Here is a 72,089-nt window from a genome sequence, read left to right as displayed (position 1 = left end):
AGAGAAAATGCTAATTCAGAATGGGTGACAGTGTGGGGATTTGGATTATAGCTCTCAGTGTGAACTCCTGATTTAAATATATGTATACACTTATATATATGTATTTAAATACATATTTTTAAATAACATGTATTTTGACATGTATACATATTTTAAAATATATACGTTTTAAAGTTATTTCTTAGCTCTGTCCACTGAATGGGTTTAGAATAATGACATTCATGAGACAACAATACACTCAGCATCCTGACTTCAGTTTCTAAATTGCATTTTTCACTAAAAGGAATCAGGTTGGCTCCTTCCAGAATGCCTGGTTCCAAGAAGCCATCAGGAAGGTGCAAGCTGAGCCTGGGACAGCTTTTGCCAGAAGTACGGAGGCATGTCAGAAGGACCCAGAAGTGTGGGAACACGTCAAAGGGTCCCTGTCTTAATACAGTTCCACTTACCCTGCTTGGAACAATTAGAGCATCAAAAAGAATAACATACATAATGGATTACAACCTAGTGAACGAAAGAACTCATGAGTCCATAGTAATAGTCATAGAAGGCAAAAGGGTATGGAAAGTACCTCTTTACAAAAGAAAGCCAGCTAATGAATGTCGAAATATTAATATAATTAGAAATTCTCCCCATTTTCAAATATCAACATAAAAATTGATTCAGGCAAATATCATGAATGTATGGTAAAACCACTGAGTGAAAAGTTGTTGGGCACAGCATATTCACCCCCCAGGTATAATCCCACAGATTACATATTAATTTCAAAGTGTAAAAGATTCTTTTATGATGTGGCAATCTAGGGAACACCACTATAACCAAGTGATCAATGTCAACATCACCAATAATGGTACAAACTGTGCTACAAATTTGTGGCAAGAATACTACACAGGAATACCTCCTGACCCGAGGCAGTGGGAAGTATACCTATGCAATATTCTTGCCAAAAATGTTTAGCATGAATTAAATCATAAAGGAACAATTAAATTGAAATTTGGGACACTATATAAGACAATTGGCCTGAACTATTACAAAGAATGGTGCAGGGAGTGGAGGGGGGAGAGGGGATAGATTCGATTAAAGGAGACAAAAGAGAAATGAACACTACTGCAATGAGTGATATTTAACTAAATCCTGGAAAAACTAAAAAAAAGTGAGACATTTTAGAATAATTGAAGAAGTTGGAATATAGATTTCAAATTTGATGATGGTTTTCCTATATCAGTGTGAATTTCCTTGTGATAATCTCACGGTATTGTTGTTAAGAAGACGGTGTAGTTACGAAGGAAAAGGTGTGTTTTTAGGTGGTACACGTTTAATGATGTTCACAACGTAGTCTCAAGAGGTTGTGGGGGGTCTAAGGGGAGCAAAAAGAAAAAAAAAAGGAAACAGCAAGCATGGCAAAATATTAACAATTGAGGAATCTAGGTGAACAGTATATGGATATTTATTGTACAATGCTTTTAGTATTTTCTGTCAGTTTGACATTTTTTAAATAAAAAATTGAGGAAAAACAAATCAGACTGAAAAAGTAGTTTTTTTTTTCCTGAGTGTGTCTCCGCTCTGTTGAGCACCCTAAGACGGTATCACGTCTTTCACATTCAGGTAGTACATAGCCACCTCCCCTCGGAGACCGCGATCGGACTGGCCCCATCCTGGATTACAGGAGTGGACACTGACATCCTCATCCTTCAGTCCCTCTGCCCTCAATCCCTCACCTCTCCCCCTCACCCACAGTACCACTCTCTTCAGCCTTAAATGCCCAACCTAGCTAAGGAGGACAACGGTGTGATTAGAATTTCCCTAAAGTCGGAGCCTTCAGTTCTTGTCATGCCTCCTGAAAGGTTTTACATTTTCAAGGAGACTGTGGAAAAGATCATAAATGACAGTTAGACTGGGAACATACTTTTAGTGGGTCTAGCTTTTTTCAGTGTATTCAGTATCTGTATTTGAAGGCTTTTTTGTCTGATTTACACTGATTTAACTATTTTTGTCTCTTTGATTTATATTATTTCTTACCCTTTAGGTGCAATTATCGGTGCCTAGATCAGCAGTTTGCACTTCAGAAAATCATGAGCTGCTCCAGGGCAATGTATAGTTTCTGGACATCTGGACAGCTTGTTTCCCTATTTCTTTCAGGTTGTTTTCTTAAATGCACTCATTCCTTCTCCAAATGGCAAAATATATGACTTGCGGTATCAAAACCTATCTAAGCCTATGTAACTCATGACCAGGGCCAAATTCATGAGAGAAGTGAACCATCATTTTGTCCTTAGGGACCACGACCCTGGCCAGAAAGATGAACTACCAGGAGACAGACAACCCTGCAAAGTTTTCTCCTTTACCAATTTTCTGAGAATCAATTCTGATCACCTTCCTTGTGAGAAATGTGACAAAGGTCAAAGCATTATTACTTTAGAACAATGATTTCTATTCTGTTAAAATTCAGAGCTTCTACTTTTGTAAGTAACATACAGTCTCAAAGCATGGTGGGGGATGGGAAGGAAGTCTCTCTTTTTCTCCCTCTTGATTTTTGTCTTTTTGACCATGATTGTGCCTAACTCTAATCAGAATGTCCACTAAGGCAGGTGGAGCTGTGTGGTCCCCAAGGGAACACAGGTTTTCTGGAGCCTGAAGTTTGTATGATTTTTGTGACCCACTTTAAGAAAGCCCGTAAAAAGCTATGAATAGAAAGGTCCAAATAGGAAGGTTTACTTAGAATGAGAAAGAAGTCATGCCTAAGTATATAGCTGTTAAGAGCTAGTTATCACAAAAAGAAAAATCCTGAAAAATAATATATCTTTTTGATTAATCAACTGCCTAATATTTTTATTTTTTGACTATAATCTCTTAATCACCTTTTCATGAAATGTCAATTTTGTAATATTTTTCATAAAGAAAATAAGATAATTCAGTCTTTCACTAAGCACTGATGATTTAAATTTATAGAATTCATTTTTTCAGAAACTTTCTGCTTCTAAGACTTGTTATTGGTAATGTCATAAAATTTTGGGATTGTCATCAAATTTGGAGAAATCTCTACCATATTTCTTTTTGTGAATTATAAGACTTCTGGTCATTATTGAGTACACTTGGATAGGCAGGAACTTCTGTTTTGATTGAGAGTTAATAAAAGCCAAACCCTCACTCACAGTTTTATGCAACTGATTATTGGAAGAATCTCCCACAGGTTCATTTGTTTCCAGATACTTCAAACATCATTTCTCCTTCTGTATCCACATAGTTCTCAGGCTAGGAATTGTGGGCCCCTTTGTGTAACATGATGTGTGAGTTGTTGCAGGAAATGGTGGAGTATTCTGGAAGCAAACTCTATGCAGCATAGCTAGCAGTGAGGGACTGCAGGTGGAACTGACTGGGAACATGTTCAGTATATTACCCTAAACAAACACACCATAGTTGCACTGGGACCTCCTGCCAGGAAGGGGAGTACGACGGAGGAGAAGCTGCAGTAAAACATGACAGCAGTTCTAACTGACTGCAATAAAAATATCTTACTTCTGCAAAATTTTCTAACCCAGATAAGCATGTGAACATATTACTAGGGATTAATCTTCATAGGTTCATGGTAAACCCATTTCTGGCCATTTATACAATACAAAGCTGCCCTTATCCAAGTCTTCAGTAAAATCTGCTAAAGAGCCGGGAACCCAGGGACCCTGCTGCGTGACCCTCTCCACATCCAGCCCTGCCATGCACATCTGAGTAACAGCAAGAGGAAAAAATATTTTTACTCCTCTGTTACTCTATCTTCACTTAAATTTTCCTACACGCAGAGATAGGGATGAATGAAATTAGAAGGCTTTTTTGGGTACCTATGAGTATATGGACTAACAGAACACTTTTTACAAATTTTCAATTACACAGTCACTTGAGGACCTCATAATTGTATAGAAAAATATTTTAAAGAAAAACATTTCATAAGAAAATGGAGGCTTAGTTTAAGTAATTTTCCTAAAATGAAAAACTAGTTTGTGACAGAAGTATAAAATAAAACATAAATTCTCAGATTCTCAACCTACTGGCATGAGAGCCCCCGACCCCCACACACACCCTGCATAAAAAAAATCAGAAATGGCTTGTTTATAAAACTCCACTGATTTCAAGTAAAAATTTGATCTTTGTCAGTTTCTTTGGGCTGTAATAGAGAGTATATTGCAATTTGCATGTATTGTACTTCAGAAGATTTGTGTATAAATTGTTTTTAAAGTCACAGGTGAAGCAGAAAACTACATTGAATATATTTTGTAAGATAAGAATATTTCCATTGTTTATATTACCAAATAATTTATACCTGTTTTGTTGGCAATCATGACAATAGTTTAAATTCAATCAAAACACATCATTTATTGTCTCTCCTAGTTCCAGTATCCTCCTCAATTTCTGCATAGAGAAATTTCTAAGAGGAGGAGGGAGTTACTCCCCACTTGTATTTTTGTCATTTGATTAGTTCTTTTCAAATTACATCCAAAGGATTCTACTTGTTTTTCACACTCCAACAGACAACCACCTGTCACCTCCTTCATAAAGGAAATAGCCCATTAGATTTTCTACTCTACGGAAATAACTTTTTCTCTACGAGAAGAGAAAATGCACAGAGTGGCCCTTGCCCATATTTTTTATAAATATTTCAGCTGGATTTTGTAGTGTTATACTAATATTATTTTGCTTTCTTTGGACATTATATTTAATTCCTTCCATTTTCTGTTAGGATCATAATTAATCCCTTCCACCTAGTACATTTTCATTTAATACTAAATCTTTATTATTTTTGAAAATGTTCTTTGAAATATCTGTGTAATAAGGATCAGAGTCCACAACAAGATTTCTGTCTTGCAGTCTCCACAGTCCCAGTAGGTCAAATGAGAAACTTCAGCATTGCCCTGGACTCTCCTCCTGTCAACCACTGACATTCAAGCCTGCTTTTCTTCCTCCAAATTACGCCCACAGTTAGGTCACACCTCTCAATTTCCAGGGTAACCTCTTAGCTTATGCCATGGTATTTTCTCACTTGGGTGTTTGTAAGAAATTAGCGGCCTGCCTGCTTCACTTTTATCCAATTACCCTGCCAGCATTCAGAGTCTACAATAATGATGTCATTGTTATAAAAGCGATAAGAAGACATACATTATCCAAGGAATACAGAAAATTACAAGGAGCAATGTGAAAACTCTCCTCGAATCCTACTATTTGGAAATATTAGCTGAATATTATGGTAAACATCTCTTTATACATTCCTTTAGATAGGTGAATAGACATCAGAAATTATTTTATAAAAAGATACTATTTAATATGATTATATTTTCAGTTTGTAGACTCTTATAATTCTAAATTGGTTAGTCATGATTTTAAACATTGTCTGTTGACTTCTAGCCATGGTAAATGAGGAATCAGCTCATTTATACCTCCCTGAACTTCCCCCTCTCCTTGCTGTCACAATAAGTATTTCGCTAGTCCTAGTTCCTCTTCTGATCACATCTGTACTCCCAATAATACATCCTTTCCCTTTATTTTTACTCCACTGGTGACAGAAAATAATCTACTTTGACTCCTTACCTTGTAAGGAGAGGCCCTCAAGGTCTCCCCCTTTCCTGTCTCTTAATTTTGCAAGCCCTTTTACTTTAATATTGGCAAGACTGAAAAAAATGCCTTCGGTTCCACAACTACAGTTAAGTTTTTACGCTTTGCTTTTGTTTAGCCCTTCAAAGCTGAAAAATCAATGAACATTGATGTACATTATCCTAACTGTAAATATGGTTCATTCTAGATTCCCTCAAATGTCAGATGACTCATTGTTGCTCATTGTTTTAGAATAATGGGAAAGTGGACTGGACATTATGTGTAAGTAGTTTCCTTAAATGCTTATTGGTAGTGACCTCGCCCTTAAGCTGAAGAACCCTGAAATGAGAAGATAGGACAGATTTTATTCAAAGTGTCAACATCTCTATTTGGGTTTCCCAGACCATTTAATTTTTTTGGAAAAGAACTGTCTTGTTCAGCTTTGATTGGTTTTTTGGGCTAAGAGAGGTGAGAGATTTGGGGTGACTACTTTATCTTCACCTTTTTAACTAATCATTTAAATTTTTTTAATCAGCCGTAGGTCTATATCCCACTCTCATACCTGTCCTCTTCATATACTTCTATCCCTTCATCTGCTTTTTGGACTTCAGAAACTTACTGAATTCTCTTGTCAACTACTGGCCCTTGCCTTGTTCTCTTTTTTTTTTTCTTTTATTAACTTTTATTATCACATTAATCCAGTCTTTGGAGAGAGAATCCATCAACAAATGTGCTCAGTCTGTCATCTTGAACCACTATCAGAATCTACATTCTCTTTTTCATAAAAATAATTAATTTTAGTTGACATTAAGACACTGAAGTTAAACATTTTAAACTTTTGTGCCATAGATGTTTTGCAATCCTAATTCTCAGCATTCTTAGTTCTGTTTAAATAGATTTAATGGTCATAACCTTTTTTTTTTTAACTACATCTTCATTCCTAAATTCTCAAGTTTGATCACCTCTTGCACGGATTTTGTGTCAAGGAGTTTATCTAAAATACTTTGCAAGGGCTTACTCTCTGTCCGGAGCAGACCATGTCTACTGCCTTTCGACCTGAAGAACTACTTGACTGGTCACAGAGCACTTGGGCCACTCTTGCTTCTAGTGCTGGGACCTTCCCGTCTCCTAGTGTTCAGCGTGTCAGGAGCCACTGTTTACCACGGGGTCTCTGCTCACTTCTTGATTGGCTAGATTCCACCCCTGGGTCATTTTTTGATCCTTCAAGAAAGCTAATGCATGCTATAATCCTTTTATTCTTTCACATTTGAAAAGATCTGTCTGTGGTCTTTATTCTTGAACAGGATCTTGGCTGGATGCAATATTTTTGAATCATATTTCTTTTCCTTTTGAGTTTAGCAGACATTGCCCCATTGTCCCCTAACCTGGAATGTACTTTGGAGAAGGTGGAGCCCAGTCCGCTTTTATTCTCAGTTATAAGAGACTTACTATTTATCTCTGGAAGACAGGAGAATTTTTTACTTAGCCTCAAAATTCAGTAATGAAAAGAATATGATTTGAATAGATTTGTCTTGGAATATGGCAAACTTTTGAGTTGTGTAGTCTTCCATTCCTGCATTTCAGGACTATTTCTCTATTTGTTATTGGAATACACTGTCTGATTCATTTACTGAGTTCTGACTCAGGGACACTTATCATCCTTGTGTAATGTCATCTTTGACTCTCCTCCAAAGCTATTATTTGGTATTTCCATTAATTTTTTAATCTTTTTCTTTGGATTTTACTGCACTTATCTCAAGCCTTTCCTCGGTGGAGGTCATTTACTTTCCAGCCATGTCCGTTGGATTCCTTTCTGTATGTAATTCGTTTGTTAGTTCTGTAATGGTGTCATTGTAGTTTCCATTTGCTTCCTTATATTTTCAATTTCCATTGTTATTTCATTCTGTGTTGTTATCGTCTTACATTTAAGCTCTTATTTTATTCAATTCATGTGCTTCACAGGCTTTCCACAGTGTGACACACTGGTGAGATGTTTTCTTGTATTCTTTAGACTCTGGTTGCTACTGAGTTCCTTTTATTCTCATTTTTTGTTCTGTTTGCATAGCTCTTCTGTCATTACAGTTTTATCTTATTTATATTTCCAATGAGTCCTGTAAGTACACTTTGTTTTTGTTCTTGTGTTGTCTGGGTGAATCCTCTTTATTTCTGGCATCGACTGTTGCTGGTGAAAAATCTGCTTGTTTTAATGTTTAATTACCATTTATGTTGGTAATCTTTCCTCCAAGTGGCTAGCAAAAGTATCTTTAATTACCTTGATATTTTCCAGTTTAACTATGATCACTGTAGGTGTGAATATATTTGTATAGGTCCTTATTAGTTCTTAGAGTTCACTTTCAATTTGAGGTTGCAGGTCTTTATTCAATTTGGAAAAATTTGTAGGTCTTTCTCTTCAAATATTACTTTGTGATTCTTTCTGCCTCTTCCTTTCAGCAGTCTTGGCTTTCGGTCTGTCCTATATATTCTTAACACTTGGGTGACCATATAATTTACTGTTTAAACTGGGACAGATGTGAAAGCTAAGGGGGGGACACTAATAATTATATCAGGGCAAGAGACGTAGACTGGAAGTCTCAAGGCATCCTGGGGTATATGACCTCTCTACTTAACATTCTTTCATATTCTATTCCTCATGGTGTGACCTGGGTAAGTCCCTGTGACATTTTCCAAGGTATTCTTTTCTGTTTTATTGTCTCTGTTTCAAAGATTATCCTATGTTTTGAGTTTTTCATTTCAACAATAGATTTTAATTTCCAAGATGTCTAGTCATTCTGCTTTGACTTTGCCTGACTTGTTTCATTTGTTTTCCATATTTTTCTAATTATACATATATATATATATATATATATATATACATACATACATATATATAATTTTATAATATATAATCTTTTCATTTTTGTCCTTAAGTATTCAATGCATACTTACGCTAAAGTTTTGGCTAGACAATTCCAAAAAACCTCACCTGGAATGAAATTATGTTATAATTGCTTGTTTTGGCTGGATCACTGGCATGGCAGGAGAACTCTCTCTCTGTGTCTTGAAATTGCATTTTGAAGTCTCATTTTGAAGATTTTCCCCCTTCCTTTTCCTCACATTTCTTCATATCTTGCAGCTTCACTCTCTCAACATACTAACCTCACTTCCAAACCAGGTATCTGGAAGGGGAATTGCAGAACACCCTCACGGTCTCAGCGGGGCTGTGACATTAGGTCCCAGGCCAGGGGCATTTGGGGCATCCCCCAAGCACGTCTGATCCTCGACACCCCAAGCAGCGGGTAGCTGCAGATTTTCACCCTTTCACCAGAAGGAGCCCCACCTAATCCCTGTTTTCAAATGTGGCCCCCATCTTCTGACTTCCATGGAACTACTTCCGTCTTTCCTTCCTGAATCCCCAGCTGCCCCGCCACTTCAGAACTGCAGCCCAGAGTGGCTGTGGCCTCAGTTCTGCTCAACATTTTGAGGTTCTCTTCTGTTCCTACTGCCCAGGGATGCTTAATAGATTTTGAAACCAGACATGTGTTTTGGGTTTTTTCTTTTATATTTTTGTACACTTTTGCTATGTATTGGCCCCAAGGAGATACATTATAGAATGATGTGTTCAATTTTGACCAGAGTACATAAAATTTTTAAAGGAAGAAGTAATTGTATTTTTCTCGAGGTAAAAAGCCAATTGTAAAATATCCAGATGAAGCCTCTGAAAACTTTTTGTAAATGTCCAATAGGGATAGTACTAATGAGATGAACAGAAGCTTTTTCCATAGGATCATTAAAAAAATGTTTCCAATCTGAGATTCTTTCTTTCCTAAATTACATCATCTAGAAATCTTTTCTATAAGCTGAAGCACTTTTTGGTGTTATATGACATTGTGACTTGGCTTTTTTAAAACCATATAGATGCATTTTATTCAATTAAAAAAGATAAAAGATTAAATTTTCACATAAAAATAAGTAATCTGCAGAAAGGAAAGGAGAGAGAGACAGGAAGGGAGGGAGGAAAGCATATTCACTCCAGTGCCTGAACAGAGCTTGGCCTCAGTCAGTGTTTGCGGAAGAAATGAATGAATGAATCTCACACCGCTGCAGGCCAGCATCACTGGTGCTGAGGGAATCTGGTACAGAGCGCACTGTGGATGGGACAGAGTATCAGGGCTCACAGATAAAAGGTCATGGATCAAGTGACAGTGAGGAGTGACGTGAAAGACAGAGCGAGTATAATTGTCAGAGCGTTTGTTGTTTTATAAGACCTAGTTGTAAAAAACAGGGATATTTTGATTTTGACATTTTTATGTGGTTTTGAGTTCTCTGAATCACATAAAAACCATTATGTCAACTCAGCCATGTCTATATGTCCTGCTTTCTATTTTGAGCCTCTTTTTGAGCTCTACTTGCCACTCAGAGACGAGCAGAGACGACAGACCACCTGCACCCTTCAGAGGGAACACGTCTGGAGGAATTAAGTGGGCGAGTCATTCTTCGGGTGCAGTCTCCGGACTGTGAATCCCAAAGAACGTCCATCAAAGGCTATGCTCAGCAGTTTCCAGCAAAATAGCTTTTCCCCATCTTTATTCTACCCAGGCCCTTGGAGGAGAATCAAGGGAATAGGCTGGATCTTAAGGACTCAGGCAGAAAGAACTGATGTAGGGCAGGACAGGTAATACACATCATGGTTAATTTTCAAAAAAAAGCCAAGATATAAATGGCATAATAAGAACAGGAAAGACTCCATCTTAAGGCCAAGATTCCATTTAAAAACCAGAGAGTCAGGAGGTAAGATTCCTAACATATTCTTTGGTAATCAGACAATAGACCACCCTATCCTAGGGCAGGGCAAGCAGTCTTAACTGATACTTCCCAGTGCTTGAGGGTAACTACTATCTTAGAGAAGAACAAGACAATTCATTCCTTGTGTTAAATTTATCTTAAAGAATTATCTAGAGGACTGACTGCACATGAGGACATAATGTCCTTCACTGGAGAGAGGCATCATGAGACCACAAGTCAAGCCTACACTCAACAGCCCCCACCCCCACCCTCGGCCCCATTCTTGAAAGCCTTAAAGGACAGAATCCTAAGCCCTTGGGCGAGCCTTGCGTCGGAGGCTGCCTGCACTGCTCTTTCTTCGAGTGTGTACTTTTTGCCTTAAATAAAAAATTCTCACTGCTCAACTTGCTGTGTTTTGTCTCTGTGCTCTTCCAGTGGTAAGTGTCTTTGTTACTTTGCTCATTCTATTTCCTAGACTTCAGCACAAGTCTTCAGTCGCTCTGTCCTAGCTGAGCTTCCTTGCTCTCTGCTGCCTGTAACGCGGCTGCCATTCCCTGCTGCTCTTGCTCTAATGAATTCCTTACTCACCTGCATTCATCTGACCTGCTCGAGAACGAATTCTCGTTCAGAGTCAAGAGCCCTCCCCGTCCAGGTTGAGGTCTCACCTGGCGCACAGGGAGGGACCTCCCTGGACACAGCCGCCCAGTGAGAGAATGACTGTGGCTGAGTCACTGCTCTCATCTCAGTTCAGAGAAGAGCAGGCGGCCTCCTTTTCTCAGCTGCTGTGGGGAAAGCAAGCCTGGCTCTTTGGATCGCTTGTTCCTAAGAAAACTCCCAAGAGAAGAGCTGTTAAATCACCACTGACTCAACTGTTGTATCATATTAAGGGAAACAAAATGTAACAATAGGGTCACAGTAGGTGTCTTGCAGTACATGGACAGCCAGACATGAGACAGGAGGGAACTGGAGACTTCAGCTGGTGTTTACATTCAGTTAGATGCTTGTTTATACTCTAAACATTCTCTGGAAAATGTTCTGCAGGATGTGGGGAAGGAGGGTGTAGATAACAGACCTGCCAAAGCTGAGTAGCTCCAACATGGAGTTGACACTGACTTCACCTCAAAGTACACTATATGCTCATTAGCACACTAAAACTACACCCCTTGGTACCATGACAGGTCCAGGAAGACCATCTAAGGACAAAAAGAAGGTGTCACCTATTTCCCAGAAATCCTCTCCTCATTCTGAGAAAACCCCACCTAACCTGATGAATATTCCACCCCTGTTTAAACTCCAGCTCTAAGAGCCTACTGTGCAACTCATGGCTGGCGCACACCCACACACCCTGCTCGAGTGTGTACTTTGCTTTATTAAACTACTCTTGGCTTGTACCTGCTCGACCTGCTAGTGAATTCTTTCTCCATCAGAGTCAAGAACCCTCCTGTGGGCTGAGGTCTCACCTAGTGCACAGGGAAATCTCACCAGATTTGACTGCCCTACAAAAGTGTGAAAGTATTTTGATGAGCAGGTCTCACTTGATAGTACAAAGTTTCTCTGAGTCAACGTATACTTTAATTCATAACATACTTTGTAGCTGAACATCTACATATTGCTTTCAATTCCTCTTCACAGGTTGGCACTTAACCTCAAGTTTATAATTAGCTAAAGATTAATGGATGATAGTAAATAGAACTCTGAGAAATCTCCTGAATGCGTGGGGAGACCAGTTCTTGCAGGTTCAAATGACTCTTACTTCTCAGTCTGGTTTCTAGGGACTGGAAATCTATTAACACTGTGAAGCTGGGCCAAGTCTCAACCAATCAGAATTAAAGACTGTACAAAAAAGACAGGGAGGGGAATTCCACCACAAATCGTCATTTCTGTTGGCTTTACTGCAGTAGCATAGCATCAAAAAGGGTCATAGTTGCTTCTTTAGTTTCCATGTCATTGAAAAGGGTTAACCAGGGAAATGGCTTATTTTTCTCTGTAATTCATATATTATCTCAACAGGGAAGGAGAGAACTTATGTTTGCTTAGCCCCTTCTGAGGGGGATTTTCCCTCTATCTCATTTTATCCCCACATCAATGCTTTGACATACATTTCATCTCCTTTTTTGCATACAGAGAAATTACAGATGGAGGCAAATAACTTGACCAAAGTCATCTGCTTTAGGTGGGAGAGCTGGGATGGAAACTGAGGCAGCCCATACAGCATAATAGGTAAGACAGGGGACTGCTGAACTCAGATTTCTGTTTGTTCACTTAATTCTTTGTGACTTTGTCAAGATGTTTAGCCTTTCTGTGCCTCAGTTAACTTGATTTAAAATTGGGAATAATAATCACACTCAGGTTATGTCACAAGTCATTGAAGTAAAGTAGTCACACCACAGTTGGACACACAGGCATTTTCAGTTCTTATTGGTAGGAGTGAAATTGCTGCTCCCTTTTCAGAAGGCAGTTTGGCAATTACTTAAATGTGAAGTCTAATATGTCATTATTATTATAATTATTAAAATCTGTGATATAATTGAGAGCTATACGGGAAAATTTAAACATGTATCTCCTTTGACCTAGCAATTCCAATCCAGGAATTTATACTCCAGATATTCTCACACATGTGCACAAAAGTATTTATACAGGATGTTCATTTCCACACCATTAATAACAGCAAAGGCTGGGAAAACAAATAGAAGCATCAAAGGGCAGCAGGGTAAATAAATCAAGATACATGAAATGCACTGTATGACCTCCAAGACACATTTGCTCATTGAAAGAAAAGGTGGTATAAGGGACAAATCACGAACTAGAGACCGAAGGGTCTCTGAAATAAAACAGCTACTAAGCTTTGCAGATGCAGCCAGAGACAGACTGAGACCTGGGGCAGGAAGTTCCCGCTTCACCATCAGCAGGGCCAGTTCACAGAGACAACTTGTCCATCTGACTCAAAGAACAGCATATTTATGAGGGTCTCAAGGAAAGAAAGTTCTCTAAGTTCACCTTGGCTATAATAGGAAGGTGGACCGACATGAAGTGGGGAGAGTCCAGGGCTAGGTGGTTAGTCCATGGAAGGCTGGTGGATTGGCTGTGGATGATGGTCAGATGCTGGTCATGAGCAAGGGGGAGGTGGCAGTCCTGGGGACCTTCCAGGTGATTGTGAAACGAACGCCATCCAGGAAGGTGACATCTCTGGTTAGCTCTGGCCCACGACTACTGATTGACAACCTTCCCTGTCTCTCTCCGCCATTCTTTGGCCCTCATGTCACTTAATTAAGGACATTACAGAATTTTTGCTTTGTTGTAAGATATTATTTGTACAATTTTGCCATTTGAACTTAAGTGTGTGTGTATAACACCAATATCCATAGTTACGTGTACATTAAGTACATCTTGACTTATACCCCAGGGGCTATTTAGCACTGGCAACATTTGGAGAAGGAGGTTGGAGACTCTGGGATTGGGGTTAGAAGAATTACTTTTCACTGTATGCTTGTTTTCACTTAAATTTTTATGCAAATAGTTTTCTTCCAATAGAAAGGAACCAGTTAAGAAACATTTTACAAGACTGCATTATTGAACTAAGGAGAACCACTGGCTCCTCAGAAGCAGGTGGACTGAGATAACCCCTCAAACCTGGGAGGCCGGACCCTCTTTGTCCAGCCTGCAGGCTTGCGAGAACCAGATGGCTGGGTGCAGGGCAGCCGTGGGCCCCTCTGAATGTAAAAGACCTGGACTCACTACACTTTCATCAGTAAAATAATTAGGATTTAAAACAAGCATGTGGATCACATTTCTGTATTTCTTTCACATCTTACGACTCTCCTCTCTAAAGCCTACTATTTCTTCAGCCCCATTTCTGTGTTAGTCAGCTCAGGCTGCCATAACAAAACACCACAGGCTAGGTGGCTTACCTACCTGACCCACGGTATGTCCTCCTCGTAGTTCTGGAGGCTGGGGAGTCCCAAGGTCAAGGTGCTGGCTGATTCAGTTCCCTGACTTCCCTAGAGAGGGTGTTCTTCCTGGCTTGCAGATGCCTGCCTTCTCACTGTGTCCTCACGGCGGGCGGGGGGTGTGTGTGGCAAGCTCCCGGGTGCCTCTTCTTTCAAGGGCACTAATCCCATCAGGTGTCCCATCCTCATGTCCTCCTCATCTATACCTAATTTACCCACCAAAAGCCACATCCCCAAATACCATTGCATTGAGGGCTAGGTATGAATTTTGGGGGGACACAATTCAGTCCACAGCACATCTTTTTCATTTGAGTTAAAATATTAAGCTTGTTAATATTTATAATAGGATATTAGCTATATCACCAGCTTGTTGGTTTCTAAAATTCAAGAAATTTCCTTGATTAGCTATACAGAATACCTGCAGTTCAGGCCAGCTGCCCAGAGGACACAGTCTTAAATGCCTTGCTTAGATGGCGCATATTGAAAGTCTAGCAGAAAGGTAGTTGGGAAAGACTGTCTTGGGTATGCACCTATTCACTGCTCTGTGTACTCCAACATTGCCCCCTAATGTCATCTCCTTAAACCAGCCTTCCCTGACACTAGATCTGAACAAGCCACCCCAACCTCCTTAACTCTTGATTGCAGTGTTAATTTTCTTCTTAGCATCTATCACAATTTGTACTTATTTTATTCTTAAATCTTTTACTTGATTTTTCTGACTCCTCTAACAAAATGTAAGCCCCACGAAGGCAGAGACTATGGCTATTTTGTTCCCAAATGTGCCCCAGCACCCAGCACCAACCTCCTTGGATCAAGTCAGGTCACAAGGTGGCTGCCCATTGGGACAATGACATCTCTGTCATCGCATCTCTACAACTGCCTCTCAGTTGTTGGCTATGAGTTTTTATCTTAGGTTGTTCTCAAAATTAATCATGCAAATTTAGTACATTTATTTGGTGTGAATCTAAAACTCAGATTATCACTGATACCTTATTCCCTCTCTTGGTGCACTGGAGCCATGTCTCTCACCAGGAAAATGTCATCTCCCAAATATGTGCAGGCAGTTATTTCATCGTGATATTTAATGGATGTTTTACAATTTACAGTTTCCCTCTTCATCAAGGTTGGAGGAAGCTACAAGTTTTACACTCAAACACAGCGACTCCGTTGGCTTTTGGCTGGCATGGGCTTCCCCTCTTTTTGTTCTATTTTATGAACCATATTGTAAAGATCTCCTTTCCTTCTGCATAATCCATCTCAAATACTTTCTAGATGAAATAAAAAGTAAGTACATTAAATTGATGAAAACAGTTTTTTTTCTATTTGTGTTATTAGTTTTCCATTTCACTAGGTCTTTCTATAGTTGTAAATAAAGCATTAGGAGTAGTCCCTTAACCCTATCTGCCCCAACTAAACTATGATGAAATAATTATATAATAAGTAGTATATGTATTTTTTCCTCCAAGTCCTTTAATAATTATAAGGCCTATATATGTACTGTGTGTGTGTGTGTGTGTGTGTGTGTGTGTATATATATATAAAATTTCCCCCCATCAAAAGGGGGGATGACACAACATAACAAATTTACCAGAAGAAAAAAATCACTAGGGTGAGAGGTAATTAGAAAACTTGGAAAAATACAGAATAGAGTTGGAAACTGATTAACTACTTTTCTGTAAAGTAGAAGATGATGAGTGAAGAATCAAGTCTGAGAAGAACTATGTCTGAATCTTCAACATTAAGTTTCCTCAAATGTGCAGGCATTAAAATGAATTATAATTGGGCATAGTGTTCCAAATTTATTACCTAGTACAGAACATAGCAGGTAGTAAATTGAATTGGAGAATGAAACTAAAGAATATATCATAGGAAAATAAAGTGGAGTCTTGTAAAATTAAAGACCCTGTTTTTCATACAAGTCGTTTAGTAGAAGTTGTTTGGCTAGGAGTGTGGAAGGAAATTGCTAAGTCTCTTTAGACGTGGTTGTGTTCACTGACATGCTTCAGCTTGGTAATAAATCAGCTTGGGAACCTTTTACATGAAGAGATGTCACAATAAATTAGCTTTTACATTTTATCTTAAGTAGTATCATCATAAAATATTTAATCAAGACACTAAAACTGTCAAAGGTAGATAGTTTAAAGATAGGTAGATAATTTAAAGACCTGGTGTTTAAAAACATCCAATTCTTTCATACTGGGATTTTCCCTTGTATATAAGTTTTGATCTGTGAATCTACCAGAACTTGCCACAGCAACAATCAATAGAACAGTTTGTTCACCAACTATGACTATGACAACTGTTCAGCAATCACAGATGCTAATTAAACACGTTGTTAGAAACGAACAAGAGTAGATTTACAGAAAATAACATACCCAAATGCTTTGTCCTATTTTGTTCTTTCAAAAAAAAACAAAAGAAAATAGTTTTAACACAGAGCTTCATTTTGTCAGGTTATCCATCTTTCCCTATATTTCTTAATCATATCACAAATTTCAACCATAAAAACAATGAAAATTAGACTTCACATATAAGATAGAATTCGATCTTCTCCACACCCTTGCTGGACAGGGAGTGTGGGAGACAGATAAAGAAACAGAAGCCTAGATGGGTAACCAGGTCCCCTTCTGTCCTGGCCTCTCACAGGAAGGCAGCAAGAGCTCACCTTCCGGCTATCTGCCAGGATTACCATCTCCCTTGCCCCTTCCTAGTGGCGGGTGCTTGTTTCCATTTTCACTGGCTTGTGGACCCACAGGCTGTACCAGTCACCCGCTGCCTGCTGCAGGCTCTTGCCTGGGAAATGGGTTTAGCTGCGCACTTCTGACTTAGACCTCTGACTTTGCTGTGTGTTCTTCACTTCCCCGCAGTCACAGAAGCCGTGAAAGCCTCTGCTGTCTGCCCAGTCCCTTGAGCCTACGTGAACCAGGCCAGCTCTGTCCAGCCTCCCATCACAAGAGGGAGATCAGACATCTTACCCAGGAGCAATGAGCTACAGACGATGACGCGAGTAACAGTGCTTTCAGTAAACGCCATTCAAACGGTTGAAAATGACAGCCATCACAAATTCTTGATCATTACCGGTCATTACCAGGCTGGCTACACTGATAAAAACAACAATTATTAGGAAGGCAAAACTGTGGATTCCTCCTACTTTTTAAAACTCAGTAATAAACTCCCCAGGTATGCACTTCAAACAACATCTGTTGACTTAATTAGAGAAGAAATGCTTCAAGGATGACTTCTTTTCCTGAATTGGGTTTTCTTTTCACCAGATGATACATCTGAAACAATCGGTTGGGAGCAGATGTATGATTGTCGGCATCTTAGTCTGCATTTGGCAAAACTCTTATAGAGTGAGGCCGTTAGAGATGCTGTCAGTGAGATTAATGATGTTATGCATTTTGAAATTGTCCTTGGCAAACTATATAAAATGTACCATTCTTCTCCAAAGACACATCATGAACTGCAGCAACATGTAACACATAATATACACCCCTTTTCGAGGGCAAGGATTTTATTACTTCAGTGAGGTACATTCAGATCCAGTTAAAACAGCTTCTGAAGTAATTCTACTAGAATATGTCATTGTAAACAGCTCACAGAATCAAGTGAAGGAGAAGCATGAATGAACAGAGAGGGGCTATTTAACTAACAGATGCCCCTCTCCCAGGGCACGGTTGCCCCTTCCACGTGGAGTGGGGACATGGTATATTGGAGAACGTGGGCCTTGCAGAAGCAGGTCTGAGGGTTGTGAGAAAATCATGGATAATGAACCTGAGTCCAGTCCAACATGTTGACCTAAGGTCCTTAAGCAATAGTGCACTTGCCTTGAGCATACAAGGAAACCGGAGGCATATCTTCCTGGATGGTTGGGTCAAGTTATTCACCTCCCCTGCCCCTTGTGACTGATCATTTAAAATACTGTTTTATATTAAAACCAAAACAGATATGATGTATAATTTTAAATTGCCATAGATTTTTTTAAATGAAGAATAAGGATTCAAAGAAATCTTGTGCTTGCATTGACTGGCTACCCCTCCAGCTAATGGTGTGCATCTGCCTTTGACTTAAGAATACTTATATGTACATGATGGGAAAACAGAAAGATAACCAAGAAAGCGTGTAACTCTGGATGGAGTCTGAATGGACAGGCGGAGCACAGCAGTAGAAAGCCTGGAGCAACTCCAGAGACCAAGGCTGAAATAAATGCAGGCCTATGTAACAAGCTGATCCCCTTCCTCATTCCATCTCTAGCTTCTTTCCTTAGAACTAAAGCAGAAAATCATTGAGTCTCACGGTTTGGAGAGATTTTTTGGGAACCATTGCATCCAATCTTCTTATTACATAAAAATTCCACAAAAGTCTTAAGAGTGGTTTTTAAGCATCTTCTGGAATACTCTGAATGACAGGACACCCATTACACTGTAAGAATCTCTCTCTACCTTCCAAGAATGTGAATTGTTTAGGAAGTGCGAGCTTGGTATGAACACTGGTTTCTAAGGTCAGATAGTAAGTAAGAAGGAAAAGCGGCCTTAGAAATCTATTGATCTTGAATGTTCATTAAGTGTTCTTTTCATGAAATGTTAATGAAAATACTTGATTGTAAATTGCTCTATAGGAAACCAACTTGGTGGAATTCCGGAAGGGAAGTCTTACTTCAAGCCAGCAAGGAAAGAACAAATGGTATCACAGGAAGATTAAAATCTAATTCAGTAGAGAAACATGCAATGCTATTGAGCACCTTCTAAGACTAGTGCAGGAAGTTCTTAGTCCACTTTTGGCTTCATAGGGCTTGTGTACTGAAGAAAATATCCTCCTTTACCTGTTCTCCTCTCCTGTGGCCCAGACACACACCATTACCTCAGGGGAACAAATTTTAAAGTTCTTGTCCTATTTTTGAATCAACAACATTAAAGAATCTGCAATAAATCACAAGTGATTCTAGAATTCTAGAAAAAAATTCTACAAAGAAATCGCAGTGATTCTATAATTTCCCCCATTCTAGCAAGTCAATAGCCTGTCACTTTCAAAAAAATCTTAGGACACTATTTCAGTGATAAAAACATTTCACTTGCAATTGAGCAATTGATTCTTCTCTCTTATCACGTGCAGAACTTGGGTGAAGACTTTATTTGTATTTCGTACATTCTTTTCACAATATCCATCACCCCAGGATATCATCACCAGTCCCCATTAATGGCATATTAGCTGAAAACCTGTAAAAAGGGTTAGATATGTATGAAAGCCATCCACAGTCTGACGTTCAGCCCCACTCACCAGCCCCTAAAGTGAAGGTGTATTGTGGACGTACGCGTCTAGACCAGCAACGTGCATGGCACGCTCAGTCAAAACTCTTCCCATTTGAGGGACTTGTGAGGAAAACCATCCTGGTCATACAACAGCAGGGAAAGCTTTAGTGATCCAAGCCTTTTTACAGCACAACTGGACATCCGCGACAATGAGGCAAATGAGAAATGCCAGCCGCACTAAAAACAATCAGCAAGGCTGACATGCAGAAACACTGACTTGAGGAACTAGAGATGCTAATTTGAGCTATAAACTATTCTGAGTTTACATATAATAATTTCAATGATAATAGCCTTATGAGGTAGGGACTTACTACCCCATTTTATAGACAAAAAATTAAGGCGCAGTGCACCCACCTCTCCTTGCGGAGCATCCACAGGCTACACACATCCCGTCTGCTGGCTCCATAGCGCCCTCTGCCTGAACCGTTAGGGCTGTCCGGTCGGAGATCCCAGAGATTCTATGGGAAAGACGGCTGCCCTCATGGAAGTGTTGGCATAGAATGGTGGCTGTTCCCGTACGTCAGACCGAATTGGACCTTTTCAGCATCGAAACTAGAAGTGGAAAAGAAGTCAGACTAAGAAAGCAAAGATCATACACATAGCAGAAGTTTAAAAAATCAGAAAAAAATAAACACAGAAATTTCTACAAGGAGTTTAAAAACTGAAGACTTCATTACTGAGCATAGTGTGGTAGAAGAATTGGAAGTAAATTATCAGCAGGAAAATAGGAAAAGCAAAAATCCAGCAACAATAGGCCAAAATACATAATGATGATGTAAAAAGATTTCAGCAGCAGGGAAAAGAAGTGACCCAGCAGGGAGACAAAAAATAGTGATTTTTCATGATTTCATAAATATAAATATAAAGCTCAGAGAAATAATGGAAAGTTAAAAAGTCAATGAACACTTTTCAGTAAGAGCAGAGGTTGATATATGAAGATCAAATAAAAAAGAGAAAACAATTAATGATGAATTGACCTCCATATCCAGAACAATTGACATACGGGTTTTGTCAGTTTGTCAGAAACACAGGGAGCTTTCAAAGCAATTTCAGCCAGAGTTCCTGTGGACAAAGTATCACATATTCTTCCAGGAGAAATGGTAGATTCTGAAAGTTACTCAGCAAACAGGAGAGTGACAAGAGCACTAGACAATTATGAGGGAAGAAAAAGTGAGAAATAAACATAAAGAGAAGCCAACATTTATGGGAGAAGTTCTAGAACCTTACCCTGGGAGAATACAGGATAAAGTATAACAGCATGAGAAATTGTATAAAAATTTCTGATTCCAGAAAAAAGAAAAAAATGTCAATTCTGAATTGGAAAACTAGAGCAGAGGGAATAAAGAAAATCTTCAAGTTAAAAGCAGAGGACATATCTATTCAAGTTAAAAGCAGAGGACATATCTATGTACGTTTACTTCACAGTAAACAAGAAGGTGATCAAAAGTACAAAGAGGAACAAAGAATAGACAGAAATTACCAGCTGAAACTTGCAAAAAACAGAATGCATAAAAAAAAACAGAATGCAAAAAAAAAAAAAGTGCATAAAGGTCAACGAAATATGTTTCCCGTATTTAAAAGAAGAGAAAGAAAAAAAACAGCAGAAAGAGCACCAATGACAGTTTAAACTAAAATTTGTATTAGCAAGTTACATCCAGAAGAAAAAACAACTTTCGAGGCCTGAAAAGGAGATAAGGGGAAGACAGAAAACAGGAAAATTGCTGCTGCTGAAATTTTCAGGTGTCAAGAAAGGGATTTACATAAATCTGAACTGACAATTCTATGCGGGCAGGCAAAGGAAGACGAAAAGGCAGAAAAACAAAGAAGACTGGAAAAATGAAGAGTGAAACATGTTAGTAGCGATCCCTCTAGGCTTTACAAACCTACCAGGGGTCAGAAACAGAAATCAAAGATACACCACCACCGATCCTGGGCCACTTCTACATGCTTTTCACAGAGCTATTCCAACTCAGAGATGAGAAGAATAGAGAATGGGAGATAATGAAACTGGTATACAGTTGATGAGGAGGTCAGCATAATTTATTCTGAGAAATACAGTGACTAATCATATTTAAATTTCACTAGCCTAATCAATTAATTGATTATTGTATGTGAATTGACAGCTTTTAAGTTCCATTGTGATACTACCATTAGTATTTCCTATTTATATTGAGTACATTTAGTTTATATTCTGATTGGTCTATTACTGATGTGAAAACTATTTAAATAAGTTTATGTTGCAAACATTATTTCATTCAACACAGTAGATTTTCAAGATATTTTGGTTTTTTAATGGCATAAAAAATTTAATTGGGACCCTTTTAGAGTGATATTTTTTAAACCAAAAATGTACAACTTTTAGAAGTGGGAGGTAAGTTGACTTGAGTACTGAAAATGTAAAATTTTCTTTTTAGAGTCATAAAGTATGTTCATACTTCTTCCAAGTTTAATAAATCGATAATTTGCAATTACTGCACTTTTGTATGATGTATTTTGTATGTGTTTGAAGAAAAAAAACACGGCAAGATAGAAACTAAGACAAGTTCCCCAAGGACACAAAGCCACGACGGAGCTGAGATTCACGCCTGGGCTTTCTGCTTCTGCGGGCCGTCCTCTTAAGCACTATAGCAGAAAATGTAAAAAATCTAATATTTCACGGATGTTGAGAAAATATTACAGCCTTCAAACAAGAACAGGATGGCACGAGAAAGGAATGAACAGGGACCAAGAAAGAGCTCCTAGATGTTGAAAATGGGAATGAGTAAAATAAAACAGTAACCGACCAGCAAACTCTCCCAGGGCTGCCTGAGTTGCAGCTCGTGGGACTCGGTCCAGGCACCACCCTGGTCCGTGGCGCCCGGGGCTGCACCCACTGTGTGCACCCCGGGGCTGCACCCCGTGTGCCTCCCACCCCGGGGGTCCCGTTCATGCCCAGGAACCTCTCGGCACCCGCAATAACCCCCCAGCAGCCGCGGGGCTGGGCGCTGCCGCACGGAGCGCCCCGAGCCTCCCGGGCAGCCGCGCTCGCCGCCGCCCCGCCGCCCCGCTGCCCGCCGCTACCTCAGGGCCGCCGTCCGGGGCCGCGGCAGCAGCCGGGCGTCCTCCCTGGAGGAGGCCGCGTCTCCGCGCTCTCGCGACCCTGTGCGTCCCGGGCGGCCGGCGGGCCCGGGCCGAGCACCGTGGGGGCCTCGGCCGCACGCGCGCCAGGAACGCCGGCTCTGCTTGGGGGCCGGGGCGGCGGGCGGGAGCGGGACCCGGGCGCGCGGGCTGCGCATGTCAAGGGCCCGGCTGCGGCCCTTCCACGAGGGGCCCCGGGCGCGCGAACCCGGGCGGGGAGGCCCTGCCCTAGGCGCCTCCGCGGGCGCTGGCACGGCACCAGCTGGAGGAGATCAAGTTAAGGGCTTCAACGGGAAAGTTATCAATTACGAAGGAACTAGAATCAGTCCTGCAGCCGCACCCCTGGCGGCTGGGAGGCAGGAGGGGTGCACCCTTCGGAGACCCCAGTGGGCCAGGCCCCGGGCCCGAGGGACAGCAAAACAAAACCGAGCAAAGAATCCGATCACGTTCCCCATCCACGGTCCTTTAAAAGAAGTTACCCGAGAGTGACCCCCAGGAGAGCAAAGGCGGATGCAGGACAAAGGATCACAGACCCAGGGGAGGAAGGCAAGCCCTAGGATGGGCGAGTCTGCAGGAGGTACCGGGCAAGTCGGCCAGACTGGAGCAGGCGGCCCCGGGCAAAGGCAGCCGCCTGGACTAGTGGGATGCAGAGTCTGAGAACGTGGAGGTGATCCGAGCAAATGATGCGCGAAATCAAGACAGCAATCTGAAATACTGGGTGAAAATACATACGAAGGGCGTTAGTTTAAAATGAACATTATGATGTTGCATAATTTTAAATAGTTGGGGAGTAAAAGTTAATCCATTTGACCTTGATGTTTGAAATTGTCCAGCCGTGTCACAGAGGTCATGAAATCAGGGAAGGAAATGTAATTTCAACCCACCAGTTAGCTCAGCAGCAAACCAGTTACAAAGTAACAGTGACATAATGTCGGTTGTTGGTTTCTATCTTTTAGCATGAATGTATATGTGAAACAAGAGAGCGTTAGTGATGGTGGGAGACTAAGAATGAAATGATGAAGTCCAAGTGTAGTTGATGCAAGACAGCAGTAGGAAGGGGAGGGAAGACAGGGCTGTTCTAGTCTCATCTCACAGAATGGGGAGTTAAGAAATACTGTTGAAGGTAGAGATTTAATTCTTACTCAAGTTAGAAAGAAAACTGGTAGAAAGGAATGGGAGACACCACAGTGGCTGAAGAAAGAGATGAGGGTTAAGTGAGCCCTTTCCTCACCTCTCACACTGGGATATCCATAGACATTGTCTAACTGTGATCAGTCATGAAATAGAAATACAATAATGCTGTTTAGAGTCATGGAATAACCACCATAAATCAAAAGGGGGCTTTGGATCTGTGGGATTCTGGGTGAGGAAGGGTTGCACAAAGAGAGCACAGAATTTTATTCATAAATGTTCCGAATTCTTTGATTTATTTCATGTTTATGCCTCACTTTTATAAAAATAAAACAAAATTATTTTAAAAGCTATCAGCATACAGTTGACAAATTAAACCACAAGAATCGGTTAAATTCTGTGAGATAGAATGCAATGATAAGGGAAGAGGGACCCCTAGGATAGAACCATAGAACCCCTTGGCATACACTCCAAAAATCACAACGCAGGCAGGGCAGTAAGGACACAGTGAAGGCACAAAACAGGAGACAGGAGAGCAAAAGAGAGAGAGGTGTTGGGAGAGGCCACGGGGAGGGACGGGGCTCAACTGTATCAGGTGCTGCTGAAGTCAAGCAAGATAATTGTCCAGTGGATTTGGCAACATGGGGAAGATTGATAGGAGATGCAGTCAGAGGATAATGGGTTGACAATGAAAGTGAGGCACAGTGGCAGCAGGCTGAGATGGTGCTGGAGTTTGGGGCTGAAGGAGGAAACTGGGAGGGTAAGCAAACAAACAGTGACACCAGATACAAGGACCATTTGGGGCTGTTGGGTATAGAAAGAGATGGACATGTTCAAACACTGCTGGGAAGCGGAAGTGAAAAGGGAGCCGCTGAAGACAGAAGGATGTGGGAGGCCAGCCCCAGACCTGCCGACCCCAGTGGACACTTCCGCAGAGGGGGACAAGAGGAAGGGCGGGCAGACGGCGTCATCACAGTCGGGCCTGGGGCAGGCAGGCGTCTGGGCAAGTTCCTGTCTGACAGCTCCAATTCCTCTGATTCCAGGAAGAGGCCTGCCTGGGTCTGCTGAAAAGAGAACAAGCAAATGGGCTAGGACTCAGTTTATTGTTTGATTTTCTTCAGTGGTAAGTGATTCAGGGCACAGGCAAGGCGAGTGGAGAGCTGGACTCCTCCAAGACTGGGGTTTTGCCAAGTGGGTGCAAAAGATGAATAGGTATTTTCTAGGGGCAGAAAGGAGGACGGCAGAGGCAGGCCACTTAGCAAAAGGTAATTCATCAAAAGCTAATTCTGCAAACAGTGGAAAGAATTTCAATTATGTAATGAAACAAACTTTTTTTTTTTTTTAAGTGCAAAGCAGGAGACAAGAGGGCTGTGAGGAGCAGTTCAAATAACCAGCCCAGCACAATACTGCTTGCATTCAGGATTGATTAACATAACCTGGGGTAGAGGAGAGTCCTGAACACCCCCTTCTAAAGCTGGACCAACAGAGAATTCCAGAAGGTAGAGATTCTCCCACACTCAACTTCCATCCTAGTGGAAAATACAGAAGCGTCCTAGAGAAACAGGCCAGACAACAAACACGTGGGCCCACTTGATGAAAAAGCCTCAAGTTTAGGTGCCTATTAGGGTAGGGAAACATCTGATCGCAAATTGCTAGGTAACTATTCCCTTATGATGGGAAAGACGCACCAGAACGTGGATTGTTCTGGAAAAGGGCTTGAGATCCCACAGGCAGCCAACTGGGTGTTGTGCTTCCTTGGCCTCAGCCCTGCTGAGTTTTTCTGGAGTGGCATTTTGGCAGCTCAGGTCCCACCCTGGGGCTTAGATGACGCTGCCGGCTCAGGCGGAGAGCCCTGCCAGATGGCAGTGAACTTCGGGCCTAAGCCCCCATCAGTTTGCCATGACTCCAAGAGCTGCTTTGACTCAGACCCCTAAGAAGGACAAGAGTCAGGATTCTGTGGCATGAAAACAAAGAGCTACTCATACTGGGGAATGTTACTGCGTATAGGGCACTTCTGAAGGAGGCTGAGACCATAGTGGTGGCCACTGGTGCCATACACCCTGCCGAACGGACCTGGCCAAAGTCCAGCGCTACACACTGATTCTGGCCTCTTCTCTGTTCACTGCTGTTGCCTGAAAGCTCAGAAGTAGTCTTTGGCAATACACTGACGTGTACTTTTTGTAGTAGAGGAGAGGGTGAGAGAAGGGAGGCGGGGACTGCGTCTGAGGGACCCTGGCTCGCAGGAGCTCAGAGGACAGCGTGTCACAGCCTGAACTGTGTGCTTGGTAGATGCTAGGATGATGACTCGGTTTTGACCTGGAGTGTTGCTCCATTGCACCGAAGGACATTCAGAGATACGCGCTCCCTTGCTCCTTTGTTCATTTATTCACTCAAACATTTGTTTAGGACTTGTATGTGCCATGTACTGTGCTAGAAACCAGAGGTAGGAAGTCCAGCAAAGACAATGCCCCTTACCCACGCGGGCTCAGCGTCATTTCCTTTCTGCTGGAGCCCCTCAGTAGTTTACCTGGGTCTCCTTTGACACTTACCTCCCCTTGCTTTGAACCATAGTCATTTACTTACATGACAGCTGTTCTCATAGGCTTTTAGCCAGAATTTGCAAAATCGCTGTGGTGTGTACATATGGCCTCTAGATATGTTTTTTTTCCTTTTATCTCCCATAGGACTTAAAACAAAAAAAACCTTAAAATTAGATACCACATATAAAATTTAAAAGACTTCACATAAAAATTTGGATTTCTGATTCCTCTTACAATAGAAGATCTGCAACACTGGGTGCGTTCCCCGCACCTGGAGTTGGGCAGGGCTGCCCCTTCCCTTACAGCATGCCCACCTCGGTCCCCACCATGGCACTGACCACCTGTGCCTCCGGAAATCTTGAGACTAGTTAGGCAAATATGATTGTAGATTAAGCGTGAGTCAGTATGAACTTGGACTTTTCCAAGGGGCTGGCTAGGAAAACATAAGATGGGAACACAAGAAAGAAAGCCTACAGGAAGAATTTTCAAGCTTTAGTACCCAATGCAGTATGGCTCGGCAGGAGAAGGAGTTGTGACCTTGAGCGGTCAGAGGAGCACCAATGTTTATAGTAGGCACGCTTGGTAGCCAGACAGGTGTCCCATGCCAGCTGGTGCGTATAATCCCCCAGCTGCTGGAGAGTTGTCTGGTAACGATTCACAGTTGCCTGCCTTCTCTGGAAAATTGCCATCCGCTGAAAGAATGGGAGCATAAACATTGAGAGGTTACACGTAGCACTCTCTAGAGAGAGAGCAGCCCACAGTCAATGATTACCTGACATGATGAACAAAAGCCAACCCTTCTACCCTCAAGGTGGGATCAACTCCACGGTACTATTTATGTTCTAGAGCCTGAGACACACGAAGCTGAGGCTGAACTCCCGCTAGAGCCACGGCCTTCTTTACCTCCTTCCTCTAGTAGGCTTGCTTACCTTACTCCTTTTATCTTAGGACTGCTATATCAATAAATTATGAACTCCAGAATCTAAGTCATGCACTTCTATGGCAACCCAGTGTAGACAGTGTTTATAACTGAATTACGTACTTTAAAACCTGGGAAATGGCTAACGGTGGGGAGATAGGACCTAGGAGCTCCTTCCCATAGGGATTTTTCATAACCACGGTGTTAGCTCTAGCTTGGAAGCACAGGGTCTGGCATATACATCATGCAGCAAATTTCATTTTGTTCATTGAATGAACCTGACTTGGAGTCTATACAGTTTGAGGAAACAGCAGGACACCCAGTGGGAGACAGGGAACATGGGCACGAGAACGTGGTTATGGCTAGATATTTAGGTCTTTCACAGGGAAAGAAACAATTAAAACTAGAGGCAGTAATTAGTCTCAAGTGCAACTAAAATCTTGATTCTTTTCAATGTAAAGTGGCTAGCATTTTTCTCCACCTCAATTAGGTACATAACTCCAATTAATCTAGACCAATGATCTACAATCCTTTAGTAATGTTTAGGCAAAATTCCAATTAGTGAGTTTTGCTCATTGCTAGTAAGTGGAAAAGATTAACATTTGATTGGGGGAGTATTTGTGGGTTTTGTTTATGTATTCTAATTTCTATTGCCAAATAATTGAGTGAGCCACTTGAGATTCTTTCAGAACAAGAGAGGGTACAAAATAAACAAAATAATCAAGTGTTTATTGTACTTCCACTTAGGAAGAAATTTATACCTATCCCTTTTTTTATTATCATTGATATACAATCTTATGTTGGTTTCAAATATACAACACAGTGGTTCAACAGTTACCCATATTATTAAATCCTCACCCCCTTAGAGCCGTCACCATCTATCAACATAGGAAGATGTTACAGAAGCGTTAACTGTGTTCTCTGTGCTGTACTACCACCCTAGCACCAACCTATAATGCGATTGCAAATCATTGTGTTCCTCAGCACTCTTCTCCCAGGCCCCCAACCTCCCCAACCCTTCGCCTTTGGTAATCACTAGTGTCCCTTTTCTGTGTCTATGAGTCTACTACTATTTTGTTCCTTCTGTTTTGCTTTGTTTTTATACTCCACACATATGTGAAATCATTTGAAAACCTGTCTCTCATTATTAAATTGATATTTTAAAAAATGAAAAAAAAAGAAGACAAAGTATTCAGATGTCCCCAAGTCCACACTAATCCTCTTTTCAAATACAAGTCTTCAGTATCCCAAAGAAGGTGGTTTTGAATGCTTTAAATCTTGGTTGTAAAATTTCACTCCATAAGCTATAATTAGAGCTCTTTACAACATGCTAAATAATTCCTCCCCTACTGGATGTTTATATCTTTCAAATATTTATAGACTGTCATCATTTCTTAGTCATCTCTCTGCAAAGTTGTGCATATTTTGTTCCTGTAATATTTTTTGTAAATCAGTTTCCTCCGTACTAAGCTGCTTTTCTTAATTCTCCATTCAATTTGTCTCCATCTTTTTGATATAGTGCTAATTAAAGGTAAATGAGATATTTTGGGCTCAATTTATCCTAAGGTTGTTTGAGTGTTTAAAATTTCCTCACCCAGATTAGAGTTCCTCATTTATATATAGCTCAAGATAGTGCTGACTTTATCAGTGTTTTTATCATTTTACTTTGAAAATCCATAACTAATTTTGCATGTAATGACATTTAAAAATCTCCATGCCATTATTGTTTCTTTACTGATTATGGAATAGGCCCGAATTAGATGAGTTCAGCATGTATTTCTGTAATTTGCTTATCATGATATAGTGAATCACATTTCCAACTTCTTTATATCCATACACTATTATTATTTCTCAGTGTCTTTCCCAATCAGTAATATCTGGAAACCTAATAAATATTATTTTCATTCTAGAATGTTCAGGGATATTAAATTTTTTCTTAAAACTTCATTTGTACTCTTTCAACATAATCATTTCCTTCCAAAACTCTCAGTTGACCTGGCTGTATCATTATTATGACAGTTAACTAAGGCAATTCCTTTGTCTCATTATGTCTCGGTCGTATCCCCCTGCTAATGGGATACTGTACTTATACCCTATATATTACATATACATAAAAACAGTGTGAAATGCTCAATAGTTTCTTCTTCAAGTAACATCATTCCTCAATAACCATTTCCTATATTTACATATTGTATGTTTTAAACCATTTTCGCTTCCCTTTTTAGTTTAAAAGCCTCAGATGGCTTCCTAGTGCCATCTAGGGTAATAGCGTGGCTCTGGCTTCTGCAAGGCCCCCCTCACTCTGACCCCACCCCACCTCTCTGGCCTCTGCTTCTTTCACTCAGTCCATGAGCCCTGTGCTCTGCTACACGGTTGAATCATCTCCTGAGCCTCTGGAAGGACCCCCACAGAATTAAATGCCCCCTCCTCCCAGCACTGGGAGGACATCTGATAGCTTCCTTCACAGCTGCACTGTTATTTGTGTACATGGCTGCCTCCCGCACACCGTGGTGGGCTTGTTTTTCCCCTGCCCAGGGCCTTAAAGGAGAAGTATTTAGTACATGCTGAATAGTGACAACTCCATATTTTCTACTTAGGGTTCAGGGTAATAAGCCAGGCGGAGGGAATGTCAGAAGCTTCGAGGTCCGTCCTAAAGCTGCACTGACAGAACAAGCACGTGGCGCTTATTTAGACTGTTTATTAGAGGGTGGTGCTGGGGGGCTTGATAGAGATTGTGGGGTGAGGGCTACAGGCCTCTGTGGACCCCCTAGTGTTGGAAGCGGTCGGGGAGGAAGGAAGTGACAACAATCAGGTCTGGAAGGGTGAAGCAACTTGCAGGACGGACCCCATGCCTGGGTAGGATTAGAATCCTGGGCTCGGGTTTTCGGGTTTCTCTCAGTGCTCATTTCATGACACATACTGATCTCTGACAGAGCAGATGACATTTTCCCACCTTCCTGCAATCTGTTTGGAAGACAGAGTCACCTTCTCCCACCCTGACTCCATATCAGTCAGCAAAAAAGAAACCAATCCAGGTATTTCAAACAGTGGTGATGGTGGTGGTGGGGTTAATAGGGGGAATTTGGTTTCAACGGTCCTGAGAGGCCTGAAGGAACAAAAGGTAGAAGGTGGGGTAATGAATAACCAGTCAGTGACTATCAGCCCCGGCTGGAGTCCACCAGGGAGGAGGCCCATGGCAGATACTGCCGGAGTCTGGAAGCCACGCCACTGCCAAAGCCATCGTCGTTACTGCTGCAGCTGCCAAAGGCTAAGAAGGGCACAGCTGGATGGCTTCACAGCTGTTCGCTTGCTCCCGGGACTGTGGACAGTCCTGGACACACAGCCACCAGCCACGGTCCAGATGACCAGAAGACCACTGAAGCTAGAGGCAACTCACAGAAGTTTCTTAAGAATAAAATAAATTTTATCTTTTCCTTCAGCTTTCCAATAATCCATCAGTGCCTCTCTTTGGAAAACTGATCCAGAAGTGATCTGGCTGAGAAATTTGGGGAATTTAGTTTTCAGCATTTCAACCCCAGAATAGAAAAAGGTGGAAAGGAAGCTACGAGGAAAACAGGCACGTGAGTGTCACACCCTATCCCACCAAATCTTTGGCATACTTCTAATTCTCTACTTTTTCTACCCAGGAAATAATGATAACAGGTTAAGTTTAAATATCAAACTGTGATATAATTTAAATTTTATATCCTGGTAAAAGTAGATTTAACATACACCAAATTTTCAGTTATTTTTTTAGGTCAGTATTTCCTACAGTGGTTTCTACAGAATATGTTCTGAAGAAAGATCCATTGGTTACCTGAGTTTGGGGAACTCGGCTCTTACGACCCTCATCTGGGAATTTCACACTTCCTATTAGCAAGTTAAAGGCTCTGTGAAATTCATTGGTCTCAACCAAATTTGACATTTTTGATTTTGCAACTGGCAATGCATTAGTGAAAAAAATTGTCATGGATTCTACTACCTAGAGTTTATGATGGAGAAGCAGGAAATAAAGTAAGAAGAGAAATGTGTGTGTGCATGTGTGTGGATGTGTAAGTTAGATAAGTGAATGAAACAAAGAGGATGCAGTGATAGAAAATATGATAAAGCAGGATGGACCTAATTAGACACCATGTTCAGGGCCAGACTCTTTAAGGAAGTGACCTTTAAGCTGAGATCTTAAAGAGCAGATGGACTCAGTCACACAGAGTTCTGAAACCTGGGGCTGTTCACTAACCCATGGATCTTCCCCGTCAGCAAACTGTTTTGAACTCTAATGAGATCTGTACAGAAATGAGAATAAGAATGTATTAACATTTACAGCAATTTGATAGGCTAGCTGTATATCTGTTAAATCTAAAAATATAACATATTTCTTTAAAAATTTTTTCTAGTAGTTGATTTTTACTTTATTTTAGAAATATCCCATGATAGATTGAAGACAAGCAATGGTCCTTTACCAGAGGTAACTTGGGAAGCTCTACCCTAGAACTAAACTGCGGTTACACAAGCTCCGAAGAAGGAAAGAGACAGCTGAGTTTGAGGAATTGACAGGAAGCTCATGCCAGGGAGTATAGTTGTGTGCAGAGTTTTGAGGACAAAATAAATTGTGAGTGAATTTTAAGTACAATGGAAAGCAATGGAAAAATTTTCAACAATTTAAACAGATACATGATTGGGTTAAATGGGGGGAGAACTGGAAGAGGGTTGGCACGTGACTCCCTGATGAATTGGAGGCAAATGGGGAGAGAGGGATGGGGGATAAGAGTGGGAAGATGCCAAAGTTTCTCTGAGAAAGTAAGGCTGGTATAGGTAAAATGGAAGTTCCTTAGCCAGGATCCTTACCTGACTCTAGTCTACTCACTGTGTACATGCAGTGATGTAATACCTAGCCTACTGCACAGATGCGTGCTTGCACGCCCATTGGTGATAAGCCATTATTGCCTGTGTTGCTATAAGAAGAGCTCTGCCTGGTGCTAAGGGCAGAGGAGAGCAGGAGAGCAGGAGAGCAGAGGCTGGGAGCAGAGATACAGGCTGAGCTGGAGGCAGAGAGGGAGACTTGCTACTTGCAGGCTGCTATTGCAGACGTGATTCTAACACTCAACCTACTGTCATGAGAATAAAACTGAGCATGAGCCCCTTTTTACCCCATTGTTATTTAGTCTTACTGAATTCAGGGTGAACTTGCCCAGAGCTGAAGCCCCCTTAGGCCCAGAGCTGCAGCTGGATATATACATTCAGGGATCATTAACATTTAGTTTTAAGAGCCATAGGGACTATGTGATATTGAAGAGAATGGAAAGGAAAGATTTGTGGGCCCAAGACTGAGCCTTAAAGAGTATCTTTGGACTTTCTAAGGCCCTGGGAGTATAGCTTGAAGAGAACTAATTACCTCTAGGGCATGTTGATTCCCAGATTTGTGGCTAGATATCTCTAATATTAAATTCCATTCAGTAAATTTACTGATCATCTACTTAAGAGGTCATGGAGGATGACCATCTCACTAGATGCTAAAAAAGCATTTGTTAAAATTCAACATCCATTCATGATAAAACTTACAACAAAATGGGTATAGAGGGAATATACCTCAAAATTTAATAAGGGCCGTATATGACAAACCCACAGGCTCACATCATACTCAATGGTGAAAAGCTGAAAGATTTTCCTCTAAGATCACAAACAAGGCAAAGATTCCCACTATTGTTCAACATAGTATTGGAAGTTCTAGCCACAGCAATCAGACAAGAAAAAGACATAAAAGGCATTCAAATTGGTAAGGAAGAAGTAAAACTGTGGCTTTTTGCAGAGGACATGATACTTTATATAGAAAGCCCTAAAGACTCCATCAAAAAATTATTAGAACTAATAACTAGATTCAACAAAGTTGCAGCAAAGTTGTATATGTTTTCCATATATAAAATCAATATATAGAAATCTGTTGCATTCCTATATATACTAACAATGAATTAGCAGACAGAGAACAACTCCATTTACAACTGCATCAAAAAGCATGAATAAAATACCAAGGAATAAACCTAACCAAGGCTGTGAGAGACCTGTACTCTGAAAGCTATAAAATACTCTTGAAATTGAAGAAGACATAAATAAATGGAAATATATCCCATGCTCAGGGATAGGAAGAATTAATATAGTTAAAATGGCTATTCTGCCCAAAACAGTTTACAGATTTCATGCAATCCCTGTCAAAACACCAATGGCACTTTTCAATGTTCTAGTTTGAGAAAATAATCCTAAAATTTACATGTAACTGCAAAAGACCCCAAATAGTCAAAGCAATCTTGAGAAAGAACAAAACTGGGGTTATTATGCTCCTTGACTTCAAGCTATACTACAGAACTACAGTAATCAAAACAGTATGGTACTGGTACAGGAATAGACCCATAGATCAATGGAACACAATAGAGAGCCCATACATACATGGTTTCATTTCTTCACAAATTGGATTTCTATTGTTTACTTAGCTTAATTTTTTCTGCAGTAGATTTATTCAAATGTATTCAATAAATACATACTGAATGTCTTACAGAGAGTAGAGCATACTAGAGATGTAAAATATATATTGCACTTTTATGGAAAATCCCAGTATCTTATCAGTTTAGGGCTCAAGGATGTCTTGTAAGTTGATGTTTTGTGATTTTCAATTCTGTACAAGTATCTCTGTTGGAAAGACTTGTATAAGTAGATTCACAGAGATCCTTCTGCTAGCCATAATCACGTGGCATTCTTCACAATGGCATATCTTCAAATATGTACAGGTTTTCTTAACGATCTCTATCCATACTGAACATCTAACATAACATTTTAAACTAAATAATAGTATGGACTTTACTTCTATAATTGATCTTTCAATTTAAAGCTATTATAACCACTATCATAACTACTGTTTTATGACCTTATACTATGCATATTGTTTCTGTCTTGTAATTAGTACATTAACTCATAAATATTTTACAGACATTACTTGTATTTTTATACCTATCTCAAAAAGTTTATTGAACATTTGTAATCCTTTTGCATCCCTTATCTTAATATCAAATATATTTACAAATATCTTAATTACTATAAACATACTTTTTACTAAAAACATTCATTAGCATTAGTTTCATGGTTGTTTTTAATAGCAACCTAAATAACAATACATACAGTTCTAGAATTTTATATATATCCACTTAATTCATTTTATTTTTTTCAATCTTAAAATTTTGTTAAATTAATATACCAGAAAAATAACTTTCTTTTGCTATTTAATTCCATGTGTTTAACACATATATAGATTCACATAATCATTAACATAGCAGAACAATTCCATCACCACCAAAATTGCCCTAATTCTACCTGTTTGGTCATCACTCCCCCAACCCAACCCTGGCCACCACCCATCTGCCTTTCCTCCTTATAGTTTCCCCTTTTCCAGAGCGTCACTTAGATGGAGTCATACAGTATGTAACATTGTAAGACTAGCTTCTTTCACTTACTATTCTGCCTGTGAAATCCATCGGTTATTTGTGTACCAACACTTTGTCCTTTTATTCCTGAGCAGTATTCCATTGCATGAGTGTACCACATCTTGCTTAGCCATTTACCTATTGATCAACATTTAGGTTGTTTCCAAATTTTGGTAATTATGAATAAAGTGCCTATAAACATCCATGCACAGCATCTTTTAATGTGAATGTCAGTTTTTATTTATCTAGATTAAATAGGATTGCTGGGTCATATAGTAAGTGTAGTTTTAACTTTTTAAGAAACTGCCAACCTGTTCCAGAGTATCTGTACCATTTTAGATTCCTACCAGCAAAATATGAGAGTTCCAGTTGCTTTGCATCCTTATCAGCACTGGTATTACCAGTGGTTTTCTTTTTTTTTAAATTTGGATTTCCATAAATAGCTAGTGATATGGGGCATCTTTTTATGTGCTTATCTATTTGGCCATCTGTATATTTTCTCTGGTAAAGTGTCTACTCAAATATTTTGAATATTTTGCCCATTTAAAAATTATGTTGTTTTCTTATTGCTGAATTTTGAGAGTTCTTTGTATATTGTGGATGCAAGTCCTTTTTTTGGATATTTGATTTGCTACCTTTCCCCCCAATTTGTAGCTTGCCTTTTCATTCTCTTAGCAGTATCAGTCGTAGAGCAAAACTTTTAAATTTTGATAAAAACCAATTTATGGCTTCTAAAAGTTTTATGGATTGTGTTTCTGGTTTCACATTTATGAACTCTTTGCCTAACCCAAGGTGTCCGTGAGAGGACAAACGTCCTGAAAGTAGGCGTTCATAAACTTGAATGAGAGCGAAAGGCATTCCAGCGAAGCCAGGGTCCCATTTTAACATGGGGCACAGTGCAGAGGTTGGGCAGGGCACGAAGGGATGTTTCAAATAGACCTTTATGGATATTCAGTCTGGCAATGGTATACTACATAGACTGGAAAAAAGGTAGTGGGTAAAATAATAAAGGACAACTGGGAACTACTGAAGTCATTGAGGGCTAAGGGCTTAAACTGGCATTAGGACACTATGTTATGGAAACATAAAGAAACAGATGGAAGGGAAACTATTTTAAAGGAAAAAATTTAACCCAATATTGAAGATTTACCAATATGAGGACTGAAAGGTAAGAAGTAATCAAGGATAATGCCAATATTTTTAACTTGGGTGATTAAGAGAATGGAGGGGGTGTTGGAGAAGTCACTGGTTTCAGAAGGGAGAAAGATCATACGCTTAGATTAGGATATACTGAACAGGATTTATAGGTCATTTTTGTATCATAGCTCCTAGTACAGCACCTGATACTCAACACATGTTCTTCAAATAAATGACACTGAGACTTTGAGGGGACAGGAAGTATGATTTGAATGATGAGTAGGTAGGTAGTCATCATTCAAAGGTTCAGAAACATAGAGTGGTCATAAAGTCTGGAAAAATAAGCAAATATGCATAATAAATGGTTTAGAATGTCACTCTGTAACATACAGTGGCATGATGAGTCATGCTAATGTATTGCTCCTCCTGAGCAATGCATATTCAATACAAAATTGCAATGAATGTGGTACAAAATACAGAATTTTCATCCCTTCCTGGACATATACATATCATGCACTTTCTCAGAAGATTCATGACTCTGATTTTCACTAAGTCTTTAAGTTCTCTAAGAAGAAGCAATCAAGCGAGTGAGCCTATGAAAAAATAAATAACAAGATTCATTTCCAGACTTTCGGCCAATAGTAGAAATCTCATGAGAGGACAACGCTGAAAATATAGAATGTCGACCATCATCAGAGAGCTTAACTTTTCAGAGTAGATATTGTGATAACTGATGAGTTTCCTGAGGAGGTCAGTACAGAAGGAGGAAAGCAGATAGGTAGTCAAGGACATGAGAAGAGAAAAACCAAAGATTTGGAGACGACACAAGGAGGGCCAGGACACTGCGGAATCCTGAAAGGGGAGAACCAAGGGCTTCAAGATGGGGAAGGTCATCCATGTGGTAAATACCATGTGGGTAAGGGAGCCCAGTGACATATTGCAGAGATTATGGAGCTTGTGCAATAACTTCTAGCAGTTTCTCTAGAGTGGTGGGGAATGGAAGTTTTTGGAGGGCAGTTCTGGAGGGAATAATAAGTAATTGGAAACAGATCATTTATTATTTGTAGAAGTATGATCTATAGTGGATGATAGAAAACAGAATAGTAGTTATAGGAGAATCTGGTCAAATTTATTTATAAAACTAGGAAAATGTGTGTGTGTGTGTGTGTGTGTGTAAAGGTAGAGCCACTAAAGGAGAGACTGACAATGCTGGGAGCCAGTGGTAGGTATGAAAGCAAGGTGTCTTAGGACTTGCCTGGAGGGAGGTTGCAAAACTCCATTTCCGACTTCAATCTTCATCTTTTTCTCTATCCTCTGGATTTGTGACCAACCTGCACAACTGTTAGGACATTTATATTTTTCTAAAGGATTACTACAGTACTCAACTGACAATAATTGGTATTAACACTTGTAGATCAGTCTCTTCTATTGAATTTATCCAGTTTTGCTCCTTCTCTTAGAATATTTCATGTAATAATCTTACTCATCATCAATTAATATGCACTGAGAAACTCCCTCTGTGTGGGGCATTTTATGCAGATTGACTGGTCTCTACTGTAAATTCCTGGCAATCACATTTTTAGTTATTAAAGTAGAATTTTGAAAAATGCTTTCTTGGGAATTATCCCATACAGATTTCCACAACTGTCAAATTTAAGCCCAGAAACCTATTACACTGAGATTTTTGTTGTTTCTCTTTTACAAATATAAAAGATAAACTAAATAGAAAAGTTCCTATTTAAATGTATGACTGGATGTAGTATTATATGACTAGAAGGGCTGATAACTAAAGATATCATATCATTAAAATCAGTGACTGAATATGTTGTATGAAGCCTGTGGACTGCTAAGGGCTACCAATGATAAGCAAATTGGCTACTTATCTTTTTTTGCTATTTTTTCTATTGAATATAGTTGATAAAACAAAATTATGGTTTCAAGTATACACTATATTGATACAACAGTTTTATACATTATTAAATGCTCACCCCAACTAATGTAGTTACTTATCTTTGTATTAACACTCCGTTCAATTAAACATTTTTGATGAAAGTAATAGATTTCAGTTTTACTGAACATACAGCTACTGTGTTAGACTTGTTTGTTCCCTCACGTAATTATTCATTAGAAAGCATTTAAAAGTGCCTCTAATGTATCACTTATTATAGAAGGCTCCGAAGAGGAAAAAATCAACCAAATCGCAATTTGCTAATTCATATTAAAAATAATAACCAGGCAAAAATGGAGTTTTTTCAAGAACTTGGAAATAGAGTCTTCACCTGAGAACTAAATTTTGATTCGGTATTAAGTAGGCTCATATGGAAACAAGTAATTACCACAAAGAGAAAGAGTGGCTCTAATATTTCCGGGGGGGCCTGGCCCCGAGCAAGACATTCATGCACACGAAGGGGACTGACGATCAGCCTGTCAATAGTTAGAAATTGAAATACCCACAGAAAGTTGTTCTACAGTCACGGCCCCGCACCAGTGGTCCTCCTCTCCCACAGCCGTGCTGGAAGCCCCCCGACCCAGCAGCGGGCAGAGCGGCGAGCCCCGGGCCTCCAGCCTTCCTGCCGGCATTCTGCTCGGCTATACCGCATGGGCTCTTAGAGATCCAGAGTATCTTCCCTGAATCATCCACTTGCAAACAGTTCAATGACTGATGGAGCCACAGAAAAAGTCAAGTGTAAGAGGTACAGTGTGCCGAACAGAACAGTGCCTGGGGTGAAGGGTGCCCTGCTCTGCTCCCCACCAGACCCAAGAGGGCATTGTGGGCTTTGGGACCTCAAGATCTTCAAACATTTAAACTCTGTGATATCCCTGTTCTGATTTCAAGCTCACTGTCTTAGCTCTTGGTTGCTGTAACCAAAACACCATAGACTGGGGTTGGGGGTGGTCATCAACAGACATTTATTTCTCACAGTTCTGGAGCTGCGAAGTCAACGATCACGGTGCTGGCAGTCCCGTAGCTGGTGAGGGCCTGCTTCCTTGCCACAGACGGCCATGCTCTCCCGGCGTCCCCATGTGACAGAAGGGCTGGGAGAGCTCCCTGGGGTCCCTTCCTAAGGGCACTGATCCCATTCATGAGGGCTCCTCCCTCATGACCCAATCACCTCCCACAAGCCCCGTGCCGCCTAACATCATGTTAGGAGTGAGGATTGTAAGATATGAATTTTGGGGGACACTCACCAAGCCTGGTGGCCAGATACCTGTGTACACTAGGAATTGTCAAAGTTCTCGTTGTGAATTGAATATTAGCATTCTGGTTTTATGGACTTAGTCTCTCAAGAGCTTTCTTAATATGGGTGAACGTCCTCAAGTGAAATCAACCCGGTGACACTGGCAAGTTAGAGACTCCGAGAACCACGTGCTGAGGGCAGCCTCGCTCCCTTGAACTCCCCGTGGTAAACGCCACCCATCAAGTTCTCATGGTAACAGCCAACCAGTCTTTCCAATGATCACTGTCTGCTCACCACCGAAGAGAGGAAGCGAGCAGCATGGTGGTGAAACCCGCAGAGCCACTGGCACCAAGGGCATTGTGCCGGCGAGGAGGCCAAGCCCTTGACCTATTTATTGCCTTCTCTCTACCACTAACTTCTTGGGGGGGTGGGGAAACTACATTAACATCCTCTGCTTCCTCTTTCTATTCTTATTTATTTTCACCATTCTACAGAAACTGCTCTCACCAAGGTTACAATATTCAATCACCTAATTTTAGTTTTCCTCTAAACTGACCTAACCTCAGTGTTATCTTTCAGCTTTTGATACGGATCTTGAGATCAGGGATTGTCTTGTCCACCATACTTTCACCAGTGTCTGTCACACATCACAGTGACTGGGCCTACGGAAGCACGAAGTACCTTTTTACTGAAAGAATGAGCAACTCCTATTGAAAAAGGAAAGAAAACCATCCCCCATTTTTTGTGCTCTCCTAGGATTTTGTCGTAAGGTCTTGTATTGTCATTCATATTTACTCATCTGTATTTCCTAGGGATTGAAAGCAGCAACTGTGTCTTGTACATCTTTGGACCCCAGCCTAGCACAGGGCCTGGCATATAATAGATGCTCAGTTAAAGTTTGTGGAATAAATGAAGTCGATACCTAGTGTTGGCTCCAGGATGGTGGTCCAGTTACTCCAAAAATTTGTGAGAAATCACTCCAAGAGGTAGTGACTTAAAATAATAATCACAGATTTTCTCTCATGGGTTTTGTTTTGCCAGGAATTAGGGAGGAGCTGGGTTGGATCGTTCTCCCCGTTCAAGGGGACATCTAAGTGACTGTAGTCAGATGTCACCTGGAGCCCCAGGAATCTGAAGGCAGGACTAGGGCTGAAGCGCTGGTGGCTCTCCAGGGTGGCTCACTCACGTGCCTGGCAGGCTGTGCTGCCTGTTGGCCGGGGCCTCTGATCCTCTGCTTGTGAGCCTCCCCGTAGGGCTGCTTGAGTGTCCACAGGACGCGACAACAGGCTTCCCTCAGAGCAAGCGATCACAGAGGGTAAGACGGACGCTGCAATGCCTTTTATGATCTGACCTCAGGAGTCATGTCTATCACACCCACCGTATTTTACTGGCTACACAGGGCTAGCCCTCATTCAGTGTCTGCGCACGCAGGGGCTCTCCAAGGCCATGGATATCAGGAAGTGAGGGTCGTGACAGCTATCTTGGAAACTGGGTAGAATAGATTATCTGCCATTAGAAAACGAAGTTTCAAACAGGGACTAGGCACCCTACTAAAGGCAGCAAGCCAAGAAGAATGGAAGAAACAATTGTTGCCAAATAGGATGGTATCTTCGAAGAGGTGGCCATCGGGGTGAATTGTGCCTCCCCTGGCCACACACATGCACGCCTCTGTTCTCTCCTGTCAGAGCTGCTGACAGTCTATGAGGAATCATTCCTTAAGCAGCACCCCCATGTCACAGACGGGTCAGAGCCTGAGCCCAGTTAAGGCTTCTGCAGCCCCTATACATCCCCAGGCAGGCGTGTGCCTTGCTCCTGCCTGTGTGTCGAGGCTGCCAGCAGGTCCCGCGGTAAAGTGCCAAATGCCTGACTCTGGGTGTCTCTGCCTCCCCTCTGGTGTGTTCCTGGGCTTGGTGACAGCATGTCTGCTGGTTCTGATGTGTCCTTGTAGAAGCATCTGTGCTCTGAGCAGCCTGGAGGAAATCCAGGCCTACAACCTGCCTCTGGGAGTCTTTTCATAAGATCAAAAGCAACTGTGAAAGAGAAGGGCAGAATCTGAGGACACCTGGAGGAACCCCCCTTGAGAATTACATTTTCCTTGGCTGTTGATTTAAAAACAAGCACCTTTCTGACCTGGGGTAAAGTCCAAAATGTGTTTACAGATCCATTTCTAATTCAGTTACTGTCATTCTTTTAGGTGATAAGATAAATTTAAAGGACCAAGAGTATTTTATACATTATAGCAGATATTTAATGGCAATAATTGAAAAAAAAGGGGTGTTTGGGAGTACAGATCTGTTTTTATTCATGGAAAATAAGCAATAACTTTGGAGGTGATTGGCAAAATTTCTTCTCTTCCTTTCTAACTGAGGTCAAAATTCCTGTATTACACAGTGTTTATACTAATTTTCTTTTAAATTTTTTGAATGTTTCATTTTATTTAAATGTAGCTAGAAAAGATCTTTCAGTTTCTCTTTTCAGTACAGCATCTTAAATACAACCACCAAAAGATGGTTCTAAATGCTGCTCAACTACCCAAATAAAGGCATCAAACACTGTTACTGAACAAATGTTATTATTTTTAAAATTTGAACATGGCTCTATTTTTAATCTATAGGCTGAATTTACTTGGTTAGTTATGCAAATAATGATTTATTACTGAATTCTTACATTAATTTCAACTTACCTTCACTGAAATCTTATGCACTAATTTAACACTCATAAGTTCTATGAAGCTTGCCTTTGCTTTATTCTCAGTATTGGATATGAACCTAGAGTTGTCCTTTGAATTGTAAACTATTTCTTGGGAGTAAATTAGTCCTTTAAAAATGTTAAACATCTCTCTTAGCAAACCACCATATTGCATAGAACATAGAATGGACAGCTTTTGCATTTAAGTATCTCTGAAATAGGATGAATCTTAGAATCAATTGCTCCTTAGATTCCATGAAATATAGTACATTATTACTTCCGGTATCAGCCAACAAGAAGCCACAGAAGACAACTAGCATATGTCGTTGGGGTGGTTTCTACTTCTCACATCTGCAGAAGACATCAATTATCTACTCCCTACACTTTTACTTAACTACAAAAATAGTTAAAACAATAAAGACATCAAAAATAATGGAAATAGGGTTACTTTTGATAAAAGAGGGTGATTTAAAAAAAAATAATACTATTATTTTTCTCTCTAGGTCTCAAGTTACTGGGAACTGCTGAGAAGTTAACTCCTGAAGATGGATAAAATGGCTTTTGATCTACCCTTTGCTTTTATTTTTATTAATTTCAAAGGAAATTATAGAATAATGGCCTTCCTTCTTAATGTACCTAAAACACAATTCACTATAAAAAACAGGATGTCACGTGCACCTCGGTCCATCCAAGAGAGTTTAGTTCCTGATGCACTCGTTCCTCCCTGCAATAGTCTTAGCCTTCCAGCGCACGTCTGAAACCGTGACAAAGATGAAAACAATTCTTTGGAGGATGGTTACAGAATCTGTGTGGCTTAGGATAGTTCCTGGATACAAGGAGTCAGAAGTTATACTTTATAATAGGCCATTGTGATAGTAGTTTCTGCTTGTTCCATATATTTATGTTACTGTTGCATTCAATATTCTTTGAAGATGTATTGGATGAATAATAATTAGAGAAAACATGTATTGATTAATATGGGCCTGGTACTGGCTAAGTGTTGAATATTTTATATGAAGCAAAGACATCCTTCTTCAGCGCCAATGTGGGAGGGAATGCTAAATACTTTCAAAATAGGGATAGTGAAAAAGTTTACATTTTCAGGTAGTGTAATTCCTTTATACAGAACCTAGAGATGAGAGCCCTCCAGAAGTAATAACCCTTAAATAAATACATAGATTGGACACAATGTGATCAGTTATGTCTCTAAACTTACTTTTTTTAGTATTATTCCTTAAGGTGGTTATAATATTTCATGTAAAATTATGTTTGTTAGACAATACATTGCACAACTTGGCACAAAATCTATAGCCCTATAAAAAGCGGATACATGTGCCAAAAGGTGGTGGAAAGGTAAGGATTTCATTGCAGCAGTTATATATACAAAGACAGGCTAGTTCAGATCCTTTTCACTCTTCCATCATCTATTGCTGTCTAACGAACTATTTAGTGACTTACAGCAACTGCCATTTCATTACACTTCACTATCTTGAGGGTCTGGAAACCAAGGAGCTCTCTGCTGGATGGGTTCTGTGTTCTGCACGTCATGGATTGAGGTACTCAGCTGGTGGGTGTGCTGGTCTGGAAGATCCAATAAAAAAAGAGCAGGAATCAGTAGGGCATATTGGAAGGTGGGGCTCACCTGGGACTGGTGGCCAGAAGACACACATAGTGGCCTTTCCAGCCTGGCAGTCTCAGGGTGGCAACCCAGGGCAACCAGAGAGTATGTTTCAGAAGACCTCAGCAGAAGATGCAAGTTTCATTATAAATGAACCTTGAAAATTCCAGATATTCTATTTTTTAAAATCCTGCATATTCTCTTTTTCAAAGCAAGCCGCTGAGGTCAGCCTCAATTCAGCAGGTGGGGAATTAGACTCTCTCTCTCTCAGTGGGATGGGAGCAAAGAATGAGGCCAACTTTCATCTACACTGGCCCAGACCAACCGACGAAGCACCGGGCAGGGCAGAGCCACTCTCCCCAGACTTTTCATGTCTGGAACGCTTGTGGCTGGATGGACAGCATTTACTTCTGCACCGTGTTCTGCCTTTTGCCAATGGAAGGCGACAGCAAATCCCCAGATACAAGCGGCCGGATTCATGTGTCTGCTGCTCCATTTTTTTTCTTCACTAAGCCACTCAGACCAAAATGTCTCTCTGTGTTCCAGTGTCTACTTCTTACTAGTTTTAGGGCTTTTTCCAGTCATGGACCACCGGAGGTCAGAGCTGCAATGGACCCCAGAGATAAAACCTGGTCCTATTTTATAGACGAGGAAATTTGGGTCTAAAGTAGTATGTGACCTGTCCAAGGTTAGAAGCTGACTAGGGACGGAGCCACGGTGCCATCTCCTGCTGCAGCCCCCTGAAGGGCGACAATCCCGATCTATCTGTGGAATGGGCAACCGGTTCATCTGATTCTTGCCCTAGAAACAGCCCATGGGCCTTGATTCTGCCTCCTATTTCATCATGAAGCATTTAAAAAGGAACTATTTCAAGTACACCAATTTAATCTCACACACACACACACGTATGTGACCTATTTTTTTCAGTCCATCTTCGGCATCTGCTTGCCGCGTCCCTGCCAAGCTCCGGCAGACAGACAGGGCGGCCCTGCAGAGGCTTTTCTACTCGCCAGAGGGTCATAACGCGAAGTTCGTAGTAGCCACCCTTCTCTGGGCCACTCACTTGATCACGTTATTATGTCCTTAAGTACTGCGATAATACATTTCCCCTCCTTTCACTTACAGGAGAGACCAAGGGGCCGAGGATTCCGCGGCTTTCTCTATTCGGAACATGCATTTGGAGAACGTGGTAGTAAAGCCTTGCCACACATGCGTGTGAAAGGCTGCCCACTCTTGCTCCTTTGGTTTCAGGAGCCGTTAGCTGCTCACATGGGGGGCCAGACAGCTTCGCCGCGCGCCCACAGGGCCTTGGGGCGGCTGCGCCCCAGCCGGGTGTGGTGGCCCGGGTTTCTGCGCCCGCGGGGCCGGGTCACCCCAGCGCCTGCCTTCTGCGGCGGCTGATGGGCCCGCGTGCTGGGCCCGCCCGGGGAGGGGCGGGTGTGCACGGGGCTCGCCTGCAGGCGGCGACACCTCCCCCGACCTCCCGCGCACCCAGCCGCCGCCAGAGCCGGGCCGGCCCCCCGGCGCTCGGTGGGGAGGCGCCCCCGGAGGCCGTGCTGCGCTGCGCGGGGGATCCGCGGGGGGCGCCCGAGGCCGCGGGGGAGGGGAGCAGGCGGGGCGCGGGCCCGCGGAGGGGGCCGGTGGGCGGGCCCGGAGGGGGCGGGGCGGGGCCCAGGGCCTCCGGCTCCTCCCCGCCCCGGCGCCCGCCCGCCCGCTGCCCGCCGCGCGGAGGCAGTGCGGCGGCGGGCGCGCCGAGGCAACCGCCCGCGCCCTCCCGCGGCCATGCCCGGGCCCTAGCGCCCTGCCGCAGCCCGCGCCCCGCGCCCGCCGCCGCCTCCTCGATGGGCAACCTGCTCGGCGGGGCCGGCTTCCGCGAGCCCGCCACCGTGGAGGACTGCGACTCCACCTGGCAGACGGACTCGGAGCCCGAGGAGCCGGGCCCGGGCGGCGGGGGGGGCCCGGCGCGGGAGCCCGAGCAGCCCGAGCAGCCCGCGCAGCCCCGCGCCGGCGCCGCGCCCGACCAGGACGCCGCGGCGGCGGGCGCCGAGCAGGTACGCGGGCGGCCTGGGCCGGGGCGCGGCGGGGAGGGCGGGCCGGCGGCGGCCGGGGAACGGGGGCCGGGGAAAGGGGAACCGGGCCTGCCCGCGCGCACGGCGGGGGAGCCCGCGGGGCGGGGCGCACCCGGGGGGGTTCTCGGCGGCTGCAGCGCGGCTCGGGCCGCGAAGGTCGCGAGGGAGGAACCAGCCTGAACATAGAGGATCGTGAAAACTGGCCTTGCGCGTTCCTGGTAAACCTTTCTTGGAATCAGGTGGGACTGCAGTTGCGAGCAGCGAGCGCCCTTCCCTAACGTGGGCTCTGCAGCCATTAAAAGTGTTGTGCAAGGTCCCCATCCGAAGTCAAAAAGCCACAGATCTGACCCCAACTAAGGCCTTTCACCGAGGCGTTCAGGGCGCTCCTGAAAACTCTTATTTCACCCAGAAGACTTGTTGAGTCAACTGTGCTTAACTTATTTACCTAATGCAGTTTGTTGGAGAGATTAGTAAAGATACAAATATCCCTTTGACGGACTCACAGTAGTTCAGAAACTTTGAACAGGAGGACCTCGGCAGCCAGCCCCCCAAGGAAGTGTGCGTCCTGGGGGTGTCCAGGCCTGTGCTCCTGCATTAGGCCCGCCCTCAGCTGTGGAGAAATGAAAGTGAAAAAAAAAAAAATGGGAGCCCAAAGTCAAATGTGACCTCGGGGTCTTTTTTGCTGGAGCAGAGGAATCGCCACCTAACTGCTGCAGCTAAGGCTGCCTCGTGCATGTCGATGGTCATCTCTGTTCAGGTCAGGCGGCAGCACAGTCCCAGCGCAGGCGCTCTGCTAAACCTGCCGTCTCCACCAGCTAGCTGCAGGCGTGCGGTGGGAGTTGGGGTTTCCAAACCCTCTCTTAGAGAAACAGGTTTAGAAGGAGAACCTTGCCCAAGATCACATATGGCGGGAATACCTTAAACCCAAGTATGTCTCACCGATTTCAGGGCCTTTAACCTGTTGGAATTGTGATTATCCACCTGCTCCTTGCGTTTGCGTTTGCTGCTGGGTCGTTTTGCTTTGCAAATTCAATCCTGAAAGAGAGTCCTGGAGGCTGCGTTCCAGGGTTTTTTCCATAAACTTGTTTCCCAAATAAGTAACCTTATAAAGAAGTTTGTGATACCAAAAACACCAGCTCAGATTCAGTCCAACTAACCAGGTACATGTATTTGAAAATTACACCAACCTACCCGTCTTTCCCCTTTAGGGATTAATTTGTTAGTATCACCATCTAACTTCTAAAAAAGTTCTTTTTAATTTTGCATCTTGACTATCAACCCTGTTTGTTCCCCACTCCCCAGAGTCCTACCTTTAAAGCATATCCCAGACTACTTCTCACCACCTCCATTGCTGTATTCCTAGTCCAAGTGAATATTGACAAATGATGGCGCTGCGAAGACAGGGATGTCTAGGGAGAAGGCAACATCAAAGGTTGAATCGAGAATTCTCGAGTTTGATATCCTATTAGACATTCAGGTGGAGTTGTTGAGTAGTTGTCTGTGAATGGAGCTTCAGTCCCGGGCTGGAGTCCTCAGCATATAAGATCGGTGGTGTTTTAAGTCATCGGGAGATACGGGGTCGCCAAGGAGTGGCGAGGAATGAGCTCTCCCCGGCTTAGGGCACGGGAAGACGAGGAGCAGCCAGAGAGGAGGCTGCCCAGGGGTGGCCGAGCAGACAGGGAGCAAACCCGGGGAGGTATAGTGCCTGGCGGTGTTTCAGGAAGGAGGCAGGCATGAACTGGCCGGGGGCTGCCGGGAGGTCACCTGGCTGAGCGCTGAGTGGGCTAAGGGGGAGGTTTCCCAGCGATAGTCACAAGAGCCGTCTTGATGGGCAGCTGAGGACGGAAGCCCGCTTGCGATGGGTCAGGGGAGGAGAGGAGGAGTCAGGGAGCGTGAGCAACTTTTTGGTGATGTTTTACTGTGAAAAGGAGCAGAGCCAGGGAGCTGTCCTTTAGGGGGGCATTGGGGTCAAGGAAGGTTATATCACGTTTATTTTAAGATGAGATTCAACAGCATGTTTCTTTGCCGAGGGGAGTGATCCAGAAGAGAGGGAGATTTTGATGGCACAGGAAATAGGAGCAATATGTTAAAGAACAAAATCCTCGTCTGAGCAGGTGAAAGGGGACGGGACAGCCAGTCCCAGAGGAGCAGGCCCGGGTGCTAGCAGGCTGGTGCATGTGTGCGTCATTTAGAGGTTGGAGGATGCAGTCATCCTCCCGATGATCCCTACTTCACAGATGGTAAAATTAAGGTTCAGGGAGGTGACTTGCCTAAGGCCTCACAAATAAGTAGTAGAGTTAAGACTCAGCTCGAGTCCCCTGATTCCAAGTGTTGGACTGTAGCCATTGTACTAAGATTTCTGTAGTAATTTTTTACTTTAGTGAAATTGAAGTTGATTTATACCTAATTAGTTGGACATGGAGCCCAAAACCTGGGGTTCTAGTTCTGACACTGTCACTGGGCTCTGGGTCCTGTTTGACTTCTCCAAGCCAAGTCACCTGGTTTCTAGGATGGAAACACTAACAGCTGCCAGTCAGGTGTACATGAAATAATATATATTTAACTGCTCTGTAAATGTAAAAGTGCTCTCTGGACAAACGTAGGATGATGATTCATATGGTTGTAGCTCAAGCTAAATAGATTCGGAAACTTGCTAAGCAGAGCTATTTTGAAACATGGGCCATGGACCAGAATTCAAGCTTTTCCTTGCTTATGCAACGTGACAGAGTAGCTCATGTTAAACATCAGAGCCTGGTGGTAAAGTATCTATGTACGTGTAGTATAGTGGGAATCACACCACTTCAAAAATGTGTGAAAATTGCTTAGAGAATGCCAATTTGTCAACACAGATGGAGGTGGGGGTGATGAGGAAAGGATTGGGGGCGAAGCTCGTAATGAATATTCAGATATAAAGTTTGTCTTCTGTTTCCTCATTGCGTCAGTCTCATTGTCCTTCGCCAAGACGTGGATACAAAACACTTCCTTATACATTAGTAATAGTACAGAGTTAGAGAAGGTAAGCCTGTTGGACTGGCCTGTGTCTTAGACTTTAAACATTACTTCACGGTGGTGAGATTTTGTTAAGAATTTAAATAGTATGAGTAAACTACTACATATAGGTTACTACAATCTAAAGTTCATTCCAGTTGAGAGCTTTTATTGCTTTGTGTGTATGTCTTTTACATGTGCTGATTTGTATCGGCTTGTAATATCACTGAATGAGTACATTATTCATTGGTTCCGTAAAGGATGGAGTTTAGAAAGCTACTTGGTTTTGAAAGTCCCTATGCTTTTCATAAATATTATTTGCGTTCAAGTACAGCTAAATGTTGCAAAATTAATGACGATTTTCTTCATATTATTGATTTATTAACCCTTTTTTAGTATTATGTAAAGTATTATAAAATCAATTTAGTCATAGAATCACTTATGTAACCTCTGGTAAAATATATGTCTTGAATTCATTTTGAGTGCTGTTTCTGACAGATACTGATCCATAGCATTTGGCCTCTATAGGCTTTTCGTGAATAAAGTTTTTTATTTAGTTATACCGTAGGGACATGTTACTGGGTTCAAATCAGGAAAGTAGAATGCCAACATATATTTATGGTAAGCATTATTAAAAGGATATTTATAATATTTTCATTAATCTGAACAGCTTGACACTGTTTTCTTTATGGACTTTCATTATTTTAAGTGTTCTGGAAATTTCTCAGTGAAATTTTCTTACTTCAAGCATGCAAATGAAATTTCACTTTTTATTTTAGGGTGGGGATTCCACGGAAGCAACTGCCAAACCAAAGAGAAGTTTCTATGCTGCGAGGGATTTGTACAAATACCGACACCAGTACCCAGTAAGAGGACAGGGTGCTTTCCTCTAAAATGTAAAATACTTCCCGTCTGGTTTTCTTATTTTGTGGTGCCAATGAGCAGACATTCAGGAAGGGTCCTTGTGCTCTTTTTTATACATCTGTTTGCTGGAGATTGATTTATTTTTTTCCTTTAGCAGAACTTCAAAGATATCCGGTATCAAAACGACTTGAGCAATCTTCGTTTTTATAAGAATAAAATTCCATTTAAACCAGATGGTGAGTAATCTGCTACCTTGGTAAAAAGTAAACTTCAAATAATAGCCTACGTCTAGTCACTGTTTGTTTAACCCATAGTCGGTACATTCTTAGTGCATTTGTTTATGGACTGGCTTTACTTTGCAGAGCAGCCTAACATGTCCCCACAGTCCTGGACCCAAGAGCTGTGAACAGCAGCTTGGCAAATTCTGGAGGAATAACTGCATTACAATACCTTCCCACCCCTGTTTATGGAGGTTATTTTTGAAAGGTAGTGGGGTCGTTTTTGTGAGAAGAAGATAGGAGATTTAGAGACTGTTAGAGTATTAAGGACCATTAGAAGAGGTCAGATCCAGCTGCCCCCTTGTAAAACTTGAATGACTGACTGGTTGCGTCACTCGAGTACTGAGCTGGGTCTGGGTTCCACTGTTCAGTGTTCTTGCCACTGTGCTACAATTGAAAAGGTTTTAGAACATAATTGAAAAGTAATGTTTATCTTAGAATGGTCTTTCCTGTTGATCTGCAGGTTGAGAGGTCAGGGAGCCAGAGCGGTCCCACTCCGTGTCCTGGAATCCTGGGACAGGGACTGTAGATGTAGTGGATCGCCACTCAGTTCTTGCAGATGAACTGCCCCCTCCTTCCCAAGTCTGCAGCTGCCCTAGCAGGCTCCTCCCTGACCCCACAGGGAGGGGACACAGCCGCTGTGGTGAGGTGCGTGTTTCACCGAGGCACCCTTCTGTGGTCCGTGATGGGCATCCTCATTTTATCCAGGTCAAACCAGCAAGGCTAGCATCTCTCCTTAGAGCCTTTAGCTTTGTGAGGCAACCAGATGGCTCTGGCTTCTGCTCTTCGCGCTCGGTGGAAACTGAGCCAAATCTGCAGCAACGTGAGTCAGGGAATGAGGGTCATGGATTGCGAGGCTTTCCGAGTGGCAGGACCTTGCCGTAGTTGGGGAGTCTTAACTGGAGGAAGGATACCTAATGGCTGGGTGGAGCGTTGAAAGGAGGACTTCCCTATCCTGTGCCCTGAGAGACGCACCATTGGGAGTTAGGACTTCAGAACATTGCCGAAATGGCCAGATCCACTTGTGTTTTCTTAATTTTCTGGTGGCCCAAAAGTCTACTCTGATTTGAAAAGAAACCTCTAGATAAAAATGCTCTGCTGTATTTACTAATTATAGAAATATACTGCTTTATATATGAATTGTAACGACATTACTTAAATTACTAGTTTTTTAGTACCCTGGGTAAGAAAACCTTTGAAGGAAAGCAATGATAGATTGTTAATTTGACTCTGATTTGAATTTAATTAAATTTACCCTAAGGAATGCCTTCATATCATTGAAACATTGAACATAGAGATACGACAGTATCTAACAGAGTTATTTTGGTCCTTCAAATAGTGAATTTATTTTTGAGGTAGTAATTTAGAGTTGTAACTTCAAGCAATGTGTTCATTGTTTTTATAATCATCACAAAAGTTTTTCTGAAACCTTTTAAGATTGTTTTAGCTAAGGTCAGAAGTTTTAGCTAAGGTCATAAAATTGTTATTCTAGTTTTTATATAAAATTACATCAACTCACTTTCCTCTCTGGTATGTACACACACACACACACTCTCTCAAACACACACTTGCCAGTAAGCACAAGCTTACAATAATACATTTTGCTTATTAAGTGGGAGGAAAGGTGGTTGGAAGGAAAACAAATGAGAAATTATGGAGATACATGGTTTTAACATGCTCATAAAGCCAACAGTATGATTCAAAAACAACTTTCCACAAACCTTCTGAGCGTGGACCTTTCCTACAAACTGGTGAACTCTGGAGAAAACAAGAATGAGATGAGTTAAGTTTAGAGAAATACTTATGTTATGTTTTTTCTATAAAATGGACTGACTGGGTACATAGTCAATTGTGAGGACCTGGACGGACTTGAGAAGCGGGAGGGTCTTGTCATAAATGCTCACAGGGGGGCAAAAGATGTGGTGGGGAGAGCTTACTTTTTGGAACCAGAAACACCTGTGTTGCACTCCCAGATTAATCTTTTATTAGTATGTGACTTTGAACAAATCACACAGTTTCCTCGTTGGTAAAACGGGGGTAGTAACCCTGGCTTGGGAGGGTTCCCTGGAGATGAGGCTAGGCGTGTGTGCGGTGCACACCAGAGGCCGGCGGACAGCAGGTGGAGCTCCTTTTTCTTTCCTTCTTGCCTTTCTCTCTGCTCCCATCTTTCTACTCCAGTCTGTTGTTGTAAAGTACATACATTGTATGCATGGCTGTGTTCCAATAAAACTTTATTTACAAAACAGATGGCAGGCCACAGTTTGCCAACCACTGCTTTAGAGTGGCACTGTCCAACAGAATTCTTTGCAGTTTGAGGTGCCATTAATTTTGTTTTAATTAGGCTTATTACATAACTGAGTATATGGCATTAGGGTTATCCCTGTGTGCTGTTAAATTGTAAAAAGTTTTAATATAAAGTTTAAGTGATTAAATCTTAAAATGCCTTCAACATTGTTTTAAATGTGTGGTTCGCTTTCTGAATATTTACTATTTAGGTGTTTACATTGAAGAAGTTCTAAATAAGTGGAAAGGAGATTATGAAAAGCTGGAGCATAACCACACCTACATTCAATGGTCAGTTGCATATCATCTATCTTGAATCATATCCTATTCAGTCATGTATGCTTTCCAGACAGCATTAATATAAAAATACTATTTTTCTTAAAAATAGGCTTTTTCCCTTGAGAGAACAAGGCTTGAACTTTTACGCTAAAGAACTGACTACATATGAAATTGAGGTAATGCGAGCTCATTACATTTTATTTGAGATGGCCAAGTAATATTGCTGTTTTACTGCCTGGTAACTACTGAATCATTTTAGCTGATTTTTATTTTCCCTTAGGAATTCAAAAAAACAAAAGAAGCAATTAGAAGATTTTTCCTGGCTTATAAAATGATGTTAGAGTTTTTTGGAATAAAACTGATTGATAAAACTGGAAACGTTGCTCGGGCTGTTAACTGGCAGGAAAGGTTTCAACATCTGAATGAGTAAGTAAAATCTCCAGTGTACCTCAGGGCCCTGCCTGTTCTTGACCCTTGGGTGAGATTCTCCATGGAACATAGGAACAACTAGCAGATGGACCCAGGAATGTGAATTCGAAAGCTAGTCTGAAGTGCATTTCATTCCTTGTTCCTGTTCTGTTTTCTAAAGCAAAACACAACAAAATTAAACCCAAGTAGAAAAACGGCTCTTCAGCATCAGAGCTGTTTCTTGGTGAAACCTGGTCTCCACTATTCACAGCCCAGTGCGGCCCCTTGCCTTCCTCTCTATAACATTTCTTGGCATTTAAGGCTTGTGTAGTTTTCCAAATCCCCTTTGCTAGATTGTTAGCTTCCTGGGGTACAGTCTGTTCTTCAAGCACAGTGCCTCCTTCGATTAAATCCATGCATTCAGCCTATGACATCTATAACATTTATAACACTTATAACACTGAGAGGTGCCCATACATTTTACTGAAAAAGAGGGAAAATTAGAATCTTCACTATTAGTAAAAAAACAAAAGCCTAGTTTTGTTTAATAAATCCTAAAATCTGTGAAGAAAATTTTGAATTGATTTCTTGTATTCTTTTGCTTGGATATTTATAACTCTCATTAATACATATGCCCAAAGTTTATTTTTCCCATTATTTTCTTTGCATGCAAATTGGCTATTTTCTTTTTTTTAAATTATATGGTGACTTATGAGTGCTGGACTATAAAAACAACAGCTTTAAAGCATTTTTTTTTTAGCATGTAATTAACTGAATTGGGCAAGTGCTAAGGAGAAAAAAAATTAAAATTAACCTAAGAAATTTTTCTTTGCCCCAAATAGTTTTGTGCATTAATTTTTTGAGTTTTTCTAGAATTTTCATCTTGCTTTGGTTTAATGAGTGTAAGTATGAATGTTTAAGCCTTCCTTTTACTTTATTAGTTATAATCAACACTATTAAAATGTAGCTTGTAGTAAGACACTAAAGATGTAGGTGTAAAGCTTTATGATCCTGACTAGAAGACCCATTAACTCATAACTCAAGTTAAATTTGATTTATATAGGGCACTTACGGCAGACGTACCCATGCCGGTCTAGGCCACGTGAGTGGCTGTCTCTGGAGAGTTTCAAAGTACTTATGTCATACTGTCGGTGACAGCTGTGTGCCTAGTGACATGAAGGATGGCAGAAATAAATCTTTGGAGAGGATCTGCTAGCATCTCATGTTCCATGTATTCAATATTATCATTTTAGAGAATCTGCCCTCACCTTGTTTTTTGGTTTGAATAGCAGTCTTGTTGAGCAAATGTTTGTTGAATGAATAAATGATGAACAATATGTTTGTCAGCTTAAATCCTTCCTGAGGTTTTATTGTCAGATCTATTAACTGATAGCTGGAAACAGGGCCCTCCTGAAGGCTTTAATAAATACTTTCCTGGCTTGGGTGGGGGGAGGGGAGCCTGAACTAACTGTCCTGTCTCCTCTGCCCTCTCTTCTCTCCACCACCCATGGTCTATCTTTTCCCTTTCTCTGTGTATTGCTTAAAGCTTTCATTTATGTTTTAGTCCATATGACATCTTGAGTTGTTCAGAGTAGGCAGGAAACTCAATATATCTATGGTAGCCCAGCAGACAAAAAATACTGGATGAAAGTAAAATGAAATAACATTGAGTGAACAAGGGACCATGACTAAAAGAGGTGAAACAGTCTTAAATAGGAGAGCCTAGAACAATCACCGAGATGCATTGCCAATTTCGTTTGTAATGGCCTTGGATTACTGAGCCGTATTTTAGACCCTGGAATACCTCTAATTTTTATTTTCTCTCTCCTGGTTCTTGCCTTTGGTGCATTCTGTATTCACCTCCGGGGTCCTCTTGACAGCTTCAGCTCTATTTATTGCCCTTACCTCTATCTGGAAACCCAGCTCCTCTCTTTTTACCTGCTGTGCAGCCCCAAAGACGGCTCACAACATCAGGAGGATTTTCGCTGCCCTCCTCTCTTCCTCTTGGTCTTTATTTGTGACATTTATTTCAAATCACACCGACTCACCCAATTTCTTTCTTGAGTGATTTTGTATCATGACCCTGATCTTCATGCTCTTCCCCCATTTTTGTTCTTTTCTACTGTTACATAAATACTTTTAATTGGAGAATGTATAAATACAGAGAAATGTGTACAGAAATTTTATCTTGCCCATTCATTTGGGCTGGATGTGTGAATTGGTTGCAAAAACAGTACATTTTGTTGTGTGTCACATAACTGCTCTTTGGGATTTTTTAAACATATTCTTCCACTTTTCTATGCATCTCTTTCTCATTGACTTCTGAGGCAGATGCTGCCCAAGCGTTTTACTGCTACATTTTATCATACAAACTCCAGACTAACCAAACAACTAACGCAGTCCTATTGTTAATGGCACATTGTCTTAACTTCACCCAAATTTTATTGTCTTGAAGACTCCTCCTTCCTAACTAGCGAAAAACACAGATTCACAAAACTGAAACATGTCTGTCCTGTGTTTTACCCTTTGGCTTTCAAAGAGTTGAATATTAAGATAAGACATTTTTGATAAACATCCGGAAGGATGGAGATGATAAAACTGCTCCTTATTTTTTCTAATGTTTGGTTTGCCAGAATCGTTAAAGTTTTTGTTTTGTCCAAATGTTCTCATTAAAATAGACAAGCATGGAACGACACCCCCTGTATCACTGAAATAACATCCTTCTCCACTTAGCAAATAATTTGTTAGTTACTCTGAAGTGAAATAGTTAGGAAAAAAGTACTTTTGGAAGCCAGGGCAGGGATATGCAGAGCTTAAGTTCAGCTTCTAAGAAATGAAACAGGCTTCAGGAAGTTAGAAATAAGGGATAGTTTTGCTGTGTCAGTATTAGGTATATAAATACCTGGGCTACTGATGATACACAATTAAAGCATGTAACTGAAGGTTCCTTCAGGATGTAGCCAGGTATTTATAATGCAATTACTGGGTTCTGAGTAAGGTAGGGGAGGTAGTTCATGAATTGGGACAGAATACGTCTGGAAATCATCTGATAATGGCTTTAGTTTTGAGACAGAAGAAAGAAGTTAGTGCTGTCTGGGAAAAAGGCATCTTTGGGGTCAGTGACATTCGAAGCAAACTTTAAAATTCCCTGGTACAGAAAAAGGAGAGAGAGGCCATGGATGGATGAGAATTAGTCAATTAAATTGGGATAGTTACAAATATGGTGGTCCTTAATACCAAATCTAATAACGGTAATAATACTATTAAATAGCACCTAACATTTATTGAGTTCTCCATGCCTTACATATGTACATATTTGATTCTTGCAAGAGTCCAGTGAGGTGTGCATTTTCCCCATGTGACAGATGAGGACACTGATACTTAGAGAGATACCGTAATTTCACTCTAGGCAGCAGAGCCAGGGTGGGAACTCAGGTCTGAGTCCCATGTCCTTGTTCTTAACGACTGCACTGTGCCCTGCTAAGTTGGTCACCAGGGCGGCCCTGTCGGAAGTATTCTTAGTCAGGTAGGGTGGATTTGGATGCCTTTCTGATGAGTTGGCTAATATGGTGGATTTTGCTTGTTGACCAGCTGGCACCGTAAATCATACCATTCAGCTGACAGCTGATGTGTTTACGTTCAGCACTGGTTACCTGTGATGGGTATAGTACATTGGTGGTGGTGCAAAAAATGCTCTAGTATCTTCAGTGTATTTAATAAACATGCAATGATTCAACATCGTGGGAATACATTTTAAATCTAAATATCTTTCAGATCTTAAAGAAACAAGGGGAACTTATCGTCTACATTTGAGTTTCACATAGACAGACATTACACTGAGGTACAAGGCTTTAATACTTTCTGATTTATTCTTCTTAACAACACCTCATATGTTTAGTAATCACAGGGCTTATTTCCGTGGCTCACAGTTCTATCAAAAATATTTGTCCAATAGTTCTCATTCCGTTGCTTTCCTCCACCTGATTTCCTCCCCTCATTTTATTCAATTCTCCTCTTCCAGGTCTCAGCACAACTATTTGAGAATCACCCGTATTCTTAAAAGCCTTGGTGAGCTTGGATATGAGGGTTTTAAATCTCCTCTTGTAAAATTTATTCTTCATGAAGCTCTTGTGGAAAATACTATTCCCAATATTAAACAGAGCGCTCTGGAGTATTTTGTTTATACAATTAGAGACAGAAGAGAAAGGAGAAAGCTGCTCCGCTTCGCCCAGAAACATTACACGCCTTCAGAGAATTTCATCTGGGGGCCACCGAGGAAAGAGCAGCCGGAGGGGAGCCAAGCCCGGAAAACGCCCACCCCTCCCGCCTCCGCGCCCAACAGTCAGACTTCTATGCACAAAAAGTCCAAGGACCCCAAAACGTCCTCCTCAGCAGCCCATGTAAATAGCAAACCAGGGGAAGAGAAAAACGTGGCGCCTCGGGAGCCTGCAGAAGAGACAGGCAGACCCGGCACAGAGCCCGGCAGCGAGGCCGCCCGCCCAGGGGGGGCAGAGGACGGGAATGCCGAGAACTCAGGTTCTCCAGCAGGAAAAGCAGGGACCGGTCCCCCAGAGGACGAGGGGAGCGTCTCTCCTGAAGAAGATGAAGATGACAGTCCTCACAAAGACCGTGAGAACCCCGGAACTCCAGGTTCCCACGACGATGGCCCGGTACACTGAATTGTCAGAAAACCCGCAAACTGGTGGACGTAAGGGAGGAGAAAACTGTACAGTAACGTCCTGAAGAACGGAGGTCACGTCTCAGATTTCAGCCATCTGTTTGGGATTTCTGTTGTAAGCATTTTCTTTGCTTTTTATTTTGGACGACAATGCATTTACTATTTAATGTGCAGTTTTAAGACAAGACCCAATACTAAATGTATTCTGTAACACTTATAGGGATGTGAGCTCCCAAATGTTCTACACAATCATTCCTTTTAAATTATTTTCAATGTTTCTGAAAATAATCATGCAGTATTTGATAGGTCAAATAAATTCTTTTCCAAGATGACAGTCTCCATGCAGGAAATCCAGAGAATGATTTCATTATGTTGCCGCAGCTTTGCCTGATTTATGGATTAATTTTTTTAGGCTGGAAGAAAGCATTTGGTCTTCTCAAATGTAGTCAAGAGTAATTTGGATTTTTTCATTGTAACGCCTCAACACATTGATCTTTAAGCTGTGACAAGGGAAATGGATATTCTTGGAGCACTGTTATTTCCCCTCCCCAGTCCGCCGATCAGACCTGCTGTTTTTTCCTCTCTCCCTCTCCACACCCACCCCTGGGCACCATCTTTGTCAGCCAGCGTGCATGTTGCTAGTGTGCACCGCGGTGTTCTCCTGCACTGAAATTTAAGTGGAACAGGGGGACACTTCCAGCTGTATCATTTCAAGAATTTGTTGAAAATGATGAAAATGTTTTTCTGTATTAAGGGCTTAAAAACAAATTTCGATGCAGAAGTCCAAGAAAAAAAGTTTGCCCTCTATGGCTGTTCCATATAAATTTAGTGCTTGTTTATGAATGCAAATGACTAAAGAATTAAAAAATAAGAAAGGAAATTATTATTCATTTTGAAAAAGCATGGCTCTGTCCTGGCCCCAAGGCAGGTCCCTAAAACCAGTGTTACGTGGACTATGAAATTAATATTGCTTAATTAAAAAAAAAAAACAACTTGGTGCATCTCTTAAATTGTCAACCCTTGAAATGAGAACAGAATTGAAATTCAATATTCTCAGGTACTGTGAGCACTTGATGTGATAATAATATTTGTTAGGAGCAAACAATTTTATTTCCTGTAAGATTCCTAATTATTACTGTATGTCAAAAAACAGAAACATGGTGGTGACAACTTCAAAGTGTACATACAAATATAGTTAAAGCAATCAACAGAAAAAAGTTTCACTTCATTTCATTTAGAAAGGAATTGGCTTTTGTGTATCTCTTAGGCTTTCACGAAAAGTTCTATTCACTTTTGCCCACAGGGAATTTTTACCGTGTCCTATTTTTCAATCACATCATGTCATCTATTGCTTTTACTGATCAGAGGATTTCCAGCAGATTTCTAGAAAATGAACACACTAATAATACACCTTTAGAAATATGCTTTTATTGCTTTGAAGTTTGCACAAAACCTCACAGTTGCTCAAACCTTTTTTCTTATGAATGTTAGTAACACTGTGTGTATCCTACTCCAATATATAGAAAGCATTTGCTCATTTTTTGTTCCTATGTCAGTTTTTGTGGTCTGCTTTCTAAAGTGAACCTTAGGATTTGGGGAAAAAACTGCTTTTGCATTTCAATTTCTATTTACATAGACCCTCTAATGTGGTGCTTGTTGAAGCCATGATGCCCAAAATAAAGTTTTACAGTGTTAGGAAATGAGATTAGTTAGTCACAATGGTCTGAATTGTAGGAATATGAATAATTTAATTCAAAATACCTTAACTAATTTTGCACACATGATAAAATGTTCAGACTGCTTCCTAAATGCATATTAAAACTTCATGACCAGATATTAAAATATGAATAAGCAGTGGACTGATCCTAAAATAAATGGATATAATCTGAATTACTTAGACACTGTATTATATCAGAGCCCTTAGAAAAATTCAACAATTTAACTCCTAGAATATTATTCTGAACTAGGGGTTTGATTAGATTGTCCCATTTAATTTGAGTGTGTTTGGTCTCAAGGAAAAAACTGCCTGGCTTCCATTTATAACAGTGGCTTCTTTCCACCATATTGGTTTTTTTTAATGCATATTCACATATAACAGTGATTCCTATGTTTAATCTGTAAATAACTTGTGAGAGAATTACTCAGTGGAGAAAAAGTGAGAGAATGTCATTCCTTTTGCAGATAAAAATTAGGAGTATCTAGAATTGTTTTTCTATTAATACTTTGTACATTTAGAAGTTTTTAAAATAAGATGAATAGGTATGTATTTTATGTATGTCTTCAATATGAAACTGCCCCACTGGGTTTGAGTCTGTTTTGTATTTTTAAAAGCTATCAAATGCTTGCAGAAATTTACTGAGAAGCTGTTGTAAAAGTGCAGTGAAGCATGGCCAAATAGCTAGAAACATCGAATCTTTGCAAATACATAAACTCTGTTGTTGAACCATGGACTGCTAGGATACTAAATACTAGCTATTAATAAAATACTAACTTGAATTTCACTGCAGATAGGTGTTTTACCATTTGGTTAGCCTAGTACACTTCCAATATTTTTGTGCTTTCATATCTCTAAGGAGGTAAAATATGTGAAAATATTTTGAAATACAGTCAAGTGATACATAATTTAAAGATATATTTATGTACATTATAGAAAAAGTTGGTAACATCAGAATATTGTACCGTTATACATTTTCATGCTCAATCTAATGAGAGACTAAAAAGAATCATGGTAGAAGTCAAAATAGATCTGTTTTGTCTAAATCTGGTCTAGTTTTCAGTTCAAAAAGTATTTTGTATAGTTTTATTTTGAATTTAGGTTTTTAGCTTTTTTTTCAACTTCAAGAGGAAAATAAAACCTATAACTCAGGAGTCAATAAAGAGGCTTTAAGATTTTTTGCTAAGTATTAAAAATATAAACATAAAAGTGCCATTAACACCTATCATATCATCATGTTGCATTTTATATAAAATTGCTGACTTTGCTTCTGGCTTTTATACTTTAAGTAGAAGTTTGATCTGGTGAAAAAGGAAAAACAGTATAGGTTTACAGCTGAGTTGCTCTTTAAAAAATCATTTTAGTAAGTAAACTTGTGTTAAAGCAGTAAATCAAAATGGTTGAACTTTGGATAGAAAGTATTCGGTTAATTATTTAAAGTTAAATTGCCCAAGTTCATAGTGGAGTTATGGTTGAGTTTGTAATCTACTAACTAAATCAGGCAGGTTTTTTGTCTTTCTATAATTAAAGCTCTTGTAAAGGCTTTATTTTCTAACACGAGAAAAGAAAGATTTTTTTTTTTATCTCACTGATTGTTGTTGCATCTCGGGATCTTTCATGTCTGTTTGGAGTAAATAGGGATCCTTTGTGATAGGAATAGTTTTCATTTTGTTTCCCATTTAGGAGATTCCCCTTTCTCTCTTTTGGGGTATATGGGTTAAATATAAGGTAGGCTAGAGTGAGATATGTTAGACCCATTTCAAATATAGGTGCAGCTGTGGACAGTGACGGCCTGGGTCAGTGTAGGATCTAGAAAATCAGAGGTGTACACATATGGGCTTCTTGCAGCTTTGAATTCTGTAGTGAGGGTCACATGAACACATCTGTGTGGTACCCTCTAGGGTGGCCGGGGGCCCTGACTGCCTCTTTCCCTGTTCTGGAAAATCAGCACACCCAGCAGACTGCATTCAGGGACAGACCGTGTTTTTAGAAACCCTTTATTATTAACTGAGTTATTAATATAGTTATAAATACAAATGCCTGGAGTGTCCAGATGTGCCTTAACTAATGTAAAGGGTTTTCAGAGATTTAAATTTTTACTTCATTATAAACTCTCACTATAAAGAACGTTCCAAACCATGAATATCAGTTATTTTAATGAAATTTACTTGGGCATTCTTTTGCTTTGGAGAAATTTCCATTTGTGACAGATAGTATCAGTTCATAAGGAAGTGTACTTACCACAGTGTTCAACATTGTGTTATATTTGACAAGAAGTCTTGACCTTAAGAAAGATTAACTGCCTTGTTACATTTACTTATGCTTTTGTTTAATCTGCTTCATGCTGTAATTTTCATTTTAAACTCTTCTCAGTTACTGTATTATTTGTGTTCTACTTGTTCTTAGATGCAGATGGATACAGAAAAGGGAAATCTATTAGAGAAATTATTTAGAAGCTAAATTCCAGTAGATGGTGGGAGGCATCTGAATTTAATTTGAAAACCTTTTATACCATAGTCTTATTAGAAACATTTTAAAAACACGATTCTTGCTCTTTTCCTAGATGAGAGAGACCGTCTTGGTCAACGTGTAGTTTTTCCCAGATCTGTTGGGAAGCTTATTGCTTTAGTTGTTTGTGGGAAATGATTTCTTCAAATGTTTGTTTTCTTGAATGTGAGGTTTCCATGTGGAGGCCACAATTAAGTGCTTTGTTTTATGGCCCAAACTTTGCTTGGAAGTAGAGTTCAGAGAGGAAGAGGTGACTAAAATGAGTGTCGTGGAGTAACAACACAGGGCTCCAGTCTCTGCTGTGGCGACGGTGGTCTCCAGAACCTCCTCTGGACGAGGGGGTTGGGCCTCAGGATCTCTGACTTCTTAGGAAGGTGGGTCACCTTGAACTCCAGACACAATTTTAATGGGTATCAATTTTCATAAAATATCTTCCCTAATATACTTGCCACCATTTTGTAGTTTTGGAAATTGTGAGCAATTGGACACTGCTATGTAAATTGTAGTTGAATCTTTATAACTATCTTGGAAACATTGGAATAACCAATTTTACCTCTCCTCCCCCAAGTTCTTCAATCAAAAATTATTTTGGGTTCTCTCATAGGTAAATATACAATAGTCTTTCTGTAAAACGGTTCAGTGCACTTTAAAAATGCAGTGGAAGGGGAAAGGCAATGCTCATTTGTTATGCACAAAGGTCTTTTTTTTAAAAAATAAGAAACTATGAAAATAGGTTTAAGCTATGAAGCTTACCAGATTTTCAGTTTTAAATTATAATGGAGTTTGTGGAACAGTTTTCATTAACTAGGGAGATCAGTTATATAATAAGCTTTGGTCCTAAGAAACATTCAGGTTCTACACTCATGGGTCAAATAAGCATTTTTTTTCCCCAGTGCTGACGGATTTAGTTTCATGTGTAGAAAAACAAACTTGAATGAAACAAAAGATTAGAAACAGTAACAAGAAGCTCACTACAGGTTCATGCAAGTGCCAGAATTATTGGAAGCAGACGAGGAATGATCTACAAACACTATGGTGGGGACGTGCTTAGAATCAGCTCCGTTATTTGTGCCAAGGAGATGAGCGATTGGTGTGCAAACAGAATCCCATTAATACCTTCATGAACCGTGAATCCTGCCTACTCCACAGGACACTGAAACCTTTCAGTGGACAGATAGAAGTGATCAAATGACCAGATGCCAAGTTTAATTCTTTTGCCAGTGTGTATCATTAGCTGGTGGGTTTACTGACAGGAAGTTAAAGTGAGGGACTGGCTGCAGATCGGAGGAGATGTGGTCGTAAGTTGCCTATATATAAAGTAACCCCTGTACCATCCAAGTTGACAGCATATTAATCAGGCTACAACAATTAAGAGAAACAAGAGAGCAAAGAGGTCCTTTTACAGGTACTTTTTCCCCTTTTTTATAAAATGGGAGTTTGTTTCCTATCAGCTCTTTAGTTTTACCTAAGAAGATAGATGGCCAAGTGGGTCTAGGCACTGTTTCAAATAGAAATTGTGTGTCCTTTGTATTTTAAGTATTTGAGAAAAATGGGTATGATTCTTCAGAAGATGTATGTTCACCTCCCACGCAAGCTTGCGCCTCCAGCCGCTGCTGGGCCCTCCCTGTGCTCTGTATTCCGCTGCCGTGTGAATCACGGGATGCTGTGCGTGTCTGTGGGTACCAATACCATGTGTGTGTGGTAGCAGTTGTAACCAGTTTCTGGATCTGTATGGTACTATGAAACACTTATTTTATAATTCTGTAACTGTATGGCAGTGTTATGCCAAAAATGTATAAAGAATAATTTCTGTTGCTTACGGCTATATTTTAAAATATTGTTTTGGAAATAATATATTTACAGTTCCTTTAGAGTAATAATTTTTAACAAGTATTGCCAAATATACATCCTGTAAAATGAATAAAAGCCACTTCACCTTGGTTAACATGTTAGCATTATGTTAGGGTACATTATATTGATTTTGCATGATTAAACTATTTTTAAAGCTCTGGAACAAGTGACTTGCTGTTTTCCTATAATTAGACATATATTTTAATGATTGTCATAGGAGGTCAGCATTATTTCCTTTTATCCTCTAAAATAAGTATTTTATTTTGAAGGGTGACATCTTACCTACACATGAAGTTATTTTTGTTGTGAGATTTTGGTGAGCAGACTGCAGAAATAGTCCAGGGCTTATTGTTCTCTCTCTTTTTTACTTTTCTGTAATGCAAAGTTTTAGAAGTATAGAGATGAGTGAAAATGAATGGACATGATGGATCTTTTTTCTGAAGAGGGCTAGTCTTTTTAAAAAGTCAAACTGTTAAGAAAAATGAATTTGTGAGGTGAAAGTGAGGTGGTAGCTCCACACAGCACAGGACAGTGTGGATGCAGATGAGGAGAAGTGTGACACTGGGTCTCGGCTGCACTGATGCACACATAGGAAAAGAGGGTGTGAGGGCTCGGACTGAAGTGTGATGCGTCAGAATGAAATTACATTCTGCATAACTGGGACGCTGATAAAGCGAGGGAAAAACTAACAGCCACAGGGGCGACTGAGCAGGATTTTAACTGCAGCCTTGGGGTGAATTGTTCAGTGGGGAGAGTTGTGCACACAAGCAATCATTGTCATAGGGAAGAACTGACATTCTGTTAATAGAAAATAGGTGTTCTTTTACCCCAAGGTTGAATGTCTAAAGGCAACGTTAAATCTTCAGAGAATGGAGTTTCAATATAGTGAGACATTCAGGACTAAGTCCACATTTCTTTAGGAATGTAAAATACAACCTGGGAGAGAATTTGCAGAAAAGATTTATAATGTTTATTTTAAGCCTCAAGTGGATGCAAAGCCGGCAGGCCAGTGTCCCAGGGATGGAAGGAATTCCCAGCCTGGACAGAAGTGATGGGCAGTTTGGCTTGTGGATAATTTTAGGCTGTGGTAATTGTGACCAGGAGATGGATTGATAAGGAACGTGTAAGGATTATCCTTCCCTTGGGATTATTCCTATGAAAACAGGATTAATTGGAAGAGGCTTTTATTAAAGAGTGAGATGAGCGAGCCAGCATGGGCTAACCACTCAGGAAGACTGGGTTTATTGATTTCGCTGTAAGAGTTCGCATTCTACTGTTTTCATAACTTTAGTGTATATTCAACACTACCAAGGAATATACAAATATTTTCTTTTCAATTAGTGTGTAATCTATTTTTGTTGTGATTGAAGCAGATTGTTTTATCTACTCTAGCTTCGTAAAAGAAAGTTTTCAGGAAGAAGAGATAAACAAAGGAGGTCGGACAGCTCGCCTTAGGATGCTGAGGTTGCCTGAGGTGTGTGAGTGGATCACTTCACTGTTGTCAGAAAAAGAAGGTCAAGAAAAAGCCTTTAACGAATAAGAAGTAAATGCAAAGAAGCATTGTTTTTAATGGGGAAAGCTGGCTTTGAGGCTGGATAGACCTGGATCCAAATGGCGACCTCATCACCTGGAGTTGGCTGTGCGGCCTTGACCAAGTCCTGTGACTTCTCAGGATTTCTGGTCTCTCATTGGTAATAACAACTACTTTGAGAGTTCCTTGGGAGGATTAGTGGGCGGGTGAAACTCCGGAGACATACTCAAGATGCCCCTTTGTAGTGTTCTAATGTTCTAGAAAGAAAGATGTTCCGTCACAAAAGACACTGTGTGACATTGATTGCAATGGAAATCAATTTAATCTATGTTTACCAGATTTATAGATCAAAACAGATATTTTTAAGTTTATGACTTTCATGTAGTTAAAAAAGCAATGGAGCTTACTAAAAAAGCTACCAAGTACGGAATTAATGATTTATATTAGATATACTGATATTGACAAGATGGAAAATTACCCTCACCATGATTATAATGAATGTACAAAACAGCCCATTATTAATTCCTTAATTATTTTTCAAACTGGTCTCCCTTCTCTGCCAAGAAAGAGCTGGAGTGTGGGGCAGAGCTGAAGCCTTTGGTCAGCATCGGGGGATGATCTCGGTGTATTTCGGGACACCACAGTATTGATTCTTGTTAAAAGCAGGATATTTTAATTTCAAATCCTCCAAATAGATATTTACTTCATTATTAGTGGAAGGCCACTTAACAGTTAACACTACTTAAAAATGTGTGTGTAATTAATTCTATGAACATGGTGGCCTATTGCCATTGTTTTCTTACAATCAGAAGGAACCAAGAGGAAGATGATTAATCTTGTGCTAAATATTCTTTTTTCAAAATTCCAACGTGAAGGTTCTTCATACTGTGAAACTACAATGGGGTCACCAGAGGTCGTGGGCCACTGTTTTGTTCAGCGGTTTATCCTTTCACAATGCCACATGCTATAAACAAGATATGCAAAATTTTCCATTCATGTAAACACAAGTTGAACATTGTCATTTTTCTCTGCTGCCCCTTTCACCCAGTTCCCTCTCATCTGTTTGAATGTCCAGAAATGGGAAGGGAAATTAGAGACATTGGCCGGCCCTGAGTGTGGATCCTAATTTTGTAGATAATGGAGAGAGGGGACATGACTTTTCTCCCTCAAATGCTGCAGATGCACAAGCTTGAGGGGAACCCGGCTCTCTGTTCAGTGTGCTTGCTGTCTGTGGCTCCTTTTAGCTCACAAACACGCTTTGCTAATTAGAATGAATTCAAAAGCATCAGCCCAGACAGTGGGCTGACCTACGCTACAGTATTAATCCGAGACTGGAGTCCTCTCCGTGAGAGAGGCTTGGTGTACGTGCCGCTGGCTAGTGCTTATATTTAGCATGTTCTGAAGCAGGTTTAAACATTTCCTTTTTGGAAAGAACCCACTGGGGCTCTGGAAATGGACTCTGAATACAGCCATCTCTGATCTCTGACCGCATGCCTTTCGGTACAAAGTGGCCCCGTTAGGTCTCACCTCAGGGGCAACGTGGAGCTGGTTGCTCTGCTCTCCCCCTGACGTTTCTGGTCTCACCGAAGGATGGTATCAACTGATTCCCAAACTGGAAACCAGCAAGCTAGCTCTGAATTTTCATTTGTCAACACATCCAATCTCACAACAAATTATGTTGATTCTACTCGAATTTGTGTCCAATCCACCCCCTTATTTACACCCCTCTTGTCTCCACAGGCCTTTATCTGTTGCACAATACTTCCAATTTGCCCTCTGCCTTCAGATAGAATACAACCTCATAAGATACCACAGTGTATCTTTGTATGCTGGGTGTCTAACATAGGGTTCTGAACATAATAAACACTCAATTTACAGTCACTGAATTAAGAAGTTTCGCAGTGATCACAAGATGTGTAAGTGTATAGACAGTTATTTCCGGATCCATTTCTGAGATGTCTTCCTCAAGTCAAACAGCTTTCAAAGTGAGTTATTTGTGTGACAGTCATTTGTGTGACAGTACACAATTTCTTTTGAAACATTTCATAAGTCTTTAATGCTTTATTTGGCAAACCTAGATCATAATTTCTTCCTATTTCTTGGGTCACTTAGTAACAAATATCATTAATTGGTTTTAAACTAACTTAATAGATGTTTCAAATTTGAGGTTGAAATAAGGGAAGCACAGGGTCCTAATTTTCCTGCTTGGTTTGAAATTTTGAATAAGATGAAGTCATTTTAAAATTATATTCAGCGGATCAACAAAGTATCTGCTTCCATGCCTGGCTGAGAGTTATATGTATGGAAATGAACAAATATGAGTGTAAGACGGAAGTCTGTCTGTAAAAAGGGCATCTGGAGCATTTGGCAGAATGAAGGCAATTCCCCGGACAGTTCCCAGTAGAGTTTTTTTTCCTCTGGTTTTATACTTGAGATCACAATTGTGATTGACAGTAAAGGCCACGCTGTAAGAAATGCCTTCTTCCCTAAATGTTTAATTTTCAGATTGTATCGGTTTTTTGATAGAAGCTTTTGTTTTTCTTACACATGGACCAGACTGCAGCTAAAAACTCATGTATCTTAAGTTTTCACTAAACAGAAGCCCTATAGAAATTTTCTTGGGTGGAAGTAAATAGTCACCCAAATTCCTTTAACCTTCATGAGCATTCTTTAAGAGCATCCTGAGACAGGCTTGAGTGTGTCTTATACTCAGAACACTTGAGCTGAACTTGACTTTGTGAAAAGGGTGATGCCTCATTTCATTTGTCCTTTTTTAGTTTACTAGAATGAACTCAAATGACAGAAGTGTAGTGAGGTCACGAAATCGCTCATGCTGAGATATGTAAGGAAAATGTAGGACCGAAATAGGTCTTCACCTGACCTTCCTGGCGAGTCCCGTCCTGTGGATTGGGAGGAGCATCTCAGACTTGCCAATGGGAACTCTTTCTATCACTTCATGTTTCTATTTATCCTTTCGGTTTAAACATCCAGACTATTCAAAATTGGAATCAGGGCTGGAAAAGGAGCCTCTCTGGAATAACCTTGTTTCTTACAGTAAATTTCTAGTCTTTGGATTTTATACCCCCCTCTCTTTTCCTGCCCAGAATGGCTTCTGGGGACATTAAAGTGGTTTCACTGAACATTTGTGGCAAAAAAAAACCAGGTGAAAAGACCCACGGGATGCCCCCTGCATACTCTCTGGGCACAGCGGGAGTGGCTGGGCCAGTCCTGGCTTGGTACCAGCTGAAGGTCAGCTGCTCTCACCTGGCTATTGGGACTTAAAGCGGGTGGTCCCGGGATGGAGCTGACAGCCTTCAGTCGTGATGTTCCTACCAACAGCAGCCGCATCATTGAGCCCCCGAGCTCTGGAGGATCATGGACACCCGGGCTCCCCTGGGCCCTGGTTTGGCGGGATGACCCATACATGCTCTAAGCTAGATCTCCCTACCCCCAGCTCTGCACTCTTTCCATGATACAATGTTGCCTTTTCTGCAAATGCAAAGTTCTGTGTAGTTTCAAACCTAAATAGATACAGATTGGAAGATCTGTTAAACTATATGATGAAATCTAACTTTTTGTTCACCCTTTGGTCTGAATTAATTAAATAAATATTTTAGTGTTGAAGGCGTCTGTGTGATAGAGATTTGGTTCTGAAATTTGAATCCCATCTCCGCAACTTGGCCTTTTTAGTTTACTAAAGGTTCACTAACACTCTCTGAGCTCCGATTTCCCTGTGAAGTGGGAACAGTAAACCTCAACTTGCAGATGTCTGTAAGTTACAGAATTGCAATGTTTATTTCCGGCACAGTCGTTAATATAACTCTTTTTGTTCTTGGTACTCCATGAATATTTGTGGTTCCTGAATGTTTCTTTTGAGTCTAAATTTTAAAGTCCAAAATTTAAAAGACAGAATCAAGGAATTAAGAAGAAAGGATAGAAAGAAAAGTTACAGAACCATATCTCTATAATTTAGATTGCTTTTTATTTTTATTTAGTTTGTTTTCTGGTGAGATAATTTCACATCTAATCCTTCTTTGTCCAATTTGATGGTTATGGGAAAAATTGGTATCACAAATAGAAAAAGCACTGTATAAGTTAATGTTGTTATAATTATTTCAGGAATCTTGGATCTACTTTTTAATTAAGGAAAATCTGTAAGATACCCTTCAGGGAATTTGGTAAGAGAAATAATATAATATTTAATGGTTCAGAAAGTTAGTTTCCTCTTTATCATCAATATTTTTGTGTGGAAGGCAAAAAGATCAGTGAAGTAGTGAGATTTCCCAAAAGTGTTTTAAAGAGATTTTTGTCCATCTAGGTAAAAGTTTGCCGATCAACATTTCTCTGTACTCTTAAGCTTTAGGTCTCCTCCAGGAGTTCCGTAAGGCGCAAATGCTGATTCAAACAAAGTACACTGATTCTGGTAGAAGAAATACACAGCTGTAGCAAAAAATTTTCCAAGAGCCCATTAATGTGATAAATCAGATAATTTTTGAGTAGTAACTATACATAGATCTGTAGACTAGGTAATCCATAAGTGAGCTTCTTTAAACTTTAAGACCTAATTACCTTGGTAAGTAGCTTCATCACTGACACCAGAGAGACTTGACCAGACCACATCTGCAGTCCCTCTTGTATGTGTGGGTTTTGGCATTCTGGCGAGCGAGGGGAGTAGGGAGATTCGTCAAGAGATTTCTTTTTTCTAATGACAGGGAATTAGTGGAAATTCCTCCAGTTGGGAATGACCCCTCTCCCATGACCACCTCTCTTTCATTACCATCAATTTGAAGAAATTATTATTCTGAGAACTAATAAAAATAATAATTAATGAGATTACTTTTTACAGTAGTCAGCTTCTAAGCAAGTCTGTCTGAAACACTTTTAGTTAAATTTAGCAGAACATGGGCAAGATCTTTGCATTAAAAACTACAAAAGAAACTTTAAAAGACAATGAGAAGGAAATATACCACAACCTTGAATTAGAAAACTCATTAAGATGTCAATTCTCTGCCAAACTGGTATATAGATTGAAAGCACTCTGTGGAGGTCACAGAATGTCTTTGTAGAAGTTGGCAAAGTGGTTCTAATAGACACATGGAAGTGTAAAGGACCTAGAATTTCCAAATAATTCTTAAAAAGAAAAATAAATATGGAAGACTTCCATTTCCTGATCTGAAGCCTTCATAATCTTCATAGAGCTACATACTCAGGACAGTGCAGCCTTGGTGTAAGGATGAACAAAAAGACTAATGGAATGGCCTGAGGAGTTCAGAATAGACCACTATTTACAGAAGCAATGGGTTTTCAAGAAATATGCCAAGATAATCTGATGAGGAAAAGATAGTCCTGTCAATAGATATAATGTTGGGACCCCCGGTACACAAATTTTAAAAAATGAGCCTTAACTCCTATTCATACCATATTCAAAAATAAACCTAGAGTGAGATCAAAACATAACACTTCTAGAAAGAAACAGAAACACTTTTCAATATTTGAGGGTAGGCAAAGATTTTGTAGACAGAACATAACCTATCTGTAAAAATGGATAAATTGGACTTTATTAAAATAAAAAACTTCTGCTGATTCAAAGATACCATTCAGAAATGGAAAAAACAAGCCACAAATCAGAAGAAATTTCTGCAATACATGTATCGGACAAAGGACCCACATCCAGAGTAGGTAAAGAATTCAGACCTTAAAAATAAGACAAATGACAATTAAGAAAAAGATCTGAATAGACATTTCATGCATACACACCAATATGTATATATGATGACCAGTGAGGACATGCAAACAAGGACAAGAGGACATCATTAATCATTAGAGAAGGTAAATTAAAGCCACGAGGAGATAATAGTAAACTTAGAATGTTAAAACAGATTGACAATGTCAAGTGTTGGAAAGAATGTGGAGCAACTTTTATTCGCTGCCGTTGGGAATGTAAAATGCTATAACTACTTGGAAAAACCATTTGTTTCTTATAAAATTAAACATATACTTCCACATGACTCAGGCTTAGCTACTCAAGAGAGATGAAAACCTATGTCCACAAAAAGACTGGCACCCTATATTCATAGCAGCTTTAGTTATAATAGCACCAAACTGGAAACGACCCAAATGCCCATTTATAGATGAATGGATAAACAATTTGCGGAATAGTCATACAGCTTACCTAGCAATGGAAAAGAATAAACTACTTATACATGTGACAACATTTTTGAATCTCAAAAACATTCTGAGCTAAAGAAGCCAGGCACAAAAAGATCTGTGCTTTATGATTGCATTTATATCAAGTTCTAGGGCAGGCAAACCTCATCCATAGTTTCAGAAGTTAGATCAGTAGCTGCCCGAGAAGGAGATGGAGGTGATTGCGGAGTTATGGGGGAATCTGGTGGGGGTGGGGCGGGGATGACAGAAGTATTCTTTATCTTAATTATGGTGGTGATTTTCCAGATGTACACATTGTCAAACCTCATCAAAATGTACACTTAGAATGGTGTGTCTTATTATTTGCAAAATACAGTTTGAAGTAAAATGAATGAATGAATGAGTGAATGAATGAATAGACTATTTTCCCAGTCAAAATCAAGAAAGATAGAGCCTGTAAGGTCCACCTAACTTGGAGTAAGTATGAAGGACCGAGGAGCGGTGTAATTCTCTCTCTACACCTCCTTCCACTTCATGAGGGATCAGTTCCTACCCCTTCCCAGGATTCCATGTTTACTGCCCTTTGTAGCTCACAAAATAGTTCAAAATCTTCATAAATGTCAAATTAAGCAGCTAAATTCAAATACACTTCAGGTTAGCTATTTTTCTATTGTTTTCAATTTTAAGTATTCTTTGTTCTGTCAACTTAGTGTTACATTTCTTGCTTCATGTTTTTATTGTGGCATCTCTGATATTAGCAATTGGATCATGCTCAACCCAGGGAAAATGATTCCTGGAATTTCTTCCTTGTTGGTAAATTCTGCTGCATCTGTCTTGTCCTAGCTTTCTAACTAGCTTCTCACTGGTCTTCCTACCCGCAGCCCATTCTGCAAATCACCATGTGATAGACCCTTCTTCCAGTGTCGTCCTGATCGAATCAGCCCCTTCTCAGAACCCTTTACTTCGCTTACTAGAGAACATCCGACTCACTAGTCTTCCCATCTTGATCGTTACCATCTTTCCTAGCCAGTCCCCCACTATTCCCTAACATTGCCTGCTGGTCATTCCTTGGTTGTGTCCTTTC

The 72,089-nt window shown here is 40.8% G+C and overlaps 1 protein-coding gene across 2 annotated transcripts; it reads left to right on the top strand.

Moving 5' to 3' along the window:
* Positions 1-45,118: 45,118 nt before the first annotated feature.
* On the top strand, positions 45,119-63,493 carry OGFRL1 (opioid growth factor receptor like 1). 2 transcript variants are annotated; one of them, XM_073225099.1, is made up of 7 exons: positions 45,119-45,458; positions 49,244-49,330; positions 49,486-49,564; positions 52,102-52,180; positions 52,278-52,344; positions 52,449-52,594; positions 56,598-63,493. In XM_073225099.1, the coding sequence occupies exons 1-7, from the start codon at positions 45,249-45,251 to the stop codon at positions 57,253-57,255; spliced, it is 1,326 nt and encodes a 441-aa protein (XP_073081200.1). In that variant the 5' UTR covers positions 45,119-45,248; the 3' UTR covers positions 57,256-63,493. The 2 variants fall into 2 exon arrangements, with proteins under 2 accessions (XP_073081200.1, XP_073081199.1); XM_073225098.1 differs by having other exon boundaries at positions 49,483-49,564.
* The last annotated feature ends 8,596 nt before the right edge of the window (positions 63,494-72,089 follow it).

Source organism: Manis javanica, chromosome 16 (genome assembly GCF_040802235.1).
Source record: "Manis javanica isolate MJ-LG chromosome 16, MJ_LKY, whole genome shotgun sequence".
Taxonomy (NCBI): domain Eukaryota; kingdom Metazoa; phylum Chordata; class Mammalia; order Pholidota; family Manidae; genus Manis; species Manis javanica.
This window is presented reverse-complemented; position numbering and strand designations above follow the sequence as displayed.

Coding starts and splice junctions, on each gene's coding strand:
- OGFRL1 (XM_073225098.1), top strand. CDS start 45,249: ATGGGCAACCTGCTCGGCGGGGCCGGCTTCCGCGAGCCCGCCACCGTG. Junction 45,459..49,243: donor CGGCGGCGGGCGCCGAGCAG/GTACGCGGGCGG, acceptor TTTTTATTTTAG/GGTGGGGATTCCACGGAAGC. Junction 52,181..52,277: donor AACCACACCTACATTCAATG/GTCAGTTGCATA, acceptor TCTTAAAAATAG/GCTTTTTCCCTTGAGAGAAC.